Genomic DNA, 72,089 nt, shown 5'->3' with positions numbered 1-72,089 from the left:
GACTAAATAAATTGCCCGTGGACTTACATCTTTAAAAGTAAAAGAAAGGGATTTAACCCTTTTACAATAACGGCATTTTGCCCACAAATAAAAAGGGCCCCGTGGCCAATAACTTTGGGTGATCCTCGATCTCGAGCACTTCTTAACATCACCTGAAAAGAATTAGCAATGTGGGATGAACATAAAGTCCAGTAGGGATCCTAACATGATCCTAAACAATAACACCATATAGATAGCTATGATCATGAATGCTTCACATTATATCATATACATATTGTGATGGTTTATAACCGAAGTATACATACATAGATACTTTTCTCAAAATCATCCGATTTATTTAACAACACAAAAAGTCCACATTTACTTCTCAATTTCCCATCTTTAATAAATTAGCACATAATAACTGTGTTTTCCATCTTTAACAAAGTATTTCATAATAATCGTCTTGCCTTTGAAACAAATGACCAAGATCTGATTTTTCTTTTCGTTGTTTCTTACAACCTCAATGCATAAATACAATAATCACATTTCCATGCCTTAAACCCAAGGTTAAGTAAAATACTATCAACAGTCAATTTGATACACTCACGTGTACACATAACCATTTAACTCAAGAGATGGAAATAACACACACCCAACCACTAACTACTCAACTTTTAAGACAACTCAGTCTCTCAGAACCACAATCATCATAACACATGACATATCACAGTCACACTGAAACAATAATAATAAACAACTCTACTCTACCTGCCTTAAGAACGGTAAGCCAACGGTACATCTTTTCACAACAAAATGCCAATTTTTCAGACACCGGCTGGAAGGTAATGGTATCTCTGCCAAGTTCTTCAGGCGCTAGCTGGAAGGTACTGGTATCTCTTATTCTTAGCACGACCAAGTTCTCTAGGCGCTAACTAGAAGGTACTGATACCTTTTATTCTCAACATGTGCACGTTTCCCAGCTATCACTTTGTACAACAAGCATAAATAACTCAAGTGTACTACATACACAATCATTTCAACATGACAATGTCATCTTCCACTGATGACCAAAGACAAAACCTCTAAACAATATATATTAAATACACGTAATACAACTATCTCATTCATATGAGGCATTAAGTCCAATAACAACAACAATATTCAAAGGTTTTCAACTTCTACCTAAATTTCTTTTTTAATTTGCAAAAGAATTATAGTTACCTCTTCTTTCCAAAATCGATTTCCACAATTCTCAATTCACAATACACCAACTATATTTTCAAAAAAAAAAAGAACTCATTTCCTTCATTTAACCAAAAACCCAATCCATGGATAATCAGGTCATAATCCACTCAATTTCAACTCAACAAAAGTGTAACCCAGTGATTCTAATCTCATAGTTAACCCCTTTTTTAGCAATGAACAAGCTACCAATTCATTATACTCAACTATAATCAACCCAACGCAAGGCTAATACTAAAATCATGAGACCCGATTTCATTTCAAATTAATTACCAAATTATTAATCAAATTCCTTAATTCATAACATGATTATTTTACAATTTTAACCCTTTTTACCTATTAGGCATTATTACAAAAATTAGGGCATTACCCCTTTCTCCACATAAAACAACAATCAATTTCACAAATCTCAATCTCAAAGGTTAAATCTTAGATCCCTTTTCATGATTTTTGAAAAATCCATAACAAACATGGTTTTTATGTAATAAAGCCTACCACATGTCTATCTATAGACGAGGTATTGAAAAAGATCAAAGAAATCCCTACCTCAAAGACAGAAGATGAGAAAAGCCAAAAAATAAACTTCATTGTAATTCGATCTCCACCGGTCAAAACGAAGCTCTCAGTATGCTTGTCATTTTGGTATAAGGAACTAGTACCCAAATCTCAATGGATTCTTGGGGTCAAAAGAAAATGAAAAGTTTTAAGGGTTTGGGTATAGAAGGATGAGAGAAAAAATTGGAGAGAGAGAGAGAGAGAGAGAGAGAGAGAGAGAAATATTGTGAGATGAATCAAAAAGGGACCAATGATCAATACATAGCTGAAAAGCACAGAAATCGAGGCAGTTTCATGTGCCTGGCCGCATGTACAGAGAGCCCTTCCTGCATGTGCGAAATTCCCCACCGTACGTGCAATTAAAGTAGTATTGAAATCTCACCCCTTTTTCCTCCCCGCACGTGCGGCACTTCCCTCCACACATGCGGCCCCTAATCCACATGTGCGGCCTAAGCCCCCGCACGTACGGTCCCACCAAACTCGGCCCAAACTTCTCGAGGTAACCCCACTCCCCTCAATTTCGTCCTTATGCCTGAACTCGAAAAATTTAACTTGGTCTAACGCGGAATGGATTAAACAAGTTCAAACTCCCAAACATCGATACAACACAGACTATCAAGGTACCAAAAAGAAAAGGAAAGTAGGTCCGAACGACACGTTCAGTCGAGTCCAAGACCCGGGACACTACAGGTCATGATGAGCATTGAGCTTGAATCCACTGAAGTAAGGCTTCTAAAGGATCAAGTCAATGCTGGTTATAAAAGCAAGGCACCCTTATGGGTTTGGGGTATGTTCTTTCTTGTGAGTTTAAGTACTATTTGCTATCTATGAGAGATAAAGTTTTACTGACTTGATCGTCAAAGTGCCCCCAAGTGAACGAACCACCGCGGTATTCTCATCTTCTTGTTACAGGTTGTTGGGCTTAATCTATTATGTCGGTACTCTCCAGTTGAGTTCCCCTTTTGGTTGTGTGGTCAAAAATCAACAACCAGAATAATCTTTTTAAATATTCTTGATATTTATCTTTAAGAGCACATTTTACCAAAAATTCATATTTTAAGAGAAATTTTACTTACATCACAATTTTACCTCTTAATATTTAATTTTTCATTACACCATTAAAAAAAAAATTGAAATTCTCATTACACCCTTTATAATACCAAAACTAACCCTAAATTAAACCATTTTCAAAAACATTACACCTATTCCGTCTAAATTATCCTAGTGTCATGTTACTGAACAAACTACATTTAACCAATCATCTGTTGCCACATGTTTACAAATTCACTTTCCTTAAAATATTAAGTATCCGTAAAAACATGAAATGTACAAGCATCTATAGTCCATTAATAATGCACTACTAACCTTGCTGTAGTGAATAGAATCATAATCCTTCAAAACAAAAAAAAAAACAAAAATGTCAAAAAAATGAAACTGGAAATGTTTGTCAGTAAGTGGCATACATGTACTTTTTGGTAGATTACTAAACAAGTATTTTTTGTTCGATAGTGTGATTTTGGACTATTTGATTTTGTTCAATTCTAGTACTCCAAACAAAAGTCGAATAACTCTCTTCAAAAATGAAACGAAAACATAAAAATTAAAAACTCACAATTTCACTTTTTTGCTAGTCCTTCACCACCATTTCTTTGTCCATTACTTTCTTTTATGATCAAAATACTATAATTCTTACTCTTTGAAAGTAGATGTATAGTAGAGAAGAAAAAATTAAAAAGAATAAAAAAAAATAGAGATTAAAGTGTAATGAGAGTAAAGAGATAATCAAATCTATTTAATTTTAATCTTTAGTCCTTAAAGGTAATTTCACACATAAATAAATTAAAAATTAAAAAAAATCTCAAATGAAAGGTGTAAAGAGATAAATGTTGACCCCAACATGCATATCATGATTATATTTATTCAATTATGTGTTAATTATTAATTGTGATATGTGTCATGTAATCAATTTGAGTATATGTGTTCAATATGAAAATTATATGTTGTGATTTCTACTCTGAATCTGAAATTGGTGGCCTTAATAGCTTCAGAAACCAAAATTGAGTACATGAAAATACTACTTGAAATTTTTAGAACCTTATGGCAAGGCTGAAAGGTGTAAAGAGATAAATGTTGACCCCAACATGCATATCATGATTATATTTATTCAATTATGTGTTAATTATTAATTGTGATATGAGTCATGTAATCAATTTGAGTATATATGTTCAATATGAAAATTATATGTTGTGATTTCTACTCTGAATCTGAAATTGGTGGCCTTAATAGCAAAATTGAGTACATGAATATACTACTTGAAATTTTTAGAACCTTATGGCAAGATTGATTAAACATTGATTCAGATTGATTAATTAAGTTGTGTTTAATTGGTCTAATGTTCTAATTATTGTATTATGCCACTCCAACTATATATTTAAGCCTTAAGCTCATTCTTGAGCTCATTTCCTCCTCCTTTGAAGTGCAAAATCTGAGATTATACTCTTAGAGAGAGAATGAGCTCTCATCTAGAGAGAGAAAGTGTAAGATTGAAGGAGAACTTGAACATATAGCTTGAATTGATCAACATTATGCTAGAATTGATGTGTTTGAACAATTCATGAAGATATTATGTTTTAGAGTGTGAGTTCATGGAATTTATATGGCCATTTGCATGTATTTTGTTAATTAAAGTCAAGAAAATGACAAGCTTTAGATGCATGTAATAATATGTTGAGTTTTGTCATGTTGAGTTTGAATTCTAGCATCCATGTTGAAATCATGAGTTATATTGTATGTGCATGTTTCATCCATCATGTGTTAACTCTCAAATTCATGTTTTGGAAAGGATTTTGTACATACATGGAGCTTTTGAGCTCAAGTTTGTTAAACTCAAGAGTTTTGAGAAAAGAACTTCGAAAAACTTACATGCATGGGTTTTGGGTCTAATTTTGGTGGATTTAAAGTGATTTTGAGCAAATGATTTTTGAGGGATCATGTATACATGTTTTCTAAAGTAACTTTGTGTTTTTGAACAAGCCATACATGACCCAAGGCTTTGAATTGCATTTTTGGAGCTCAAACTCTGTTCTATAAAATCTAGAAATTCTGCAAACTACTTGAGCAACTAGGTGTGCGCTCGAGCAAACTTGACGAGCCCTCAATACTTTTACAGTCTTTACAGACGGCTCGAGCGACCAAGTGTGCGCTCGAGCGAAACCTCTGCATATTGTTGGACCGCTCGAGCCAAAGCGTAGATCGAACCCATCTAGTACTTCAGAGCAGTCCGCTTAAGCGACCAAAATGTGGCTCGAGCAGTCAGGTCATTTTCAGCATATTTTGACAAATTCTTTTGTGTTCATATCTTCGTTCTCATCTTCTCTGAAACATTTCTAAACATGATCTGTGACTCAATAAGGAACTAATAAGTGAGAACCAAAATGAATAATTGAATTAGAAAGAGAAGATGAATTATTTGATTCGAATAATGTAATCCAATGTGTGTATATGTGAAATGTGTAGGTTTGAACATTGTGAAAAAACATCAACCTACTTAAGGTGAGTAATATCTTAGTAAATATATTTTCTCCTATTCTATTTTCTGATTGTATCAATGTGGTAAGCTTTCTACACTTATGATTTCGAAAGTATGAATGAGCATTCTATCTGTCTGCTATAATATATAAATTTGTTGGACCTAGGGTCGTTCTGCTATATGTTGGGCCTAAGGCCGTTTATGTGATTGAGCCTGAGGCCGTTTACGTATTGGGCCTGTGGTTGTTTATAGATTGGGCCGGAGGCCGTTTTACACAGCTGTATTAGACCCGAGGTCGTTCTACTATGGACCCAATGACGTTCTGTTGTGGACGCGAGGTCGTTCTGCTATGTAATGAGATTACTTTATGACTTTACTTTGTATGTAATGGACATGAGGTCGTTCTGCTACGTAATGAGGTTATCTTATGATTTACTGTTGTATATAGAACTCATTCATATAACCTCTTTACTCTTATGTTTATTCACCGGACGTTAGCTCACCCCGTATATATATGTATGTAGGTAAGCAGCGAGACGTGAACCCCAGCTCTACTGAACTTGTGAAAGGATACCAAGTTTTAAGGAGTCAGCCAAGTATGCCTCACGCAAAAAGCTTTAGTCCTTTTTGTTTTGTTGGTCATGTTGACCGTGTTTGTGTATAAACTTTGAAGTTTGTATAATGATAATCTTGTGAAGAGTCTGAGTACTATTTTCTATTCATGATTGGATGTAAATTATTAACTAAATGTGATGTCTGGATATGTCATGTATACAAAGCTCATTAAATATGTCATGTATGCACCGTTCATTAGACAAAATTTATCCGTCTATTTCCACTTCTGGCCCAGTTAATAATTAAATATTTTTTGTTAATTCTGTCTTTGAGACTGAGTAATGTGAAATTATTGGCCAGTCACGGCCTAAGCCTCTTGGGGCAGGTTCGGGCCATTACAAATGTATCGTGCAAGTGGACTTTCCCATATTTTATTGATCAACTTTAAAGATTGTAATAGCAAGAGTCAGGGAAACTGGTCCAACTCTGCAAGCTGCATATGCCACAGAAACTCACTGTTATCAATTTTAAATCCAAATAATAAAAGGTATTTTGTTGAAGCGTGCATCACAACATATATATATATATAAATACCTTTGGTACACCCCTCAAATGTATTCCATATGCACTTTATTACATATTTTTTTTTTTTTTGGGTACATATTGCGCCCTATAAGTAGTGGGTACCAAAGGAGTTTCCTATAGATTGACAAAACAGAGCAGTCTTTATAAACATTGCCCCTGGCACGATAGTTAAATATTCGTAACATCAATTGGCCATAAAAAAAAATATAGAGTTAGTGATACAGTTGATACAAATATGTATACCATTGATCAAATATAGATTGACAAAACGCAATGAGGTGAATACAAGCATGCTCCAAGAGGTATTAGAAAAAATGTGTATAAAAGCTTCCATATTCGCCTCATCATCACTTGAAATGGTTAATTATATCAACAGGGTGAGTCGATTCTCAGTAACGAAAATTATATCAAGGCGTAAGTAACAAATCATGTTGCAAGGATATCCCAAGTGTATAGATTATAGCTCATGTACATTAGATAATTTAACAAATCGTGGTGCAAGGATAGTGTAGACATGTCAAGCTTCAAACTAGCTACTAACTACCACAATCCACGTGACTCAATTAACCTGGAATTTTGACAAACAGCCAGTGACTACATAACCAAAGCAGTTAAGCATTCAATTACAAGAGGAATATCAAAGTTCAAAGAGTAATTAGATATCAAATTTGAACATAGTAATAATTAAATAATAAACAATCTTCCCTCAATAAATGGTCTATCAGGGTATAAGAAGTCTATCCATCAAATTGCCCAAGAATTTTCAAGAGGAAACATCAACTCACGGTGAGACCGTCAAACTAATATCAATTTCACAAGAATCTTTTTGGTGCAAGTAGTTCCTGTGATTGGTGCAACTATTTTTCGATGCGCTGCAAATATTTCATATGTTCGAGACTTGCACCAAAAAGAATACCCGTGAAAATGAATTTATTTTATGACTATCCCCACTGATCTGATGTTTCCCCAATTTTTAACCCATGTAATGTTTTGGTGTACTATAGTCAGTCTCCATATCATCAAGCATTGCCTGTGTAGATGTAAGCCCCAATTTTGAAACTCATCGAAATGATCAGGATCCAGGCAAACATCAGATAGAACCAGCACCGTGACATTGACGACCCAGCCTTGCCCAAAGGCATGTTAGCCATTCGATCAGAGCTAGCAGAAGTGGAATCATTGTGAGGTGGGCCAAAGGTAAGAATCATATTGACATCCGTATGCTTCCCAAGCGACCAGTATCCCTGACTCAAGGTCATGTTTCTTAGTTGTATCATACCAGCTGTAAAATGGACCTCACTTGAAGACTGGGATGCAGAATTCAACTGAAAAGCTACATCTTTTGCAGGGAACTCTGAAGCAAACGCAGGAGGAGCAGGGATGCTGCCCAACATGCGACTTGCCTGCTTCATAAATGGATGCTGTATATCTGCACCATTGCAAGGTACACGAAAAGTCTGGTGAATGAAGGGTAGAAAAGATATTATGCAAAAATTGCCCACTTCATAAACTAACTATATGAGCAATGCAAATGCCAAGAAAAACATTTCTAAAGAAGGGCTACTATGTCAAACTAGAACAAAGTTCTTATTTTTACCCGATCCAAAATTTCCAGGGTTTTGCTTTGAAGTGGATGCAACATCATTATCTTGACCTTGCAAGAGCTGTTGGCTTCCCATGTTCTCTTCTTGGGCTCCTCCATTGACATGCTGATGTAGAATCATAAATTAATCTTAGGCATCAACTCCACAATTAACATCATAGTCAATGGGGACAATTTAGTTGAGTTGTAAGGGTAAAATTACCTTCTGGGTGAGGAATGCTTGGTCAGAAACAAGGTTCTCACTTCCCATCATCTTCACAGAGTCAGAGTCCATAAGCTGCAAGTTGCTGTCATCTGCATCAAAGTATTTAAGGTACTCTTCAACCATGTCAAAACCAGAAGGATCCGCCTCAATGGGGTTTGAAAGGTCATTAGTTTCCAGGAATGCCCCATCATCAAATAGAGTGTTACCAGTAGCATCAAAGAATGGTTCGTCAAGCAAGTAATCTTCATCCACAGCATTCACACTATAACTTGCTTCGCCAATATTTTCATGTTTCACTGATTCTGCATCCGTGTCTTTTTGCACTGGCAAATCAAATAACTTCTGGCCATCAGGCTGCTCGGGAACACAGTAACTTTCACCCATACCTACCAAAAGTTTTTGATCAACGAAGTCCACCGGCTTCTGAACATGACTGCTATTATCCTCATAATTGAAGCTCAATGGAAGGGGAACATGTTCCAATGGAATGTCTGCATCAAGAATCTGAAAAAAAGGAAAAGTTATCCACAATTTTAATAAATCACAAAGAATTTTGGCATTAAAAAAAATAATAATAATAATAATCATTTTCATTTGTTGTGTATTCAGAAACAAAGATTCAGAATTTCAGATAATGCCCAAGACTGATATGAGAAATAGTACTCAGCCTGCAATATCCAAAAATAGTGACTCCACCAGCATATAGTAATGGCACACAACTTTGGACCTAACAGTTGGCTCAATAACCTTTCAGAATATTGGACCCCCACTGGCAATCACTGTGGCTGTAAAAACGTATTTATTTCTATTGAAGTATATTAAATGCATAGAAAGGCACCAATTTTGGCTAGCATAAATGAAAACGAAGTATACAAAAAGGCCCAAAATGTACATTGCTATTCTGATAAGTGATAAACAGACCACTTCTATACATAATCCATCACAGATTACTACTATCTCTATACTGCCAACCATAATTACAAGTGTCAATAATATCTATGTAAGGAAGAGCAACCAAACCGACAATGTAACAGTCAATCATCATCAGCCATAAACAATAGAAAACCCCGGCATTGGAAACCTCATGCTGACAGAGACTATTGTCTCATAAGGAATACAGCAAACGTGACAAGCAGTGCAACTATACTACTGACCATCCAATCCCTACATAATGATTTCTCTCATCCCTAGAAAACATAGAAAAGCATTAAGATAAATTTACCCACACAAACATTCATAGGGGGAGCACGGTTTTCTTGAGTAACCTGGCTTTGATAATCAGATTAATAGCAGAATAAGCACTTCAACTTAATATAAATCATTGTTGTGCATTAGTTGGAAAGCATGGAGCTATTTGAAACTTTCATAAAGCAATAAGAGTAAAGTAATGGTTCAAAACCATCCTGCATCATTAAAAGGAAACTCAAAAAAGGGTGACTTGGCCCAACGGTAAAAGCTTGCTGCTAGTTTGAGTCACAGAAATAGCCTCTCCAAAAATGGGACAAGGATGCGTATATCTTCCCCTCCCCAAACCCGTTTTAGTGAAAGCCTCATGCATTGAATTGCCCCTTTTTTTATCATTAGAAGGAAACTCGAACCAACTCCTAGGCAACTCTTTTATGTTACAATTGAATCATTTTAACTATGCCTTGAAATTATAGGCATCTCACATTCTATGCTTGATTTAAGTATTTTCCCTTTTCCCAAAAGGAAAGTGGTTTTCCTTGCAAGGGACCATGAAATTTCGTAGAAATCCTCATAACAAATATCTACGACTTGATTTGTTAAGGAACAAAAAGACTTGTGGAGAACTACATGAAGATTATTCTACAAGTGGTGAACATGTATCAGTGTCCAATTACCAATTTTCTCCATTTCAATCTTTATGATCCATGACAACAGGCGCTATTATTCATTGACAATATGACGGACCACATTATCCCAAATCATTGTGGCTAATGGGAGTCCAAAAGCTTTCACCACAACTACTAGTAAGAAATCAGCACTATAGTCCAAAATTCAAAATGTGGTAATACTAATTCCTTGGTTTTTTTCCCTAAATCATTAGGGAATTCTTTTTTTTTTTTCTTTCGTGATTCATTTCCCTTTGAAAATTTAGATGATGGTTTACACAGGTTTTGGTGGGGGCAGACTTGGGGGAAACCTCGTTCTGGGACGGGGGCGGCAAAAAGTCTCCCAAGGGCATGGGTCCCTTGTCCCATACCCACAACACGTTGCCATCCCTAACAGTTTTCAGCTTGTTACTTAATCAACAGACTATTCCCCAAGATGTGGTTTTTTTTATGAAGACTTCGAAATTTATTAGATTTCTCTTACTAAATCATCAAGTTGTACAGATTTTTGATATTTGAGCATATGTGAAAAAAGAGAGGAGTTAGATGAGAAAACTAACTATGCATATTTCTAACTATGGGAAGACAACGAATCTAGTCCCTGCCATTGTATTGTAGTAAAAAGGAAAAGCATTAAAGGCATCGCATTCCTCATAGATCATAAGCTCAAGAATGTTTCAAATGCAAAATACTAACCCTTAGATATTAAGTACCAGTCATAGAGGTAGCAACCAATTTACTTCCAGACTTTTAGTAGGTCCTACAAAAGTTGCATTTCTTTCCACATCAAGTATAAATTGTTTATATCCAAATAACATAACCACAACTTACCCCTAAGCTTCCCACAAAGGCTTTTAATCCCTTGTGAGGCAAGTCATAAGGATCAAAACATAAGCATTTCAAAATTGAAATTTTAAATTTAAGTTTAGTAAATAAATTAATAAAATATTTTTAAATAGTAAAAAAAATATTAAAAATTAAATATAAATGTGTAAATATGATGTAGGATGAGTAATTTTAAAAATTAAATATAAATGTGTAAATATGATATAGCACGAGTAGGGATTACTTTCTTACAAGTAGTGAGCCCGAGTTAAGTATACTAGCGGCAGCAACAATAGACTTATAGGGCTAAATTTGGTACGAGTTTGTGGCTACAAAAGTATTTAAAAAATAAGAGTTTAAGGATTTGTAAAAGGGTAGGGCTTGGGGAATGAAAACACAAGTATTTAGGGGATGTTGGGTGGCTGTTCTAAGTACTGTGAACAGTGACATGAACAGTAATCTCGCTGGATAGAAGAAGAAGAAGAAGAAGAAGAGAGAGAGAGAGAGAAAGAGAGAGGTGCTTCACCCTCACAAGGGATAGGTCAATCACACAAACACAAACTCAAATATTAACTCTTCTCCTCAATCATTGAGATTACACATATATTTATAGGCTAAAGACTCTCCTAATTCTATAGGGAGTATAACTTAAATTTAAAAACTAAAAATATTTAGTAACTAATAATATTCTAGATTAACTATGACTTCCAATTCTACTTCAATCATAATAAGAAACTTTAATAACTTCTAATTCTATTTCCATATCAAAATAAGAAATTTAGACTTTTGACCACTAAGATTATTTTAGATATTATAAATTCTATATATAATGACCTATTTAATAACTTCACCCAAAATAATAAAACCTATTGGCGACCCCTACAACCCATGTCCAACCACTATTGGAATTACCATTATACCCTAAATTACTAAAGCCTACTATAATGACATGAAGACTTGACATTATTCCAAATCTTTAATTGTTGATGCCCTAAATGTGCTTCATGCAAAATTCTAAATTTGCTCCTTTTTTTTCTTTCTATGATCTTCACCAAAATACTTTTATCATCGAGGCATCGAATATTTCACTTCAGAGAAAGAAGTTTGCCCTCATCAAAAGTGAAAACGACATTCTTAATTTTAGTTGGTCAATCATTTAATTGATCTTTTTCGTGGAATATTATTACAAAAGAGGTTATTCTCTTTTTATATTTAAACCATGTATTAGACTAAGTTTAAGAATAGTCCGAAACAAACTCTCCATACGTGTACTCATATTCTTATACACAAAAGAAGTACGAAGTGCACACCTTAAATGTGATGCACAAACCTTTGGGAAGTGTCACCTAAAAGTTAAAGCCTCAATTTGTTTTTCCGTAGGCTTGCCTCAAGGTGGGCCTCAAGGATGCCATCTAAAACCATAGTTGACTGTTTAATTGTTGAAATTGAACTTATCATTTGATTTTGTTTCCCAATTCTTCTACTCTAGTGCTCTATTTTGATCACTAGAATGAGATGGAATAGAATGATCATTCCTTAAACTCTCCTATGAAATGAGCATTCCCTTGCAATGGTAAATAATAATTTTATTTGCAATGTATTTTTCATTATTTTTTTAGTCAACCAAACATAAAAATAGACATTTTGAGAGAATGATCATTCCACTCTATTCTAGCAAATCAAAACTTCCGAAGGGGTAAACAAAGTATCAAATATTATCCTATGAAGCACGGATACTTCAAAATAGCCACCATAGCGGTGTCTAACATGAAGACACGTTGAGGACAAGTATGGGACATGCCAAATGGTGTGTCCCTTTAATTTTATTATTTTTTTGAATGAGGCACGCCGAGAAAATGACAGGGACACGCCAAATGGAGTGTTCCTTTAAATTTTTCTTCCTTTTTTTTTTTTGTAGGGCACACAACGGGGACATGTGTGTTCAAATATGGATAATCTATTAATTTATTTAAATGTAGTGGTTTATATATATATTGAATTAATTTTAGTTTTTATTAATTTTGATTATTTAGTAACATAATATTAACCTACATAACAAATATATATAATAAAATAATAATAATTTGTTGTGTCTCCCGCCATGTTTGTGTCCCTATTTTTTTGAAATCACCATGTCCCGCGTTCCGTGTCCCGTGTCCGTGTCCGTGTCCGTGTCCGTGTCCATACTTCATAGCTATCCTTGTATGCATCCTAACGATTATATTTTTTAAATTAAAGTTGTTTAAGAAATACCACAATCTCAATTTTAGAAAGTTGGTTAGGTGTTTGAAAATTTGCCCTTTTCAACCAATCATTCTTAAGGATATGATTGTGGAAGTTTGCTTGCAAGCAGGAGATGTACTCGATGAGATTTGAGTCTCTGAGGAGGTCTCATGGGGTTGGCATATGGAAAGGTATTCGAAGGGGATGGGACTCTTCCTCCCTTCAAATTCAGTTTGCAGTAGGTAATGGGGAGAACATGTGAAGTTTTGAAGCCATAGATGGTGTGGGAAAGAGGCTTTGCAGGATGATTTCCCTAATATGGCTCGTATTACCCTTAACATGCAGCCTTCGGATGGTGACTATCATCAACTTGAGGATGGCAAGGTTTTTTCAGAATATTGTCTTTCGATGACAACTTAATTATTAGGAGTTGGAGTTGTCTGACCTTCCAGGGCGGTTATATGTCATCCGCTTGGAAGATAGAGGTGATGCAATCCAATGGTCTAAGAATAATTCTGGTGTATTTAGTGTGAAGTATTATCATGAGATGCTTTTGGGCTGTTAGGGGTCTCCTTTCCCTTGGATGGCAGTGTGGGGCAGTTAGAGACCATTCAAAAGTGGCTTTTTGTTTGGATGTTATTTGATATTGTATGTACAAGCATGCAGAGAAAAGGGTCGATTATTTGCTTCTTCACTATGAGGTTGCTTGGGAATTGTGGTTGTTGATCCTTTTGTTTTACATCACTTGGTGCTTTGGGGGGGCAGGTGAATGAGCTTCTCTCTTCATGGAATAGGTTTTTGCTGTATATAGCTCTAGTAAGTCGTTGTTTGTATATAGGTCTGGCACCCCCTTGGTACATTTTTTAATAATTATTTTAATTATCCAAAAAAAATGTGTGACCTAGAGTATCCAAATAATATATGATCCTTCTTCGAAAATTAAAGAAAATTATTTCAAAATACTTTTAGAAAGTATCAAATATGTATCTATAAGTATCCGAAAAGTATCGATATCCAATACAATTAAGACTCGCTTCTAGATGTATTTGTGCCTCATAGATCATTTCCTCGTTGATTTGAACTTAGAAAAACTATTAATTGCGATGCTTCAATGCTTCAGTTGAATGCATGAGAGAGAGAGAGAGAGAGAGAGAGAGAGATTACAGTTTGTTAAATATACAGGTGCAATGAGTTGATGACTAACCTGCTCAAGGTCAATTCCATCAAGATAGGCATCATCATGAACTGCCACTTCATCTGCAGCCTCCTCGCCTGGGATCATAACCAACTCATCATCCTCCCATTCCTCTTCAATAAATGGTGCCCCATACTGCTCCCCATTTTTTGGCCCTGAACCACTCTTCTGAAATATTCTGCACAGCACAAATGAATCCTTTTCGATCCGAAACAAAAGCAAAAGAAAAACCAAAATCCATTAGATCCCAAATCCTAAATTCCTAAAAATGAGTTTTGTTTATCTTATCTACCATTTCTTTGTTCAAACAATAACATGCACCAAATAAATTATGCAAACAATTCAGTTTTCTTTGCAACTAAATTGAAAGCATGACTGAAAAACAAATTCCCTTAGTCCTTACATATATCCTGGAAGAATTATAATTATAAAATTCTCACCTGCGCAATCCCAGCTTTCTCCAACTCTTCATCAACAAGCCTGTACTCATGCATCACCCAATTAGTCCTATCACCCCGCGGAGCCCGACCACTGTGATAAACTAGCGTTTTCTTCATCCCAACCGTGCGGGACTTATGGTGAACCGGTCTGTCCTTCCCTGTTGTCTTCCAGTACCCTCTTCCCGTAGCCCTATTAGTCCTAGACCCATTCCCATACTTCTTATCTAGAACACTGAAAAAATACCACTCCAAGTCCCTGCTCTTCAGCCTCGACTTTCCTAAAACCCAAAAATTAACATTATAATTCATTAAAAAAAAGATATTTTCACACACAATACATATCATATAGACAACCTCAATTACCATACTTCAATTCATGAGAAAAAGCCCCAAATCTAGAGAGAGAAAATGAGTGATTTAACGATTGGAAAATCCCTAATCTATGGAGAGAGGTGAACAGAAGCCTGATATTCCAGAAAACAATTCCGTTAACAAAACCACAACACAGAATTCTATCCATACATACATATATATATATATATATATAGAGAGAGAGAGAGAGAGAGAGAGGGAGAGGAGACCTGGGAGGTCCCAAGGCTCGGACTTATAGACGTCGATATCGGAGATGGCCTCGAAGCGGAAGGGCTTGCGACAGACCTTGCGCTTGAGGTAGTAACGCACCAGTTCTTCATCGGTTGGGTGGAACCGAAACCCAGGAGCAAGCGAAGCTGTTGACGATGCCGGATCGCTACCCATGTATGTACGATTCACAATTTGAAGACAAAAAATCAAAATTTAGGGTTTTATAGAGATTGAGAAAATGATCGAATTTCCAGAGAGAGAGAGAGAGAGAGAGTTGAAGTCTAGGGTTTTCAATGGACTTGTTGGAAGAACAAGAGAGTGGCCATTGCCTCTCAACAGCCAAAGCAGCTTCCACGACTACGTAATATGAAAGAGTACTACTGGATGTTTCGAGGAAGCCAAGGTCTGGGAATCTATGGATTACATGCGGGTGACTTATATTGATCACCAATGACTACGTGGTAGGATAGGAGTTGTGGAGACCGTTTGTGAAACTGAAATAGCTTTTGTTTGGAATTTGTGTTGGTTTTCTAATTTTTCAATATTTTAATCTGAATTGAAAAAGACTCGTTTAATATAATTTTTTTATTTTAAAATAAAATAATTATGATTTAAATATAATATTTTATGTTATTAAATTAAAATAATTATAATTTAAATATAATATTTTATGTTATTAATTTTTTAATTTATTTTATTTTTTTGTGACTTGTAGATAAGAGTTGCGTTTGTTAATGATGATTTTTATTATTAGCAAACAAAAGTCTAAGCACACAAGCATTTAGACCAAGTTTGGCTGCAAAGAAAAAAGTGCACTTATTTCATCTTTTTATCTTTTTTGGGTCACATCAATCAACATCTCCTCTCTATTTTTTTTACACATAATATAAAAAAAGTCAAAAAATATACTTATTTAGTCTTCCCAAACTAGGCCTTACCATAGGCTCGAATATGAAAATTGTATATCTAATCGTTTGGTTGGACAATCATTCTGATCATCGGTCAAAGCTTGTGGATCTTGATTGTTATGGTATAACAAAATTTATCGACATCCTTTAATTGGTTGGTCATTTAATGGAATAAACTTTGTGTTTAATTTTCTATACTTACGTAACATTACTGGTGTTACTAGATAAGGCTAACTCTAGGAAGATGGTAAAATATAATTTTTTGATTTTTAATTAAATTTTTAATTTTTTTAGACAAATGATTTAGGAAGTTGGTAAAAAGTGACTTTTAACTTTTTTTATTAATATTTGTTTATGATGTCAAATCATAATAAAATAACCAAATTACTCTCATTCAGTTTAAAATATTTACAACTTTACTTATGTAATACATTTTGATCCATGAAGGGTAAAATTGTAATTTCACCATTGGATAAAAACTAACTTTCCAAAAAAAAAAATTCAAAAAAATCAACTTTTATCTTTTATTACAAACCAAAAACACTGACTGAAAGTCAACTTTTCAAAACAAGCCTAAGGTCTCGTTTGGGAACAGGCTGATTTAGTAACTTTTTGACTATTTGGCTAAAATATGAGCTAAAAAAAACTAGTATGTTTGGGATGACTTTTTGGATATGTTTGGTTTGAGTTTGGAAGATGAGTTTTAGAGATAAAAAGTACGAAAAGTTGTTTGGTTTGGTTTTTTTCAAAAGATGTTTTGAAAAATTATTTTGAGAGAGAGTTTTGAAAAAAGTGATTGATTTGATGTGTATGAGAAAGAGATTTGTTTGGAAAACTTATAAACCAAACAAGTTTTGGGAAATTTTTTTAGAAAAATTTGTTTGGTTTGATTACTTTTGAAAACTTATTTGTAGAGAATTTTTCTCAAAAATTTTTGAGAAACACAAACTAGGCCTCTAGCTTTTTACGAAAAGATGTGTAAAAAATAGAGAAAAAAGAGAATTTTTGACTTTTTAATATGAATTGTTAATTTTTTAACTAATTTAATAACTTTTGACCTTTTAACTAATAGGAAAGGTTCCAAACAAAGCCTAAATATGCGAATTTTTTATGCTGACTATGGTTGTGCTTCATTTTGGCAAGAGCTACATATGTTATTGGCAGTAGTACTACCAACGGCAGCTGATGTGATGTGATGTGATGGTGGAACTGGAAGAGCTGGTATGCAGGTAGGAGTATTACGGGGAGAAGTTATTAGTTGGTCGCGCACCGTCATACAGGAAAAGTTGTTGGTTGATTTTAAAATATTATTTTACATTACTTATTAAGAAATAAGTAATTTATTATTTTTTAAAACGATATAAAAATGTGATAGGTCACATTGATTTAACAACAATGCTCTTGACCCGCAGTGGGGATGACCCCCGGCACCCCTATATATACGTGGAGGCAGTGAGAGGAAGATAAAAATAAAAAAATAAAAACAAAAAAAAAAATGGACCAATCATCATTCAGTAGGAGTGGTAGGGGTCACTCCCACTGAGGGTCTCACTCTTTTCCCCTCATCTAATCAATAATAATTAGATTTGAGCACTATCTCAACTAGTTCTAAAAGTAAATAATAATTTTTCGTCGCATGGTGTCTCAATAATATTGTAATTGATAAAAAGGATGAAACTTACAAATTTATATTAGGTGATTAAAAAAATATGAGACGACATGATAAATTATGATTGGTGAGAGATATAGGACCATTTTGAAAACATGGATTAAAAGTCAAAATATAATTTTTAATTTATTTTAAATCACATCACATTTCACATAAAATATTAAAAAAATTAAAAAATTAACTTTTAATCATCTTTCCAGACCACTCCATAATCATGTGATATTCCTAAATTAACTAATAATTTTTTGTATTATGGGTTATACGTATGTATATGCGATTTCCGTATGTATAGTTTTTGCGGGAGGTGCTTGTTGTGGTGACGCATGTGCATCCGTCTATGAAACATATGATGCGAAGTTAGTGTTATTTGGGACCCATTCCGGACCCGTTCAATCCATCTAACTTGATCCTTCTCGACTTTAGGTGGTTATTTAATGTTTGGTTTGATTGTAAATATATAAGGTTAAAAAGGGATTTATCAATAAATCTCATATCTTATATTTGTGATCTATATAATGGAAAATTTTATTTTTACACATTATTTTTTCTCTTTTCACACATCTAATAATTTTTTTAATTACATCTTTGTTTTAAAATTAAATTACCAAAATATTCATTTCTCAAAATTCTAACTCTAACTCTCTCAAATCATCTTTTATGAGTCTGTGATCCATCTTATATTTTTTTATTATTATTTTATTTTTCTCACTCAATCTCTCTTTCTTCTTTTCTTTTTATGCCTCATCATTTCTAACTGACAAAACATATTCTAGCTGGTAGCAATCTTTTCGTTTTCTATTTACTCCATGATGTATTTCACTCTGAAAATTATCTAAACTGTTGCAAAATTTTTACCTTTCATTGCTTTGCCAGTTTTTCATTTTTCGTTTATTTATTTTTTTTATCTTTCACCTCCATTCATTATTGGTAATCTCAATTCTTGCTGTGAGAAGCTTGAGAACTTGCATACTCATGGTCTCGTTGATGGGCAGTTGGAACTAAAAGAAGAAAAATCAAAGTAATAATTTTGATTCTTGAATGGTTATGCAGATTTCAATTTGTTTCAACTATAAGAGGTATTGCCAATTTGCATAGATGTAACCAAAAAAAATGTTTATGTCATCCGCAGATGATGAAACTCAATACCAGTTACCTTGAAAAAATAAAAGCGGTGGTCGCCTGTTAAGGTTAGGGTTTAGAGGATGAAGATGGTAAGGGTATTTTTGGTATGAGAGGATGTGTATTGAGTGAAAATTGATAATTTAAATTTATTTAGTGTGTGTATTGAGAAAAGATATGGAAAGAGAGGAAGTAGTGTGTAGAAATAGAATTTTTCCTATATAATTAAGGGCAGAGCAATGTGGGGTTCAGATGATCGCGCGTCCCCCTTCACTTTTGAAAAAATATACTCTTTCTGCCTTAAAATAATAGTCACTTTTATGGAATTCAAATTTTTTTTAATGGTACAATTATTACATTTTAAAAATATTAATTTTTAAAAATTATCCTTTGATAATATATTTTTTGAGAATATTAATTGTCATAATTGTACTTTTTATGTTATTAATAAATTTAAAAGAAAGGCAAAATAATAAATTCATATTATTTTATTCTTTGATTTTTGAAAATGGACTAATACTTTTGGAACAATAAAAAATATAATAAGGGACTAATATTTTGAGACGGAATGATTAGTTATGCCTCTAACAAAAAATATATATTTAAATTTAATTATTTTAAGTAATGTCTTCAAATTTTATATTACTAATTTATTTACGTTTTTTTTAAATATATATATATATATATATATAATTTGTCACTTTAAATATTTAATCATGCCAATTTTTTTTTGTATAAATTTTAGGATAAATTATACTGACACCCCCTGAGATTCCTTTTTAATATAAATCTCCCCCACGTGTAAAAAATTACATTCTCCTACTTGAGATTTTGTAATCTTATTACAAATTACCCCCTCAATTGCTAATGTTATACCCTAAAATTTTTTAAATGACCATTTTGCCCTGTTTCCTATCATTTCTTTTTCCTATCATGACTATATTCTACAACTTTTCATCATTAAATTCTACCTGAGTATATTCTTATTAAGTGATGATATAAAAAAATAAATTTTATATAACATTTTCAAATAACTTAATGGTTACCTTTACTTTAAAACAAAAACATCCATAAATATGATTTATATTTACAACAACATCACTACCACAACATTTTTATGATATTTTTTGTATAGATTTTTATATATGAATAGAAATTTATTTATTTTTTATTTCTAACATCATTTTTCTTTCTCATCTATTCACCCACATTTATTATAGTATTGCCAAATACCATCATTCACGTTTATTATAGTATTACTAAATTTTTGTATTTTTATATTTTTTTTTGTATTTGGTGAATTTATAAAAAAAATCACAAAACATTATACTTCTTAAATATATCTAGATTAGGTGCATCTAAAAAATAAAAATAGCTTAAAATATTAAAAAAATTCAGTAAAAATTAAAAAAATTCCGAGTAGAGGATGATGCGGCGGCGTCCACCGCGAAGACAAGTCCGGTGGTAACAGACAAGAGGTCAGCTGGCAAGGTACACGCGGTTGGACAGGAGACTAACCGTCCAAATGATCGCGCCGAGGAATCTAACCGTGGGTCAAATTATCGAAACCAAGGAAAGGGTCGTTGGAATGACCGAGCTGAATACCACCGCGATGACGTAGCTGATGCTAACAGAAGGTTGAAAGCTCAGATGGGCATCACCACGATCTTTAAGATTTCAATCTATCGCATACTTAGTGAAATTCGTGACAAGGATTACATTCGGTTTCCTGCTAAGTTAGGCGACGCACAAAAGGGTTTTATTCCGCGGTACCGCTGCACATATCACCGGGAGCGAGGACACTGGACAAAGGACTGTTTGTGTAATAACCCTCACCACCGATTACCGTTAAACATTGATTACTGATAATTGAACTGATTATAAGTACTGAACTGACTGACTGAAATTGAAAAAAACGAATTGACTGAGTACATGTTAGTTAATTGCATTTTATCTGTTGACAGTATAATTATCTGTTCATGTTCATATGTTTAAACTGCTAATTGAAGGCCTTATCGGCGGCCGAATCCGAAACCGATTAGTGTTCTATGATCCTTAGAATTAATGTGATTTTATAGTATAATTATCTGAAAATTGATTAGGTATGATTAAATTAGATTAAATATCGATTAATCGCATAGTTTGATTTAATTACCGTTCCGCCACTTAGTGGGCCACTATCTCTTGAACCTTGTATACACTCCACGTATCGATCAAACAAACATTTTCTTCTCCTCTTCTTGCCTCAACCGACCCAAGTTAGAGAGTGAGAGAGAGTTGAGTTGTTCTTAAGAGATTTACTTGATCTTGCTTGGAATTGGAGTGTTGATTGCTACTTTGAGCTCCTAGACCTTGAACACAAGACTAAGGTAGGACATTCATCTTCTTGTTGTTGTCTTAGAATCCATTCTTGCACAATTCATGCTTTAATTGTAGAGTTAAGCCATGTTTTGGTGTATACATGTTGAATTGAAGCTCATTCCATGCTTGCATGTGTTCTTGGTTGAGTTTTGAGTTGTTTTCATGGCAAAAATGTTACATGCATGTTCATGTTTTGAGAATAGTCCATGATTTCACCATGTTTTGAAAAGAATTGGCTCCTTAGAGCATCTAATCGGAGCTTTGAATTGATTTGAATTCATGGATGTTTGCATGGTCTTCATGTTCTTGAAAATGGTTTGAAATTAAGTTTGAATTAAACACCCTTGGGCCTTGATTTCTCAAATTGAGTTTTGAATCGTGTTATTCCATGTGTTTATAAGAGTTTTCCAGAAAATAAGCCCAAGAGGATCGGTTTTGAGTTGTTAACAACTTGGTTTTGAGCTTGGAGGTGCAATCTGGAATTTCCAGATTTCGCACTTCCGCTCGAGCGGGGAACTTGGCGCTCGAGCGGAGAATCCGAGCATCCAGCATCTCTCTGCACTGTTTTACAGTCCGCTCGAGCGGAGGATTGGGCGCTCGAGCGGAGTCATGTCTCAAGCTCGAGCGGGCGTCGAGCGGAGATTTCACCCATCCAGTACTTTTACAGTACGCTCGAGCGGAAAAGTTTACGCTCGAGTGTGTACCTTTGTTGCATGACCGCTCGAGCGGGGAAACCTGCGCTCGAGCGGGACTCTGTTTTTCTGAAAATGCTTTTAAATGTACATCTTTGCATCCTCATCCCATTCTAGGCATTCTTAGGCCTAGTTTAAGGCGTCTTGTTGAGGATATAGATGTAGAACACACCGAGGCATTAGGGGTTAAGTTATTATCTTTTCCAATTGTGTGGCTTAGTGTGTTCAATCTGTTAACTGTGTAGGGTTGGCGACTGGAGAGACACGCTCTAGCATACTGTAGCCCAAACTCTGTGAGTAACGATTGTGTAAAGATATGTTCACAAATGATTATCTTCTGAACAACTGAACTGTACTGTTTTCTGAACTGATATTGTTTACTGAATGAATGTATGTCCTATATTCTGAACTGTATTGTGGCATCCTTAGCACCTACTGTTTACTGTTACTGTTACAGAGATCTCTGTCGGTTCCCTTGTTGGAACCACTACTGTCTACTGACTGATGGCCATCATTACTGTTCGGTCTTCTAGACCTACTGTTTACTGTTATGCTAACGGATGTACCACATATGACTGTTTACTGTGCTGAATAACTGAATGACTGATTGAAATGAACTGTTTTCATACTGTAAGGACATTCATTCTCAACCTCTTTACGCATTATGTTATTCACTGGGCTTTAGCTCACTGCTCATATATATATGTAGGTGTTCAGGCACCAGACCGCAGCTAGGAGCGTCAGGGTTACTCCAGTTTTGTCAAGCCAGCCTTTGTGCCTCACCGCGAGGTTCCGAGCCTAACTGTTAAGGCTTAGGGGTGTTCTAGATTTACCCCTTCTGTACTGGTTTACTGTACTGGTTTACTGTTCTGTATAGACTGAATGTTTCCGTACTGTTATGTAGGGATTGAGTCCCTAGTCTGAATGATTGTAAATATTGTGCATACCGTTCTGTACCGTTTAGGTATGAATGTATGAAAAATCTTTTTGGCATACAGACTGTCACAGCTCATTGGGCATTGTTTATTTACTGTATTGGCTTCCGCCAGGCCCTGTACTCTGTTTTACTGTACTACTGTTCTGCAGGCCTTCGGTAATCTCAGATTACTGGCCGGTTACGGTGCTAAACCCATAGGGCCGGGTTTGGGTCGTGACAGTTTGCCTCTGAAGCAACACTTGGAGGAGTTAGTCGCAGCCGAACACCTAGATCTTTACATTTATGGGGGTGTTAAGGCCGCGCATCTCGCCCCGACTGATCCACATGGACCGGATGACTTGGAGGTGCACCCCCAAGGAGTGGTTAATGTGATCCACGGCATAGTGGAGCCGGCGCGTGTATGCGAGCTCCAAGGAATGATCAAAAAGGCAGAACACATGAGGGAAGTTTTGTCAGTTCAGCCCGCGAACAAAAAGGGGAAGATCGAGGAAAAAAACGTGATTAGTTTCTCCACAAGGGACCTAGAGCGCATTCAAACGCCACACAACGACGCCCTAGTGGTCACCCTTCGCGTCAAAGACTTCGATGTCAAATGCATCTTGATTGACCAGGGAAGCTTGGTTGAAATTATGTACTACGACGCGTTCAAATAACTCAAACTCCGAGATACAGACTTAGCTCCGGCAACTTCGCCACTGGTAGGTTTCAACTCGCAACTGGAGTGGCCTTTGGGAAAAATAATTTTACCGGTCAAAGCCGGATCCGTGGTCAAGCAGGTGGAGTTCTGGGCATTAAAAGTGCCGTTTACAAACAATCTGATCATCGGTAGGGGCTGGCTTCACGCTATGCAGGCTGTAGCGTTGACCTACCACCAGGTTATAAGATTCCCCTCGGCTATGGGGGAAATTGAGGAAATTTGGGGTGATCAAGTCATGTCGAAGCAATGCTTTGTGGCAGTGAACGGGAGCCGAGCTGCCAAAGGCTTCATGCAAATGATTGAAGGCCCGGAAGACCAGAGTGTCCTTGATGACGTGGGCACCAGGGTCGAGGACAAAGCTGTTGAAGAATTAGTAGAAGCACGGATCGACACGGAAAGTCCAAACAAGTTCTTTTTGCTCGGATCAAGACTGACCGCTCAATAAAGGACCGGGATGGTAGAGTTCTTGATGGCAAATATCGAAGTCTTTGCATGGTCGCCCTACAACATGCCTGGCATCGATCCAAGTTTTATTTGCCACCAACTCAATGTTTTCCCTGATGCACGTCCAGTCATTCAGAGAACAAGGAGATCGGCTCTTCATCACGCCGAGGTAGTCGCAAAAGAGGTGAGGAACTTGCTTGAAGCACGGGCTATTCAAGAAGTGCACTGCCCTCAGTGGATTTCAAACACGGTTGTAGTACCCAAGAAGGATGGGAAGTGGCGAGTTTGGGTCGACTATAAGACCGTCAACTGAGCTTGCCGTAAAGACAGCTTTCCTCTGCCCAGAATAGACCAGCTGGTGGATTTAACGGCAGGACATGAAAGGCTCAGTTTCTTGGATGCCTACCGCGGTTATCATCAGATTGCCATGCATGGCCTTGACCGCAAGATAACCTCTTTCACTACCCCAAAGGGACTATTCTGCTATCGAGTCATGCCTTTTGGTTTGAAGAACGCCGGGGCGACTTTCCAAAATATGGTGACCAAGATGTTTGCTCCTCTGCTTGGCCGGACAATGGAGGCCTAGATCGATGACATGGTGGTCAAGAGCAAGCAACAGGCTGACCACTTATCCGACCTAGCCGAGATGTTCGCTATTCTTAAACAGCATAAGCTACACCTGAATGCGTCAAAGTGTGCTTTCGGCGTGGGATCCGGGAAATTCCTAGGCTTCCTAGTCACAAACCAAGGCATCGAGGCAGACCCCACACAAATCAAAGCCATACAAGAATTAAAGCATCCCAACTCGGCGAAGGACGTGCAGCATCTAGTCGGAATGGCCACCGCGCTTAATCGATTCATAAGCCGGTCATCAGATCGTTGTCGCTCTTTCTTTCGAACCCTGAAACCCAAGTTTTCGTGGGACGAGAAATGTGACAGGGCTTTGGCCGAGCTAAAGGCGTATCTGTCTTCTGCTCCATTATTGGTGACACCAAAGCCCGGCGAAGAACTCTACTTTTATCTGGCAGTTTCTCAACACGCCGTTAGCGCGGTACCTGTCCGGTCAAAAGGTATAAAGCATTTCCCTATCTTTTATGTGAGCAAAACCTTACTACCGGCAGAGTCGAGGCACTTGCCACTGGAAAAACTCGCTTTGGCGTTGATGATGGCCTCTAGGAAATTGGCGCACTACTTTCATGCTCACACAATTATTGTGTTGACCGAATTTCCCCTAAAAGCCTTGTTCGAGTGGGCGGATTTCTCCAGTCGAATTCTAAAGTGGGCAGTCGAGTTGGGACAATTCGACGTTAAGTTTCAACCCCGAACAGCCATAAAAGCTCAAGCATTGGCAAATTTTGTTGCTGAGTTCTCGCTTGGGATTCACCAAGTATATCCGGTGGATCTCACTACGGTAGCCGAGGAAGCAAACGAAGATTCAACTGTAATTGCATAGCAGGGCGATGTTGGCGATGCGGAACTTGCGCGCCCCGCCATAGAACCTCCATCCGGCATGATACATTAGCCCGGTGGTGCGATGACGAACTTAGGCATAACAGACCAACCTGTTGGGTCCGGTACCGCGTCACTGAGAGAGGAGGAACTGGAACCGATCAGCATTGAACCTGAAACTGAACGGCTGAGCAACCATGATCCCAGCAACTTTCAAGCCTCCCAAGATCCCTCAGAGTGTTGAAAACTCTTTGTCGGCGAAATGTGGAAATTTTTTGTAGATAGAGCCTCAAACCGTCACGGTACCGGACTAGGCATAGTTTTGATCTCGCCAGATGGTCTGACCATCGAACACTCTCTTACCCTCGGATTCCCCGCATCAAACAATGAGGTTGAATACGAGGCGCTACTGGCCGGACTTAAGAGCGCGCTCCAGGTGCGCGCATCCGAGCTGATGGTTTACAGTGATTCCCAACTTGTTGTCAACCAAGTGTCTAGGGTTTACGAAACTAAAGATGACAGAATGGCAAAGTACCAAGCTCTGGTAAGAGACCACATCAAGCGATTCCAAGCGATACAGGTCCAACAAATTGAACAGAAAAAAAAGGGCTGCGCGGATGAGTTAGCCGGTTTGGCTTCCATGGTCGACCGAACATCTCCCAATCCTCTCCTGATTGAGTTCCTTCCAAGGCCTAGCATAGAGGAACCGGAGTAGACAGAAGTACTCTACACCGAGCTTGGCCCTTCTTGAATGGACCCTATTATCCTCTTCCTAAAAGAGCAGACCCTTTTGGCCGATAAAAAGGAAGCGTATAAAGTCCGGGTGAAGTCAAAGCGGTTTTAGCTCTCTCCATTTGGCGCTTTATACAAAAAGTCTATCACCGGTCCTTATCTCAAGTGTGTACACCCAAACAACGTGGAAGCTTTCCTGTACGAAATTCACGAAGGCATATGCGGCAGTCACATCGGGGGCAGATCTTTGGCCTACCGAGCTATCTCGCAAGGGTATTGGTAGCCGTACATGCAAGCAGACGCTCAGAAATATGTTCGCAAATGTGAGAAGTGTCAAAAGTTCGCCCACCAAATTCACTAGCCGGCCAGAGAACTTCTTCCCCTCACAAGCCCTTGGCCTTTCGCTATGTGGGGGCTGGACATAGTGGGACCACTCCCAACAGCACCAGGCAACCGAAAGTTCTTCATCGCGGCTACGGATTACTTCACCAAATGGGTTGAAGCTGAGCCCTTAGCAACTATCAACGAGAAAGACGTCAAACGGTTTATCTGGCAGACTGTGGTAACGCAGTTTGGCGTCCCCAAGATTCAAATTTCTGACAATGGCACCCAATTTGACGGGCGCTTATTCAGAGGATTTTGTAAAGAATTGAAGATTGAATTCTACAACTCCACCCCGGCTTACCCGCAATCCAACGGCCAAGCCGAAGCATCAAACAAGACCATTCTTGATGGGTTGAAGAAAAGACTTGAGAAAGCTAAAGGAATATAGGCCGAGGAACTCCCAAGTGTTCTTTGGGCATACCGAACGACCTCGAGGCGATCTACCAGGGGAACTCGTTTTGCCTTGGCATATGGCATGGAAACGGTCATCCCATTGAAAGTTGGCATGCCCACCCTCCACAGTGAAAGTTTTGAGCCCGAGCTGAACTCTGAAGCCATCGCCCTGGAATTGGACCTAGTGGAAGAGCGCCGAGACAAGGCTCTAATCCATGTGGCCGCATACCAACAAGAGCTCTCCAGAAAATACAACAAAACGGTGCACCCCAGACCGTTCAAAGTTGGGGATTGGGTTTTAAGAAAGGTGATAGGCAACACACTGGTGCCGGGGGAAGGCAAGCTAGGGGCAAATTGGGAAGGGCCTTACAAGATAACCGGTCTGGTGGGCAAAGGGGCATATCACTTGGAAGATTTGGAAGGAAAAGGCATACCCCGGCCATGGAACGCAGCCAACCTCAAACTGTACTATTTTTAGCATTTTACGTTCTTATGTAATTTTTTGTGAAAGGACTTGCTCCTCCTATACTTCTGAATGTAACACGCTTTTTGTCAAATATAATAGAAGTGACTTATCTTTGCTGAAGCATTTTGTTGCTTTTGATGCTTACTTTGAGATTTAAACCGAGATGTTTTATTCTGGTTAAACGAGTTGATGATTTGCTCAACTCTATGGTCTCAACCGAGATGTTTTACTCCGGTTGAATGAGTTGATAATTTACTCAACTCTGAGATTTCAACCGAGAAGTTTTATTCCGATTGAATGAGTTGATGATTTACTCAACTCTGTGATTACAACCGAGATGTTTTATTCCAGTTAAATAAGTTGATGATTTGCTCAACTCTATGGTCACAACCGAGATGTTTTACTCCGGTTGAATGAGTTAATGATTTACTCAACTCTGAGATTTCAACCGAGAAGTTTTACTCCGGTTGAATGAGTTGATGATATACTCAACTCTGTGATTTAAACCGAGATGTTTTACTCCGGTTAAATGAGTTGATGATTTACTCAACTTTGAGATTTTAACCGAGAAATTTTATTTCGGTTGAATGAGTTGATGATTTGCTCAAGAGTTAGTCCAAAGGTTTAACCGAGGTGCTTTACCCCGGCTAAAGTAGTTGGCATTTTGCTTAATTGTTCCTGCCGAGATGATGAAACTAAAGCAGTGCAACAGTTAACGAAATCAAAAATTTTCATTGATGTAAAACCGAATTACATAAGGAGGGGCAGGCAACTCGGTTACATTGTTAAAGAAAAAAAAAAGAAAAGAAAACTAAACTAAGGGGGACAGGTCGGCGAAGTCATCCCCGGTTGTAGTTGCCTCCAGGTCGACCGTGATTGTGGTTTCTTTGACGTCGGTCTCAACTTGGCCAGCCTGTTTTGGGCGGTTATCTCCCTCGGCAGTTTCCTCGGCCTCCTACGCACATTTTTCTTCCTCGGCCTCAGCCTACAATGTGCTGAAGATGTCATTGGCATATGGCACCATGTATGTTGGCAGAAAGGCAACAGGAGGAGAGGCAAACACGTCGGTCCCAGATTCTTGGCCGAGCTATTCGCAAGCAGCTTTCCACCTGGACTTGAAGAAAATGTCCTTGGTGGCCTCCTCTTGCTTGGTGTAGTTTTCCTCGGCCTCATTGAAACCTTCGTTGTTTGCCTTGTCTAGTTCGTCCTTCCTCGACTGCTTCAACGCTTCCAGCTTGACCCAGAGAGCATCCCTTTCTTTCTCGGTGGCTCCCAATTGGCCGAGTAATTTGGAGTTGTCGGTGTTTGTGATCTCTAAAGAGGCCTTTGACCGTCCCAACTCGGTCTGCAAATGCTGAACCTGGCTGGCAGAGTCGGTCGCCTTTTGCCAGAGTCTGTGAATCCGCTCCATTACAAGGTGTTGTTTTTGGATGGTCTGCAAGAAGAGAGTTTGATTAGAGAGAGGGAATCGAGCAAACACTTGGAAAACTTGAATAAAGCATGCAAAACTCTTACCTGGGTCATAGACTTGACCGAGGACTTCACCAGCCGGGTGTCGAGCACGTGGTCACTGCGGACCACGTCACTCAGCAGTAAGAGGGCTTTTGTCAGGTCGAAGGCTAGAAGGTGTTCCTTGTCGTCTTTGATCGAAGCGGTTGCCGGGATCTCCTTACCCCGGTGCTTCAACTAGGGCTTCCAGGGCGGTGTTAGCTCGGTTGTGACTGCGGGTTGCTCGGTGTTCAGCTCCGCGACGAGCTCGGCTGAGGGATCGACGGTTCGAGGCATTTTCCCAGCTCGGCAGGTGTCCTTGCTGGCCTGTGACGGGGGGGTTGATGCTAAGGCAATGACGGCCTCAGATGTTTGCTTGCCTCGTGAAATGCGAGGTGGGATGCTCGGTAGCTCGGTGGATGTGGCGGTGATGAGATTTTTGATGCGACTTCGTTTTGCCATCTCCTCTTCTTCGGTCAACCGGATTAAGGGCACGTCCGGTAGTGTTGGGTCAGGTAGTGGAGATGGCGTGCGAAGAAAGTTGGTTACTCTATTTCGACGGGGAGCGGAGTATCTGTAGGTCGGTACGTAGCCGAGAAGTTCGTGACAATCTCGGTTTAGGTACCGGAGCACGGTTCTGATGGCTGCTTCGTCGGAATTATAGTAGTTGGCTTGCAAAGCTTCGACGGCTACAAAGGGGAAAAGAAGAAAAGATATTAAGTACAGAATAACGGAGAAAAGTAATTTGACCGAGCAGTTAGCACGGCTTACGTGTTGAACTGAAGTTCTTGCTGATATACCAGCCCGGTACGTCGGCTGTTTCATAATTATCAGACACCCAGAAAAAGTCGTCGTCATGCATGTCTTTGTCCGGGGTGCCAGCCATTATCTTCTCTTTGCCCGGTCTGATCTTTAAATAATAGGCAAGGCCGTCGCTTGTATGCCCGAGGGTATACTGGCGGCGTATCTTGGCTAATCCTAGGTTGGTTCCTAGCTGGTTGTTCAGCTCGGCTATCCCGTTAATTATCCTATAAGTGTTGGTTGAAACTTGGGTTGGTGCTAGCCCGGTGCGCCGCAGGAACTCGCACATTAAAGGATTGACCGGGAAGCGTAGGCCGCCTTCGATAATGGAAAGCACGGTGAAAGGGCACTCGTCTAGTCTCCCCCAAGGGGTTGTATCCTCGGCACCGAGCTCTAGATGTACGTCGGCGGGGACACTGTATTTTTCCCGGAACGCGGCTAGTGCGACCAGCGTGTCAACCAGGAAGCGGTAGCGCCCCATGTGTAGCCGACTGGTTTTAGCACGACTGTGTTGGTTCGGCAAATTTCTCGGTTGAAGGCTCGGCCGTAAAGAGTCTCAGTATTGGTGCGTGGTCCCCTTGGATTCTGCAGGAAAAGGAGGTTACGCGTAAATAGGAGTGCGGTCGCGTAAAATGAGCTTGACTTTAGCCCGCTTAAATGGAGTGCCAGACCACCTCGGTCATGGAGGTAAATCAAGAAACTCGGCCGCTCAAGCGGACCTGATGTTAGCCCGGTCGAGCGGTCAAGTCCACTGCCTACCTCGGTTCCTATAGGAGTTTTTGCAAACTCGCAATTTGTTCGGTTTAGGTGTTTTCTGGGATCAAAAGAAGACCTGGAGCCCGGTCCGCTCCAGATCTTCGTGTGTTCATCACTGGAGTTGAAGAACAGCAGAGAGAGCAGGGGCAGAAGAGGTTTTTGGTGGGTTATATCCTAAAACTAATGGTTTTTGTGCCCTAGAATGTGAAATACGAAATCAAAAAACAATAAAAAGACTCATAGAACTTACCAGAATGAGGCAAAGGTTGAATCTTCGAAGAGCAAGAAGGGTGCTTGATAATGGGGAGAGCCCTGCAGCTTTGGGTCGTCTGGAACGAGAGAGAAACAGTAAGAAGAAAATGTCAAGGGACAGGTGGTGTATTTAAAGGAGAAGAACTGCCAAAATTTGAATATGAAGGGACGACTGTGTTGACTGCTCGAGGCCAATCAATGATCGACGCGTGTCCATAATGGCGGCAACATCAGTACTGAAGGGACAAGATGGCAAGTTGAGGCGTCGACCAAGCAAGTCTAGAAACCGAGCGTGGGGATTAGCGCGGTTGACGCCTTGCGAACTAAGGACCAAGAGAGGATCTACCCCGGTCAGATTGTGTAATCCCAGTCACGCTTGCACGGACGAAATTAAGGGGCAATTGAGAGGGAGATTTATAATCTGGCTTTGGTCCGTGGTAGAAACCGAATAAAAGATGGCCGAGCACGTTTGGGCTGAGCTAACTTAGGCTTATTTAGAGGTGGTTTTGCTCGGTCGAGGTCCAGGACCGAGTTGGGGCCGAGCTACTTAGGCTTGCGTGCGTCCAGAATCGGTCTTGATCGGTCGAGGGTCAAACCCCGTGTATGGGCCGAGCTTACTCGGCCTAGTTGGTCACCTGCCAACCCGGGTTCCACGGTTCGCATGTTTAGCTTGACGGAAAAGCTTTCTGTTTGCCGGCTCGACCTGTCTGGAACTCTGCTCTACCAGAATACTACTGAGCTCGGTTGTTATGGAGCTCGGTGAGTGGACACTGGGACTCATTGTGCAGCCCGGTCGTGTGAAGCTGAGGTGATGCCGCTGGGCTGCCGAGTTCCCGGTAATGTTGTCTGGCGGTTTGGTTAGGTGGTGTTTGTTGGATTTGTGCTGACAGATGAGAGAACAACTCCACGTGTTAAGAGACCAATGGGTGCAGAGTTGAGCGCAGAAAGTATATAAGCATGACTGCGCCCCCCATGCTAGGGATGGAACATCATTTGGTGAGATAAACTTACATTCATTGAGTTTCTCTCTCTCTCTCTCTCTCTCTGAGTGTGTGCTAACTTGACCGTCAGAGGGGTTTCCGGCAACACACCGCCGGGTAGCTCACCGCCGTTGTGCTTTCAGGTTGATCAGATAGACACGGAGCTTGGACGAAAGGAGTACGGACAGTGACGAATATTTGCTCCCCGTACAGGTGCCCACCCTTTGCTCCAATAGGTACTTTAAGCTTTGGTGATCTGTTCTGATAAGGAATTTCCTACCCAAAAGGCAATGCCTCTATTTGAGTAAAGCCAAGACTACTGCCATTAATTCCTTTACATAGGTAGATAAAAGTTGATCTCGCGCAGATAAGCCTTTACTCCAAAAAGCTATCGGATGCCCCTCTTGCATTAGCACAGCCCCTAAGCCTTTTCCCGATGCATTGATTCCACCACAAATTCTTTAGTATAATTAGGCAAAGCCAGAACTGGTATTGTGGTCATTACTGCCTTAAGCTGTTCAAATGCCACTGCAGCTTCTGAGTTCTATTGGAAGGAATCCTTTTTGAGTAATTGATTGAGTAGAGAACAAATTTTTCCATAGCCCTGAACAAACCGTCTATAGTATCCTGTAAAGCCAAGAAATCCTCTTAGTTCCTTTAAAGTAGCAGGTGTCGGCCAACTAGTCATAGCTGTAATCTTGGTTGGTTCAGCAGAAACCCCTTCTCCTGAAACCAAATGCCCCAAGTATTCTACCTCCTCTTTACCAAATACACACTTGGACCTTTTGGCAAATAGTTGGTGAACTCGTAGCAACTGCAAAGTAGCTTGCAAATGAAGCAAATGATTGGTCCATGTACTACTATATACTAAAATGTCATCAAAAAATACTAAGATGAATTTCCTTAAGTGAGGCTTGAAAACTTCATTCATCAAGCTTTGAAAAGTAGATGGGGCATTTGTTAACCCAAATGGCATTACCATGAACTCATAATGTCCATCATGGGTTCTAAATGCAGTTTTGTAAATGTCTGTAGGAGTTACCCTTATCTGGTGATAACCAGATCTCAAATCCAGCTTAGAGAAGTACTTAGCACCACACAATTCATCAAGGAGTTCATCTATAGCAGGAATAGGAAATTTATCCTTCACAGTAGCTTTATTTAAGGCTCGATAATCAATGCACATTCTCCAACTCCCATCCTTATTCTTATCTAATAGCACAGGTGAAGAATAAGGACTAACACTAGTTCTAATAATTCCTGAAATTAACATCTCGCTGACCTGTTTTTCAATTTCAGTCTTTTGGAAATAGGGATGCATGTAAGGCCTGATATTGGTAGGTTCTGTCCCAGTTTTCAATGGTATGCAATGGTCATGAGCTCTGGTTGGAGGAAGGGTCTTAGGTTCTTGAAAAATATCTTCATAATCAGCCAATAATGCTTCCAAGTCTGGTGGCAATGTAATCTCTAGTTCATTACATTCAGCTTGAAGAGAGTACACCTGAGCTACAACTCCATGTGCTTGTTTCTGAATTATCTTTTTCATCTTATTAGCCCCAATGACTGTCAATTCTTCTTTCTTTCCTCCCTTTAGCACATGTCTTCTGTCATTCAACTGAAGCTCCATGCTCAGATTCTTGAAATCCCATTTCACTAGACCCAATGTTGCTAACCACTGAATCCCCAAAACCATGTCACAGCCCTTGAGTTGCAAAATCCTCATGCCAGCTTGAAATTTGATACCTTGCATTTCCCACTGAAATCCTTTACATATTGCTGTGCTCATTAGTTTGGTTCCATCAGCAACTGAAACTGGTAATGGGTTTGTCTCTGAGGCCATTATCCCAACTCTCTTGATTACTTCTGGACTTAGGAAATTATGAGTACTTCCCGAGTTTATTAGGATCATTACTGGCTTTTTCTTGACATTGCCTTTTACCCTCATAGTTCTATAGGAAATAGAGCCAGACAAGGTATTGATAGAAATTTGTAATTCCTTTTTTGGAATCTGGTCTTCATCCACATCTTCACCCTCGTCTTCCACCTGTTCTTGATCTTCTTGTTCAACCTCCAAAGCATATAACTGCTTCTTTTTACAAATATGGCTCCTTGTATACTTCTCATTGCATTTGAAACATAATCCTTTGGCCTTTTTTTCTTCCCAGTCCTTTGGTAGTGCTTTCTTCACAAGATTCATAAATGGATTTTGTTTGGCCTGATGGGAAAAAATAGATTCTCTTACTCTATTCCATTGTCTTGCTCTTCTTGTTATGGCTTCAATGCTATTCTCCTGCATTTTAGCCAATCCAATGGCCTGAACTATGGTAGTAGGCCTGAACATTAACACCCCTGCCTTAATGCCTTCTCTTAACCCACTGATGAAACAACTAATGAAAAAAGCTTCTGGTAACTCACTGGTTTTATTTGCTAGAATCTCAAATTGTTCCTGATATTCCTTCACAGTGGTTGTTTGCCTTAATTTGGTCAGATCACCTATTGCATCTTCATAAGAATTGGGCCCAAATCTAGAAATAATTCCTTGTTTGAACATATCCCAATTAATCTGGCGATGGCGTTTCTCAAACCATTGGTACCATTGAAGGGCCTTATCCTCTAAATGCAGAGTAGCTAATTTCACATTGTTTGCACTTTCAACTGAGTTATAATCGAAGAATCTCTCACATTTATACAACCATCTAGTGGCATCTTTCCCAAAAAATCTTGGAAAATCAATTCTTGCATATCTAGTATTGAAAAAAAAAGATAATTGAGATGAATCCGAACGAACCTGAGCTTCTATGGTTTCTGGATGATTTCCAAAAACTCCATTTGCCATTTGATCATACTTGACATTCATGGCAAAAATCAATTCCTTGATTTCATTCACATCTTTCAATGAATTTCTGATCTCTCTGATATCATGTGCTTGCTTATCGCTGCTGTCTTTAAGAGTTCATATTGCTTCATCGATTTTTTTTATTCTTGTGCCCTAGTTCCATCTGTCATTTCTGTGGAATCTCTTTTACAGGCCAAGAATAGCCTTGCTCTGATACCAATTGATATGACTATGAAAGAAGAAAGCAGCAATTGAAGAAAAAGAAGAGAGAATGGAAAACTGAATTTGGAGTTCATTCACCCTTCTCTCATACAACTTGATTACAGTCCAAAAGATCCCCCCTTTTCCCCCTCTCAACCATAGCTATATATCCAATACTAACTAACTAACAAACCTTCTAACCACTAACTAACCCTTAACAATCAAACAACTAACTAAATCCAAACTGAATACAAAACTTCTAAATCATAACATAATTTGCCCAAATCTAAGCCATGAGCACTCCTAGTTTCATTAAGGGCTGGTCCTTTAGTCCAAACCAAGATTGAAGGATCACGGATTCTATTTCAATTATTCGAACTGCTCATTTTGTAAATCTCTTTGACTATATCATTAAAAAAAGAAATGAGTCAACCCAATAAGCTTAGTATGTATGAGTTAAGGCTACAAACAAGAAGAGCCAAGCTTTGCTAAGCTTGAGCTTGACTCGTCAATATTAATGAAACTCAAGTTTGGCACAACTCGGCTTGATAAGATTTTTTTATTATTATTTATATTATTTAAATAAAGATAAAATGAGTCGAACTTTGCTGAGTTTGAGCTCATTTGCTAAATGAGCCGAGTTGAGCCCTTAGCAAGCCGAGCTCTTAATAAACCGAGCCAGTTCACGAACAGTTCAGTTCATTTGTAACCCCACAGGACTTACTGCATGATGTCCAGCAAATTATTGGAGTTTCACAAGCATTAAGCAATAAGTACTATATACCCTGTTTAAGCAACAAAGTCTTACAGAACAATTCACTGAACGGTCAATTACTGTATTACAACCATTCATGTTATGCAATTGGATTCATGAATGGCTATTTCATATTGAATAGTACTACATTTGGTTGTCTTTGATCAAACCCATATATCAGAATTGCAAATATTCTAGAACTGTCTGCAGAAGTTCATAAAAACATGCCCTGTTCTGCATGTTCAGATAGCCATTTTCTGAAAATGTTAATCCATTTGAATGCATCGACAGTTTTAGCTTTAGGTTCGGATTTTAATAAATTGATCTCCAAACAGATTTAAAAATTTTGAAGAGAGAAACAAAAAACAAAAAACAAAGGCATTACCAAACAGGCCCACAGTTTTACCCTAAAATGTTATAAAAGTTTTCTAACCAACAATAGACACAACAAAGAGAGGAAGTTACATGATGAAGTTTGCTCAAAGACAAAAATGTCATAACCCCTGGTTTAAGAGCCAAACAAGCATAAACATAAATATGTTTTAATTGAAGGATGGAGGATTGACATTATCATCACGTGAGAAGTAAAATGTTCTAATTGATAAAATTAAAAATCCAAGAGTTCAAATTGTTGCTGGAGTAAAACCCTAGAGTTTTAGTGCCATCAATCCAAGATAGATTCTGTAAACGAACAGCATTTAGATCATTACACATCCATAGCACAATCTCAAATCATCCCCAGTTGTAAATATTCCAATCATACCCATACAGACTTCCTAGAATAATGGAATTAGACATCTACAACATTTAGGAAACCTATGTCAACTTCTCAAGAACAATAATCAAGATCAAAAAGCACAGCATTTTATTCAAACAAACTTAACAATCCGTTCAGGATTCAGATTACAAGAAAGAACTACAATTTTAGATTACATGAGTTCCATAAATAGCTAGGACATTTCAAGCAGCCCTTTTTTAAGCCTTTGATTTCCTTCTTCAGAAGATCAATAAGGGTATGAAGAAAGTCGATCATGGCTAAGGCTAACAACTACCCCCCAAAAAAAGAAAAAAAAAAAGTACATAATAGCCGGGAGTAACTACACATCGGGAACAACCCTTCTCAAGTCCTCATTTTCCTTGTTCAGAAGATCAATACGCGTTTGAAGAATGTTAATCATGGCTTGGGCCCTCATCACTTCAATCTTCAACGTCTCCCTCTCCATGGAAACGTTAAGGATCTCAGTTTCCAAATTGCTGATGAATTTCAGATAGCCGGGAGGCACAGATTTCTCAAGATTAGCAGCATCAAATGTAAGTGTGTTATTTGGATGATTTTCCTTGGGTTCAATAGATTCAAACAACGGGAATTCTAAGAGTGCTGAGGAACAATTTGTTGTAGTGGTTGTTGCTGTTGTTGTAGATACAAAAAGATCCTGTGTGGTTGTAGTTGAATCTTCTGAACCATTTGCCTGGCTAGAATTCGGATCATTACGCTTTGACATTTTATTCTGGACCAAAGAGACGGGTTCTGAATTATCCATACAGGGAAAAGGACAATCGTCGGACCTTTCCCTCTTGCAAACAAGCGAAATGTTTTGAGAAGCATTTGGAAGCTCAGCTAGATGCAGAGGGGCCTTGATGGAATGAGTATCCTGTAACAATGAGCCAATAATCAGAAGCTATCTAAAGGTTTGATATCACCATCAATCTTGGCCTAGAATAGCATGGCTGTTAACGAAATAATATAGGCTACAAAAAGAAGAGATAAAGGCGGGGGTAGATTTCAGTTTTTATCACATTATTTCTGGGCTTTTATACATTATGTAATGTACAATGAATCATATTTTTTATAACAAGGGCCCAACCAACATCATGAGAAAGACCAGTAACTAGAAACACGAGGATATGTTGCAGCTGGAATCACTCTTGAAGGATAAATAATTATAAAAATACAAACAAACAAACAAAAACAAAACTACACCCAGTTTAGTCCTCATTTGATGGGAGTATTGAATGCAGACCAAACCTTTGGCATAATTTGCACAAAGTGGCTACTTTTAGGTTCAAACCCACAACGTCAAGGTAAGTAGGCAGGATTTTATCTAGGTTCAAACCCACAACCTTAAGGTTAGTAGGCCGAGTTTCAACCACTGAACCAGTGACCCCCTGATAAATAGTTTAATTAACGAATCAAAAATTAATTTTTTAGTAAATTACATTGATCTCCCATGTGGTTTAGGTTTAATTAAATGAAATCCTGTGTCAGAGTTTTGTCTTCTGATGGGTTAACAGAATAAGTAAATTTACTATATTACCCTTTATCTCTCTCCTCTCCTCTCCTTCATCACCTCTCACCCCTTTGTTATACATGGCCACTAAACCCCACTATCGCCACCACCTCACCTAGCCACCAAAATGCCTCCCACTACCACCACCACCATCGCCTTGCCCATAGCCCCCATGACCATCAGCCACCAAATCCCCTCCCACTATTGTCACTACCTCACCCTATGGCCACCATAGCCCCCACACCACCGGCCACCAAAATCCCCCGCACCACCTGACCCCATGGCCACCAAATCCTCCTACTATTGTCACCACTCACAGTTCTCTGCATCAACACGGCATCACCGTCTACACCTTATTTGTTGCATCACCAATTGAAGATCCCACAATTTCATCCCCATCATCACCACCACCTCCGGTATCACTAAACACAAACCCAAAATTGAACATTTGATGGTCTTCGCCAATAATTTCTGACGTCTACCCATTTCACCAAGCACCATGCACAATAAACCCTTCAATAGGGGTCCTTGTTTGTATCTGATGTTGCAGTGTTGGGTTTAGGAAGTTAAGATTAGGTCAATTTGGATGGCAATAGTGCAACTAGAGCTTATGTGGGTTTGTTTGCATTCCAAACAGCCTCATGATGCATTGTCACATGTGAGAATAGTAAGATGATCGACCCCGCAAGGATTTAGTTATCCTCTTCCATGGGCACAAAACTGATATACAAAACAAGATAGAGGTTCGTAGAATATAGTACACCACAATTCATTCTCTTGTCCTTGTTTGGATTCATTCAATTCAAGCCCACCTCATTTGGTCCTTGATATTTGGTCAACTGCATGACATAAAGTTTTACTTTTGAAAAAATATAACTTTAACAATCCAAAATGCAGTAACATCAGAGTTGCTCAGAAGGTGGCGGATCCAATGAGAACCCATGTTCATGCCCTTGATGAGTGTACAGATTGATGGGTGGCCCATGATGTACGGTACAAATTGAAAAGCTTTTCACATATTAGAGATAGAGAAGTGGATTGCACAGATTTGGGGTGGTCCATAGTGTACAGATTGATGATTTGGCTGATGACAAGGTTATTCAAAAATGATGTAGAAGTAGAAGTGTGGAAAACCTTACAAAGATTAAACAATCACATTGAGGTTGTTCTAACAGAGGCTGTCATGCCTTGTAGGCACTGGTGCACTATGCAATAAGTTATGAACCACAAAAGTAAGAATATTGATGTGATTAGTGAGTATTATTAACTTTGAGAAATGTCTCTCCTGTTTTCCTATGTTCTACCAAGGTAATGTGTGTCTCTTATTTCACTCAATCAAAACAGTTTTGTCATATTCATTTCAGCAATGAAATTTTACTGAAAATTTCAATGCACAGAGAAATTTCATTTTAACTTCGCTAAATGGCAATGTATATCAATGGGGGAATGGTGGTGGTGGTGGTGGTGGTGGTGGTGGCGGCGGCGGCAATAATGGTTGGTGGTGATGGCAATGGCGTCATTGTATTGTAAGTTAGTTGAGCTATTTTTCTATATCAACACTTAAATTTCACCACTACACAGAAATTTTTATTTTTATCCTATCAACATAATTGAATTTTCCAAAATTAATTTATACGCATGTTAGACATATATTTAGGAACATGTAGAACTAATTTCGTGCTTTTTGGTGCAAGTTTATTTTATCTTAACTTCGTTTGATTTTTAAATTTAAAATTGCAAAGAATTTGATGTAAAAGATTGGTGAATGTTGTAATCGTTGTGAGTGGAACTCATAGGAAAATTCTTAGAAGTTTTTTTGTTGATTAAAAAGAGAATTTTGGACACACAATAAAATGTCACTAACACAGCGAAATTTCACTATGTATTTTCTTTTAGAATTTCATATTCAACATGGTCTTGTTTAATAGATGTCCATGAGAGAATTCAAAAAATACCAATTATATTTTTAAAAAATGGACATTTAGACAAAAAGTTATGGTATTTTAAAGTTTGAAATAATTTCAAAAATTTGTTTCATGCACATGGTATATTTGTTAGACATTATTTTCGATAATATTAGAGGATTTTAGCTACGAAACTTTGTGTGTCCTTATACAATAAATCTTATAACCAGGCTTTGGCCAAATCTCTCTTACACTTGAGAGTCAGAATTACAACATACAATTCCAAAAGAGCTTGAAAATAGCTAAAAATTCTCTACAATTTGTTTTTTATTGAATAGAAAGCAAAATATTACTACTTATAGACATATGAGAACCCCCAACTGTACTAGAACTATGATTTATAATCAGATACTTGAACAATTAACTTATAAGACCCACAAAGAAGGCCAAAATATTGTGTCTTGCATTATCTTTGCTATTTTTTGGACCATTTGGTTGGAAAGAAATGATAGGACTTTTAATGAAAAGGAATCTGAGGTTGAAGCTATGTGGGATAGGGTGAGGCTTCTCGCATCGGTTTGGGTTTGTGTGTCTCCCCCTTTCAAAGATATACCCGCTTTTTTTATTACCTAGGAATTGGGCTCCTGTTTGTCACACCTAGTGGTGGATTTGTACTATGTTTTAGTTGTTGTTTCTTTGGTTTTTAGTTTTGATTTCTTGACTTTGTATGAGGACTTCTTGTCCTTCACTTGTTTTCACCATTTATTTCAATAAAATTGTCTTGTTGTTGTTCAAATAAAAAAAAAAAAAAAAAAAAAAACCAAACCAAGATTTAGAGTGTGCCTGATATGTGTCCCCCATCATGTCCGACACCGCCACGGCACCTGTTTTGGAGTGTCAGTACTTCATAGGTGCTACTCTTACAATTTCACAAATATATTCATTTTTAATTATATTTTTTCTAATCTTACCACACATCCAAGCATCCTCGTCTCAACTACACTAATTTCATAAAATGTGTAATTTTTAGTTGCTCAAGAGTCAAGATTTTGTCTCATAAAACATTGTTAATCTTATAGTTGTTCTACAAAATTCGCCTCTGTTAGTATATGTCAATCACATAATGGGGGTGTTTGGGAAGAGAGTTCGACTAAAATAGCCCACTAAATACAAAATAGGCTAAAATAGTCAATAAGACAAAATGTCACATCCAACCCATAATCATTTTATTTGTAAAAAATGATGTATTATTGATTGATATATTGATATATGTTATATATTACAAATGGTGAGTGGCTCCTTATATAGAAGATGTAGTGGAGTAGGTGGAGTAGGTGGTAGTGGTAGGTGTATAGTAGGTGGTAGTAGGTGGTGGTAGGTGTAGTAGGTGGAGTAGGTGATGGTAGATTTTAACAGCCCCCCGCAAACTCAAGGGGGATAGGAACTAACCAACTTGAGTTTGGAGAGAGTAACAAAACAAGAAAATAATCTAAAAAATAAAAAATGGATAGGAGACACTGTATGGTCGTGTCAGACCGTTGTAGAAGACTGTATGGTTATGGCAGACCGATGTACAAGACACGGGCTCGTGTTGGACCGATGTAGAAGACAGTTTATGGGGTCATGTTGGACCGTTGTAGCAGACAATGCTGTGACAGTTGTTGTGACAGTTTACGGAGTCTTGCTAGACCCTTGTAGAAACTAACCGGAATCAATGTCGGGACAGTTTACAGAGTCTTGTCGGACCCATGAAGGAGCTAACCGGAATCAATGTCGGGACAGTTTACTGAGTCTTGTCGGACCCATGAAGGAGCTAACCGGAATCAATGTCGGGACAGTTTACAAAGTCTTGTCGGACCCATGAAGGAGCTAACCGGAATCAATGTCGGGACAGTTTACAGAGTCTTGTCGGACCCTTAAAAAGTCGCACCCTCAAAAGGTGTGCCCAATCTTTCAAAAGGCGTGCCATCAAAAGACGTGCCCAATCCATAAAAAGGTGTGCCATCAAAAGGCGAGCCCAAGTCATAAAAAGATGTGCCGGACATGATGGCGAGGCGCGTCACCACATTGGCTTGCGCGCCCGTTTTGTCGTCTGGCGTCAAGTGGCGCACGATACGCGTGTCTGCCTTGGCTATTTAACCAAGACGGAGGCTGAGGCTGAGGCAGAGACAAAAATCTGCTAAAAAACTTCTGAAAAACTGTGTTCTGAGAGAGATACTCTGTAACACTCTGTTGCCCAATCCTTCTCTGAAAGTACCAGTCGGAAATCGCTGCTTCGCTGAAACACTCAGCAACCCAAAAACATGGCCTCTTCTTCCCGTTCAGTTACCCAGAACATGGCCTCTTCTTCCCGTGGTCTGCTCACTCTCTTTCCCGACCTCAACGAGTCAACAAGAGACATAACTGGTGCGGTGGCCAGTGAACCTCAACCAAGCGCCTTTGGTTTTGCTCCGTTGAACTTTCCGATGCGGTCGGTGGAGCAAAAAATGGCGGTGCAAACTGATATTGAGGCTAATCAGTATACTTTGAAGTCATGTGTGGAGACCATGACGGCGGTCACAAACCTGTCGCACCGGCTGCAGAGTAGGACAAATGAGGTGCAGCAGTTAAACGCCCAACTGGCTCTGCTCCAGCGCATGTATAAGGATGCGCGAGCAGAGATAAGTGTGCTAAAGGCGGAAAATAAGGAGCTGAAGCGGAAGGCCACCGTGATGTTCCGATTTGGAGGTCCGCCATATGCTGCAGTGGAGGAGCAGGGAGTAGTGATCGTGCCTAGTGGAGTGGGAAACACGGAGGCAACACCGTCAAGGGCCGCTCAGGACGGAGGCAAGAAGAAGAGACCGGCGGCAGAGTAGATAAGAAAAAATCCCGCCTGTGGATGTGTTGTTTGTTTTTGTTGTTGTTGTTGTTTTTTTTTTTTTTTTTTGGTGTAAAATGGTGATCGGGGTGAGCCCCGACATGAATAAAAAGAGTTTGGTGTGCAGTCCGTCTTCTTCTTCTTTTTTTTTTTTCTTTTTTTTTTTTTTTAAAAAACAAAGCTTCACCTGAAATGTGGCTTTACCAACAATGTGTAGTGGCGGGCCCCATCTCCAAACAAGCCACTATACAACCTCATTGCTAGTAATAAAAAATATCAAACTTGGCTGGCCCCACCATAAGTCAAGATCACCAAACCAAACCATGTGCTTGTTTTGAAACCCAAAACCGTGGGCCAAAATTCACCCACGTGTAACTCCACAAAAACTTCTGATGGCCCACCAAACAAACTTGCTGTGCCAGGTGAGAACCCACTTTGCCGAATATATATAACTATATATATTAACAAATATCACGACAGAGTGAAGTACATCAGCCCCTTATGCTTTGCTTTACATCACATCCCACACTTACAGCTGCCAAAAAGACGGTGGGGAAGCTGGACTCCATTACCAACGTCCACCACACACGCGCAAGAACAGAGAGTTGCTCTTTTGAATCTGGCTGTTCCAGCGCCTATCGGCAGTGAAACCGATCCCATCTCTGCAAGCTCCCGAGAGAGAGAGAGAGAGAGAGAGAAGGATGATGAAGATTCGAGTACCTATCTGGGAAGCGAAAGGCTCAGAGAAGTCGTTGGATCGTTCTTCAACGACGTGGTTTCAACCTGTGGAGGCAAGACTTCACCTGTTCTCGCTACAGGTCGGTATACATGAGACGAAGACATGACAGGAAGGCTCGACGGACCAAACCAGTCGCCACAGTGGATGAGCAGTTCGTCGAGAGAGATCGGAAGGGTGGTGTCGTGGCCGTGGACAACCATGGAGGCGGAGAAGACAAAGGAGGCAGTTGTGATACTGGTATTGACGAAATGGGTTTCAAAAAAGGGAGTGAAATTGGGGCAAGTCCCTCTCTTGAGATGCTCCGAAGCAGGGCGAGATGCGTGAAATCGGTGTCATTCTGCTTGATGGTTGCTTTGCCAGGAACAAGCAAATCAAGTCAAGAACGAGATCTTTGGCTTCAATGGATCAAAGTAATACAGGGAGGTTTGCAGCAGGTGTCTGAGTGACCAAGAGGCAACAATTGCGCTAGTGCATGCAGAACCTGCTGGATTGAAGTCAAATGAATGGCCAGGTGTTTGAAACGTTGGGTATTTGAGAGAATCAAAGGCAGGCAAAGAACATTGTTGAAAACAGGTGTGTTGAAAAACTCCAGCGGGCAGCGAAGGCATGGTTGCCGGACGGCTGCCCGCCGGAAAGAAAGGAATATAGGCCTAAATCTTATAGCTTTGATACCATGTAAAAAATGATGTATTATTGATTGATATATTGATATATGTTATATATTACAAATGGTGAGTGGCTCCTTATATAGGAGATGTAGTGGAGTAGGTGGAGTAGGTGGTAGTGGTAGGTGTGTAGTAGGTGGTGGTAGGTGGTGGTAGGTGTAGTAGGTGGAGTAGGTGATGGTAGATTTTAACATTATTTTTTCTCACACAATCATCAAATCAACTAAAAAAAAAGCCAATCAACTTTCCAAACGCAACTTTTTTAGCCAAGCTAAAATAGCCAAAAAGCCAAATAACCAACTAAATTAGCTAACTTCCCAAACAAGGCCAATATGCTAGCAACACTCATCCACTTGAGTCAACCAACTTTGATTTTATTGATCACATCTCCAACCTCAATATCCTTGTTAATAATTGAATGTAGGTAACAAAAAAAGTCACTCTTTATTATCTCTTGGTTTTCAATCTTCATTTATCCACTATTTCTACTTCTATTATTACTAAAGCTATATTTCATATATTCAATTTTAGTTCTACCCATTCTAAACCCTCTTGACTCAAGTACTTCTATCTAAATTTCCTTTTTATTGTTAACTCCCCCCTTAGTTTCATCCACTAAATATCATCTACAAACAACATACAACACGGGACATCATCCTAAATGTACTTCATTAACTCATTGAAAACTCTTTTCTAATAAAGAAAAATAACATAGGAAAAACTTGTCAGAAGCTTTCTAACCTAAATAAGCATACAAACTTAGCTATGTAACGCATGAGGATTGGTTAACCAACTCATTTAACTTTCAATGTAAATTATTAAGGTTTTTCCAAGCACATTACCTTATTTCAGAACTCCTCCAATTCATCAGTCCCTCTAATTCCAAAACAACATCCTCTTTAATTTCCTTTCTTTATGGAAAGATATCTATAATAACAAGAAGGTTGCTTTTAGCTATACTCTGGCCCATTAGTTTACACCTTTACCTCAATTGATCCTTGTTTTGTTTAACATACTCTAGTAGTCGCAGTTTCCTGACTATAGCTAACCATTGCTATAGTGTCATCAACTAAAGGTTCAAAAAATAAATTTCCGTTTAACCCTAAAGTGCCAAAAGATTTTTCCTCTCCCCCATACTAAAGCTCCAAAAAGAGATCTCTTATAAGGAACGAATACCTAAGACCAACTTATTAGTAAAAAAGTTTCTTGCCAAAGAAGAATAAAAATGAAGCACTTTATGAAAACATGAATAGAGTTTTCACTCACTCTTTTGCAATCCATTCTACATTTCCATATACATACAAACACAATTTTTTTTTTTTTGATTGCCACTTGGATGTCCGGATCAAAGCCCAACTAATCCCTAGGGATGTACAGGCTCTCAGCAAGAAGTTTCCTACAAATGTACCACAGTTAATTCAAGGGTTTTCCCCTAGTCCGATGGTTTTAAAGAATTGTTAGCACCTAAGAAGTTTTGATTCCTGAACCTTAGAGGGAGCACACCCCCAAAATCTAAAACCTTGCCACTAGGCCAATCCCTTGAGGTTATATACACAAACACATATATTCCTTAGGAGAGAAGAAAAGTTCGAATTTTTTGCTCCTATCTCATTTTTTCTGATAAGTACTATTTTTCTTCTATAACCCATCAATTCAATACCATAAATCAATTTGGAAGGTTTATCAACCAACTTGCTCAATCATTCTCATAAATTGAAGATGAAATTCTAAATCATCCCCCCCCCCCCCCCCCCACCACCACCACCACCACCACCACCACCATCGCAGCTCTTATCCTCTTGCGATCCAACAGGAGAAGTTAGAAAACATGCTTTATACGTAGGGAAAGTTGCAAATTGTTTTGAACATAAATATTGAGTAATTATGTACTCCCTAGTCGCTTAAGTTCATTTTGGATGATATTTAGTGCTTTGATTTAACTTGCATGTAAAATAATACCAAATATGATTTTTATGCAGTGGAGGTAGAGTCAGGTGAAGCACAAACCTGCTCAAGCTTATTCCCTTCCATATCTGCATCATCACCATTTACCATCTCGTCCCCAGCCTCTTCTCCCGGGACGACCATTGACACATCATTGTCCCATTCCTCCTCAATGAATGGAGCATATCGGTCCCCATTTGGAGGTCCTAAACCACTTTTTTGAAAAATTCTGCACAGCACAAATGCATCCTTCTCCGCACAAAAATAGGAACAAGTCACGAGAAATGTCAAATGAGATTCAAATCCCCTAACAAAACAAGTTAAACATATGCACTTATTCATGGTCAAAAAACACAATCCACACCTGTGCCACTCCAGCTCTCTCCAAATCTTCATCAACAAGCCTGTACTCATGCATGACCCAATTGGTCCGCTTGCCGTCAGGAGCTCGCCCGCTATGAAACACGAGTGTTTTTTTCATCCCAATCGTCTGACCCTTATGACGTACAGACCGATCCTTTCCAGTTGCCTTCCAGTACCCTCTACCAGTTGCACGATTCAACCGAGAACCATTACCATACTTTCTATCTACAGGGCTAAAGAAGTACCACTCTAGGTCTCGGCTCTTTAGCCTTGAAAGACCTAAAGCCCATAAATTATAAAGCAATTTATCAATGGAAACACACACACACACACATAATTGCATCCAAAAGAGCTAAAAATTCATCAATAAACAAAGAAAATCAGTAGAAACACTTTACATATATGCAGATATAAGGCGCAATGGAAATATAAGAATCACAAATTTAGACTATAAGACCCCCATGCATAGATAAACAAAAAAATTGGTCAACAATTTAAGAAGAAAAAAAAAAAACTTGGAAGATGTACACATGCTGAACACACACAGTGATATCTTTCTTTCTCCCCAAGTTTCTATATATCTATTCTCTGTTTTCTTTTTTTCTTTCATGAATATCATATTCATTCTTGGACTTGAAACCCTCAAGCTGCAATTGAAACAAACAGATACAGGAATGACAAAACTGGAGGTGGAAGACCTCAAAATTGAAACCCAAAAGACATAAAATGCACAAACAAACAAGCAATCAATCCACAAAAAAATAGAAAAACAAAAAGAGAAATGCAAAGAAACAATCGAAGAGACCTGCAAGTTCCCAGGGCTCAGATTTGTAGACATCGATTTCGGAGACAGCTTCGAATCGGAAGGGCTTGGAACAAGCCTTGCGCTTGAGGTAGTACTGAACCAACTCCTCGTCCGTCGGATGGAACCGAAATCCCGGCGCCAGCGAAGTCGGCGGAGCTGCCAAATCGTGACTCATCAGAATCGATCAATTCAGATGAGATAGATATTCCAATGATCAGACTCAAAACAGGATCAAATTAGGGCTTGTTTTGGGTTGATGAGAAACGATGATGATGATGGTGATGTGGATGAGTTTTTGGGTTGGAGGTGAAGCAATCGATTGCCTGTGGGTTAAGAAACCTCGAAGCTTGCTTGTCAAGGAAATCAATTGTTTGTTGTGATTGTGAGACAGTTCGAAGCTCCTCGTTGTTGTTGTATCTATCTATCTATCTATCTATACATACATATATATACATATATATATTAATGTATGAGTGAGTTTAATAAATGTTTTCAAAGTTTTGAGATTGGGTTGAACATGTGGTCTGTGTCTTTACCTCCATTGAAGATATTCTTTTGTTGCTTTTACAAGAAACCTCTCTTGCCCTCGAAAAGGTTTTGTATAGGAATAGGGCACTATCTGCAGTAATTTTCATCCATTATAAATTATAAATGATGAGTAATGATTGAGACCCCACCTCATAAGATTTTCACAATATTTTTATCAGTTAATGTTTGGTGGCTCAAATTTTGTAGTTTGAATGACTCAAATATATTAAAACGATGTCGTTTTATATTTAAAACGATGTCGTTTTGGATGTTTCGAATCATTCGAATCATGTTTTTTCAAGCCACCTATCATTGTTGATTTTTATAAATTTAAATAATTTATGATGTAAATTTTACACCTATATAAATAGATCTTACATATATCTATATATGAAGGAGCAAGATCACTTTAAGAATGTGAGGTCATTCTCAGGAGAGATTCCAAACATTATCCTTATAATAATACTCTAGAAAGTATCATATGATATATATTTTATCTGTATATAAAAATTGCTCATTGACCGCACCCATTTGTCTAGTTCAAAAAAAAAAAAAAAAAACACCCACTTGTCTCAAATTAACCACCATGGTGATTAAGGTTACGTTTGGTATAAATTTTTTGAGCTAAAATATTTATAAAAAGTTAAAATAAATTAGAATATTAATAAAATAAAATGTCATATTTAAATCATAATCATTTTATTTTTTCTTTCACAAAAGTAAAAAAAAAATATCTCAAATGAAACTTTTTAACATGTACTAATAGTTAAAAAGTTAAAAAATCAACTCACATTCCAAATGAAGGCTAAAGACTTGTTTAGAAATTAAATTTTTTTAAAGTAATATTTTTGACTTTTTGTAATAAAAAATAATAATTTTAATGGTTTTTAAAAATTTTATAGCTAAAATCAATCAATCTATTTGGTTTCAGTGTTTAGAATTCATTTTTCAGAAAATTTTATTTTTTCGTTTTTCATTTTTTTTTTTTTTCACTAAATTTTTTTAATATTTTAAGCAATTTTTTTAATTGTTAGACATACCTAACATAAATATACTTAAAAAGTATAATATTTGTGAAAAAAATCTTTAAAAAATTCACTAAATACCAAAAATATGAGAAAAAAATTCAGTACATTTTTTATATTTTGGTTTATTTATTAATTTTTTAAAATATTTTTTTACAAATATTTTACAATTTAGATACTAAGGTGCATCTAGAAAAAAAAAAATTGCTGAAAATTTTCAAAATATTCACTAAAAATAAAAAAATAATGAAAAATAAAAATTCAATTTTTAAAAAACTGAATTCAAAAAATTGAAACCAAACATACTATTAGGTTTTTTATATGAAAATTGAAACCAAAAGGCTTTAGGTGTTATTCGTTGGATAAAAAAAATTAATCAGAAAGCTATAATGTTATTTTAAAAAAAAACAATTCATACAAAAAAAAAAGAGGAAAGATTTATTCACTCTACTTTTTGTACTATTTTTCATATAAAAAAAAATAAGAAAGTCAAAAGATCTTTCTCAAACACAGTTTATATTTTAATCAAAAAATTAAAAAATTGCTAAAAAATCCACTTCTCAAACTAGCTCTAAATTTGACATTTATTTTATTATTTTTTTTAGAGTTTAAAAAATTGATAAGTTTGATAAATATTTGCAAATTATTTATTTGTTATGAAAAAAGTTTTGCCATTCTTTTGAAGTTTTATTTTTTTGGGAGAAATTATCATATTAGTTTTATAGTATTGTTGAGTCTTTGATAACATAGCTAAAAAGATAAGGGAGAATTTCTCAAAGTACAAAGTAAAATTGTATTCAGTTTGTTTGGTTTCGTTTTTCTGAAAACAGTTTTCAGAAAGGGTATGGCTTCTGTCCAGTTCGGGATTGGACTGGACCGTATTGTTGGGCCCGTAGGGGCCCACCACGGGTCCCGTTTTGATAATCTGAACCGTTCAATGTGTAGAACTCGTCGAGTACTATACGCTTGTAAAAAATCATGTTGATCGGATATCGATAGCTATGTGATCAAAATAATTTTTTTGTCAACTGTTAATTTGTTGACCGTCCAATTTTTTAATACGAAATTGATTTGATCACATAACTATAGATATCCGATCAACGTGATTTTTCCTAAGCATATAATACTCGACGAGTTCTACACATTGAACGGTTCAGATTATCAAAACGGGACCTGTGGTGGGCCCTCACGAGCCTAACAGCACTGTCCAATCCGATCTCAGACTGGACATAAGCCATACCCTTTCAGAAAATTTTACTTTCTTATTTTCCGTGTTTTTTTGTTTTTAATGAATTTTTTTAATATTTTAAAGAATTTTTTTAATTTTTAGATATACCTAACATAAATATACCTAAAAAGTAAAAAATTTGTAAAAAAAATCTTTTAAAAATTCACTAAATACCAAAAATACAAAAAAAAAGAGAATTCGGTAAATTTTTTATATTTTTATGTATTTATTAATTTTTTAAAATATTTTTTCACAAATTTTTTACTTTTTAGATACATCTAAGTAAGGTGTATCTAAAAAACTAAAAAAAATGTTTAAAATTTTAAAAATATTCACTAAAAACAAAAAGTACGAAAAATAAAAAATTCAATTTTCAAAAAACTTGATTTAGAAAACTCAAACCAAACACACTGATTGACATTTCCAAAAACAATTGATATTTTTAACATAACCATACAAATGTTTTACTTTTAACTTTTTTGGCAAAAATTATTTATTTCAAGATTGTCAAATGAGGCTTAATTTTTTTTACAAACTTTTCTTATTAATAACAATTGGTGTGTCATGTAATGTAGTAATAAAGAAATTTTAAAATCCAAAACAATATTTTACTTTAATAATTGTGTGGCAAGTGTCACATGACAAAATTATCCGACTCGATTATATTTGCTCTAATTTGATTTTAATAAAAAAAAAGTTTGGAGAGCATTAGTAAGGCAAGGTAAAGTATATGGGTATGTAGGTAAAAACTGTCAATATTAGGGTAAAGTATGAAATCGTATCATTAAAATAGTAGAGGTGTACAAAACTCGAAAAAACCCAAGCCGTTACCATCCCTCATGCGACCAATTTTTTTTTTTTTAATAATGTAATAAGTGTGAATAAATGAGAAACATTTATAAAATTTAGCATTATACTGGACTATTATTATTTTTGGTATGAATTGTAAGGTCTTAGTGGCCTATAAATAGTTCATCTAATCTACTCTTTTCTACACCAACTATTATTTATACTTGAGAAATTACTAGCAAAGAAGGGTGTTTTTCTTGGTGGAGTTTTGAGTTTATCATCTTATGCAGAGTTGGCTTAAACCATACGACAAGTGGTCGGCCTGTTGTATCTTGGAAGGAACAAATCATAGTTTTGTGACTGTTGCATCAGTATTTGGATTCTTCCTACCGCAGTGGGCTTAATCTCCTTTAAGAAACCGAGATATCCGTGTCTCAGCCTGATCTATTTGTATCTCATTTTCTTTACATTATTTATCAATAAAATATAATTCTTCTAATATTTTCACCAACACAATTTTATAAAATTCAATTTTAGATCTAAAAAAAAAAATTGTATTAAAATTTCACTATTGAAATATATATCATAAAATTATATTTCTCAATGCTATGAAATTTAATATAATTTTACCTTCAGTATTCCTAATTTCCCACCCTCTTTGTTAAGCTCCACGTACAGTGTTGCCTTTGCCAATGAAAAAACACAAGAACACAGTGCTATTAGATTTGTAGTAGTTGTCGTCCAAAATTTTCATGATGGATCTTTGCAACTCTCCATTCAACATCATTGCTTGCCGACCATCGTTGAATAGCCCCTTAAAAACTTCCTTGTCACAATCCAATCAGAAGAAAAACAACAATCAAATTAGGACGCACCATGAATGGGGAAACCCTTCTTACTTGAAGATAAGGTTGTTGCAAATGATCTACATGGTGTTTTCAATAAAAAGTTTTGGTTGAATATAGAAAAAGGGCAAAATCGTAATAAAAACAGAAGCAAACGATATTTGTGTTCTTATTGCATAAGAAATCCATTTTGAATAACTTCATGCATAAAAAGTATTAAGATGTATTTTTATCACTAGAAAACTATGTCGAGGGATTTTGGCCAAATTTGCCTACTTTATTCCTTGAATTTGAATTAGTTAACAACGCGAATTAGATTAATCAATGAGAACGACCCATTGGTCAGAATCTCTACAATTTAGTGGGAAGTTCACCTACACGTGCGTCTTATCTTGTATTTATTGGGATTTTCTAGTTTCTTTTAATTTCTTTAGGGTAAATTATAAACATATCCCTTATGATTTACTTAAATTATAAATTACCTTTATAGTTCTAAAAATTACATTATGCCCCTTAAGGTTTCCAATTTCATAATAAATAGGTCAGTTTATTAATAAATCATCAAGTTAATTAATAGTTTTTAATTACGTTAAAATTTTATTTCAATTAATAATTCAGATAATTTTATTATTGCATTGGTGAACAGCTAGAAATTTAACTTTTTCAATTAATTTTGTTGAATAAAAAACTCTGACGGGGAGGTATTTATAATTTTCCAAACTATAAGGGACAATTTTTATTTTAAGCAAACCTCAGGGGTGTATTTGTAATTTATCCATTTTTAAATTTTTTTTTTTTTATAACAATAAACAAACTAAACTTGGGTTGTTTTGGAAATTAATTATTTTAATTTTTTTTGACTTTTTACGAAAAGATTGATAGAAAAGTAGACTGAATAATTGACTTTATTATTATTATTATTATTATTATTATTATTTTATGTGCGTGTGTGTGACTATTTTAGTTAATTCCCAAACTTGCCCTAAGTCTTAGAGTTTAATTTTTCATGAAGTCTATAAAGGAGGATTGTGTGCTAAATAGTTTGGCAGCACATATGAAATTCTCATAAACCTGAACCTAATCTCTTATCAACTTGAATTTTTATTTTTATATATCAATGAAATGTTATATTTGATCTTTATTGTGATCATAATTCTTTTGCATGTAATTGTAATTAAAAAATATGAATTAGATTGTACTTAGAACCAAACAAAATTTTAAAAATTAAAAAGAATATAAATTAAGTTTGGAGTGCCCTCTCTTACTTTTCAAGTTACTTCAAAGACACGAAACATGGTTTCGTGGGAGGCTTGGCTTATCAATTATGAGAATGACTTTTTATTTCTTTGGAACACTTTTAAGATTAAACAATTACCGCAAAAAGCTCTCTCGTCATGTCCACTAATATAAATTAGATATATATTTAACACTACTACTTATAGAGAAGTTTGATAGATCTTGTGAGATATATATGATAAGAACCACCATGTTTGATTAGGCATTAATTAAATAGAGGATGACATGTATGAGGGAAGGGGTCCCTTTGCTTTTGCTTATCATCTTTGACTTTTGCTACTTTGTGGAAAGTTGAAGCCAAATTATTAAGGGGCAAATGGCCAAATTAGTGATATCGTATTCCACAATGAAGTCTTTTCTGTTAAAGAATTTTCAATTGGTTGTTAAATTTAGGACAAATTATCAACACCTTCCTTAGATTTATGGGCAAATTATATCAGTAGTCTTTATATTTTGACTATTGTATTATTTTGGTCCCTATATTTTTAATTGACTTGGTTTTGCCTCTTAATTTTAGATTTTGTGTCACTTTAATCCAATTGATAATTAATGTCATTCGGGTTTTTAATAAAAAATTATTATTGAGTTGGTTGAGATTAACTCGTTGAGTTGATCATATTTATAAATTTGCCCCCCAAAACACATTTATTTGTGCATTTTTCATAGAAAAATGCTAACAAATTTAATCATTTAGACCAAATTGAAACAAAGTCAAAAGTTCAAGGGCAAAATTGAGTAAATTCAAATTACAAGTATCAAAATATTACAAGGGTTAAAGTATAGGGACTATTAGTGTAATTTGTCTTAGACTTATCTAAAATAGAGATTATCTCTCGTGTTTTTGAAAACTACATCCCGTTCCTTGATGCTTTAAACGGCATTACAATTTCCCCCATCCATTACTCCATCATCAGGTCAACTAATGGGTTTGTTTGCACCATCACGAAAAATTGAAAAATGATAATTGTAACCTTAGGCTTGGTTTGTGGTATACTAAATAATACAAAAAGTCAAAAAGTCACTACCCTATTTAAGTCACATCATCTTATTTAAATCACATCACCTCTCTAACACATCACATCAAACTCAACCCAAACCCAACCCATATAAGCTAATAAGTCAAAAAGTGCACTTTTTTAGAACATCCCAAACCAACCCTTAGTAACCTACCTAGATTGTTTGAGGAATTGCCCAAGAATTTTTTTTGTTGTAATATATTTTTTTGGACTATTTTCATAATTTATTTAGTTCTTTTGGTTGTGGGCGTTAAAGAAAGTTGCGGTTTTCAAAGGGTTTTTATTTGTGGTTGTAGGGAAGATCAGGTAGCGCATGCTAGAGGGGAGTTGGGTGAGAAACATACCAATACATTTAAGAAAGGAAAAGATAAAGGCAGTATGGTATTTTTAATTAACTATTGATGGGTGGTGATTTTCATTATTATGTTAACAGAGTTAACAAACAATTTATGATATTGGGGATTATGTAATTTTCATAATCATAGGAAAAATCTGTATTTTAGATAAATCTCAATAGATATAGCTGTAATTTGCCTTTAAGTGTATGGATTAATTATACTGAGACTTCTTTTATTATTTGTAAATATCATTTTATCCCTTGTAATTATGAATTTATATATTTTAACCTCTTCAACTATATAATGTGTCACTTTACCCCTATCTTGTCTTCCTTCTAAAGGGAGGCATTTGTACAATTTTTATAAGAAAAAATTGTTGAAAAGTCCAATCTAAGGAGGATAAAAGGAATTAGATTTAGTGAATATTTTTTTGTTGATGAAAGATCCACCATTTGTAAAATAGTTTGATGAAAAGTCATTTTGTGTGTTTTGAATGACATTTTGTTTCTAATTTTATCTCTTAATTTATTTTTTGACTTTTTTTATCTGTTTGACTTTTTTTTTTATTATTAATTGAAATTTATATCTATCTGTTCAAATTATTTTCTATTTGTTTAAACATATATATATATATATATATATTCAAATGATTTCCCATTTTGTTCAAATTTATATCCATCTGTTCAAATTTTTTTCCTATCTGTTCAATTTTTTCCCCTTATCTGTTCAAATTTTTTTTCCTATCTGTACAATTTTTTATCTATTAAAATAATAATTCAATTTTCTATCTGTTGAAATTTACTGAACTTTTTTCCTTATTTGTTTAAATTTTACTCTCAAATCCAGTTTGTCTCTCATCTCATCTCATTTCATTTGTCTGTTCAAGTGCCATGAAGATTTCACATTTTTTGTTATCAATTCTTAGAAATTTCAGCCAAAGAATATTTTCTTTACCTGTTGAAGATTTCCAATCTCTCTCTCCCAGCTTTCAATATAACAAACATACATATAAACACAACATATATGGATTCATAAACATCTCAAACTAAACACTATACTTTCTTTATCTGTTTGACATAAAACCAGAGAACAAAAGAGGGAGATAAAAATAAAAATAAAAAAAGAAAGAAAAAAAGAGGAGAAATTTAGCTTTCTCCTTTTTGATCTTGCTATTTCCAACCTCTCTCTCTCTCTCTCTCTCTCCCTCTCAGCTCTCAAAATAACATACATGCATACACATAACGTACATGGATCAAACAACACATTTGTTTGATATTGCATAGATCAATATCATCATCTCCTTCCGATGCAATAACACTCCAATACCGTAACTTATTTTTCCGGTGCCGCCAACGATGGTGATTGTGTCTTTGAGAGGGTTGTCGACGAGTGGAGAACAATGAAACGGCGAAGGTTGTGGAAGGTTTATTATGACAGCAAGAGAGATATATCTAAGACAATGGATTATACATCGGATTGAAGGTTTAATGTTAGTTGCATATTAGATGTGTATATCTTCTATACTTATCTATTCCTATACTACTTAGGTTTCTTGTATACTTAGGTTTCTTGCTCTATATATACAAGCTTCTCTTATTGTATTGTATATATTCATTAATATAATTCATATACTTTTCTCACTCTCTTACTTTATTATGGTATCAATGCTAGAGTTTCTTTAGCCTCTTCATCACTTCTTTATCTTTTCTTTATCAGCATCACCACTATTGAAACACTGTTGATTGCTTGATACTGTCCCTACGTTTTTTTTTTTTTTAATATTACTTTTTACATTTTGACAACACCAAATCCTTTGTCTCCTCAAAACGAATCCAACAAGTGGCAAAATTAGCCAAATTGAACATCGCACGCACCCTCCTACGCCGCCTAATGAAAGGCGTGTTGGTTTCCGTTATCGCCACTCTTACCACGTGTCATCACGTGTCATCTTGGCTTCTTTCTCAGCTGATTAGCCATTAGCTTCCGTCCGATTTCCATCAACTGTGTACTGTCATCTTGTCACGACCCAAACCCGGCCCTATGGGTTTAGCACCGTAACCGGCCAGTAATCCGAGATTACCGAAGGCCTGCAGGACAGTAATACAGTAAAACAGAGTACAGGGCCTGGCGGAATCCAAAACAGTAAATAAACAATGCCCAATGAGCTGCGACAGTCTATATGAAAAGATTTTTCATACATTTATACGTAAACAGTACAGAACGGTATGCACAATATTTACAATCATTCAGACTAGGGACTCAACCCTAGATAACAGTACGGTAAACATTCAGTCTATACAAAACAGTGAAACAGTACAAAAGGGGGAATTGTAAAACACCCCTAAGCCCTAACACGTTAGGCTCGGAACCTCGCAGTGAGGCACAAAGGCTGGCTTGACAAAACTGGAGTAACCCTGACGCCTCTAGCTTCAATCCGGTGCCTGTACACCTACATATATATATGAGCAGTGAGCTAAAGCCCAGTGAATAACATAAAGCGTAAAGGGGTTTAGAATGAATGTCCTTACAGTAATGAAAGCAGTTCATTTCAATCAGTATTTCAGTTGCTCAGTACAGTAAACAGTCATATGTGGTACATCTATTAGCATAACAGTAACAGTAGGTCTTAAAAGACCGAACAGTAATGATGGCCATCAGTCAGTAAACAGTAGTGGTTCCAACGAGGGAACCGACAGAGAATTCTGTCACAGTAACAGTAAGCAGTAGGTGCCAAGGATGCCACAATACAGTTCAGAATATAGGACATACATTCATTCAGTTAACAGTAATCAGTTCAGAAAACAGTACAGTTCAGTTGTTCAGAAAATAATCATTTGTGAACATATCTTTACACATTCGTTACTCACAGAGTTCGGGCTACAGTATGCTAGAGCGTGCCTCTCCAGTCGCCAACCCTACACAATTAACAGATTGAACACACTAAGCTACACAGCTGGGAAAGATAATAACTTAACCCCTAATGCCTCGGTGTGTTCTACATCTATATCCTCAACAAGATGTCTACAACTAGGCCTAAGAATGCCTAAAATGAGATGAGGATGCAAAGATGCACATTTAAAAGCATTTTCAGAAAAACAGAGTTCCGCTCGAGCGTAGGTTTCCCCGCTCGAGCGGTAATGCAACAAAGGTACATGCTCGAGTGTAAACTTTCCCGCTCGAGCGTACTGTAAAAGTACTGGATGGGTGAAATCTCCGCTCGACGCCCGCTCGAGCGTGAGACATGACTCCGCTCGAGCGCCCAATCCTCCGCTCGAGCGGACTGCAAAACAGTGCAGAGAGATGCTGGATGCTCGGATTCCACGCTTAAGCGCCACTTTCCCCGCTCGAGCGTAAGTGCAAAATCTGGGAATTCCAGATTGCACCTCCAAGCTCCAACTCACACTCAAATGCATCAAAACCAATCCTCTTGGGCCCATTTTCTGGAAAACATTTATAAACACATAGTATAACATGGTTCAAAGCTCAATTTTGAGAAATCAAAGCCCAATGGTGTTTAATTCAAGCTCAATTTCAAATCATTTTCAAGAACAATCTTCAAACATGACATGCATGATCTTTAAATAACTTTCAAGCTTCAAAACATGCTCTAGTGAGCCAATTGATTCACAAACAAGATGAAAACATGGACCATTACAAAATTATGGACATGCATGTGACAATTTGCCATGAATTCAACTCAAAATCCAACAATTCAAACATGCATGCATGAATTATGTTCTATTTCAACATGTATGAACTAAAACAAGACTTAGCTCCTTAATTTGACATGAATCATGCAAGAACAAGCTCAATTCATAAGCAAGAGGGTAATTACTCTACCTTAGGTCTTGAATTAGAAGACTAGGAGCTCAATTTAGCAATCTACACTTCAATTCTCTTCAAATTCTAAGCAATATTGAGATGAACTCAACTCCTCAAGTCTCTCTCTCTCTATAGTCGGCTAAGGGTCTCACAAATAGGCTAAAGAAATGTTTGATTCAATGTATAAGGCTCAAGTGTGTGTGTGAGATAGTGGTCCACTAGGGGTGGTTCGGTAAATAAGGCCAACTCTGCAATGATCAATATTTAATCTAATTTAATCATACCTAATCAGTTTTCAGATAATTATACCATAAAATCATATTAAATATGACGATCATAATACACTAACCCATTTCCGGTTCGGCCGCCGATAAGGCCTTCAATTAATAGTTTAAACATAAAACACGAACAGATCAAACAAACAGTCAACAGATAAAATGCAATTCAAACAGATGTATTCACTCAATTCAGTTTCAATTTCGGTCAGTCAGTTCAGTACTTTAATCAGTTCAATTCTCAGTCAGTTATCAGTCATTATCAGTTCCGTTTAACAGTAATCGGTGATTATCGGTAATCAATCAGTCATTAATCAGTAAACAGTATGAGGGTTGTTACACATCTCGACTTTCGCCTCAGCTGATTAGCTATTGGCTTCTGCTCGGCTTTCTCAACTGCGTGCGTGCTGCCTCAGTTGCGTGATGTCAACCCTACTTAGACACTGACTTCAGCCCTACTCTCACTGCCTAAGCTACTGATGCCATCACAACCATAGTGCTAATGTCAGCCCTACCTGCCCCTAAGGTTTTCCAGCCTTCTGAATTGTTGGTGAGCTCCGTTTTGGAAAATTTTGCATATCTTCCCCTTTTTTCTTCCAACATTGGGTACTTGAACTCTGCTATTTTCCGCTCCCTTCTTACTTTGTTCTTAATGTTACACACAAGTAAATTTTTCACTTTTGCACTTGCTACGCATTCAACTACATTTGGTAAAACTTAAACTTCAGAATCAAAAATACTAATAGTGCAGTGACCACGTGCCATTACTGTCCTGCATTTCGTTACTGTGTCCACGACAACATTGTTACCACTATGACTACGCTGCGCTACTGCCCTCAACGGCGACACATCACACACCACAATACCACCAAATCCAATGTCCCCCACACCAACACAACCATTGTCACCCCTTTCCTGTACGTCACGGAAAGCTTGTGTCACAACATGTACCTCATGGTTTGTAAGTTGATCCTCAAGCAATGTTACTCTACTTCGCAATGCCTTATTCTCTTTCTTCAACTTATCCAACTCATCATCTTTCACTTTTATTACACACTTCAACCCCTCTACTATGTTCACTGCTTGTAACTCCAACTTCCTCTTCAACCCAGCAAGATCTTTTTCAAGCAACAATACCATATCCTCTTTGTTTTTGTTCTGCAGCTGAAAGTATGCGATTGCACTTAGTGCTTTTTTCAATTTACCATTAGTCAGCCCATCATAGCCCTGTGCATCCACAGAGCCATTCAAACCATCCATGTCAATACCCTCTCACCCCCAGTGGGTTGTTGCGCATTACCTGAACTGCCCTCCACATGCTTGTTGCCACCTCGAGATTCAACATTGCCACTATGCACCACTTTGTTAATAGCTGTAACTTTTACCCTCCTCTTATCCACGTAATGGTCATCACCACCGTCACAGTCTACACTTTTATCAATGACGTATGCAACAATTTCTTCCACTACCACAACTTTTGTTCCCATAACTTCACGTTCATAGTCAACAGACCTCAGACGGTCGACTTTCACCTGTGCACATCAACAAATGAACAACATTAATAGTCACATTATTAGTCATAACAATATAAATTATTCAACACATTCAATCAGAATAGTAAAAAAAAGACTTGAAAATCAATGGGACCATCCAAATTCACCTCTTGAACTTTTTTCAGCAACACCCCGATGTCCAATTTGAGGAATCTGGGGAACATGTTGTCCATTTGAGGGTCAATTATGTTTGAATGTTCACAAAACCAATACTACATTACCAACAAAACAAAGCACGATAAATCAGCCAATAGCACAAACAAATATAATCAAAACGCACATATAAAACCACTAACTACATGTCACAGTACACATACCATTAACACAACCACACACCGAGTCACCTTCCTCAGAGTGCGATGAAACTCCTTGATTGAACCCATCAATGTTGTTAGTATTGCTCCAGTCCAATCGTACATTCTAACGGTGTTCAAGTTGTTTATGTACCGACCAAAAGCCCAACTTATTGTCTCCCCATAGTTAGAGAAAAATAGCTTGCCACACATATACAATGCCAACAAATTTGGTGTGTCTTCCTCATCCTGTTTGGTTTGGCCAGTCATATTATCTAGGAATACTATTTTCACTAGCTTCGATGTTATGCGCGACGTGTCACAACACCTACGTTGAATGAAGTCTGACACTGGCCGTTGACTGGGTGACAAATCTATATGTCTCATACCACATTGCAATCCGAATATTAACCTTATGTCGCTGCTTCTAAGTTTCACACTCGCACCTCCAATGTTGAATGCATTATCTCGCTTATTGTATGCCTTTACAATTTTGGAGATTAGTTCATCACATTTTCTAAACTTGTTGTGGTTCAAATTATTGATGTGTATTGCCTCGATCATAATCTAGAACGATGTCTTTCTCAACTGTTTCAGATATGCCTCTCTCAAATTTGCCGAGCTCATAAGTTTAATTATCCCAGCAACATTTGAACGAAAGTTCAGCCTCGTATGTGTCACATGCTGCGGAGCTATTCCAACCTTCGTCACATTTCGGCCCACCACATTGTTGACAACTTTAGACTGCTTGAATAGAATACGCCCCCTTATTTTCACTCCCAAGCTGTTTGACTTTGAACCACTTGCATCCTTGACTCGTTTCCGTTCACATGAATGGGTCCACGGACTACTTGCGTTTATGCACTCTGCAACACCAACACTATCACATATTAACGACAACAAAAAACATGTACATATCAAAAACATACAAGTAATCCCTTACCCAACATGTGACACACACCTCACAACGTGAACAACCCTCTATAATCCTATAAACATACCATACACATACACGACGGGAACACACCGTACAACGTGCACACATCGCACACAGCGAACACACCTCCAGGTGCATTAAAGCCACAATAGCAAGCTCTTTGAAAACACATCCAACATATCCCACATCCATTGTATGAATTCAAACCAAATTGCAAATACATAACACAAGCCATTGTCCTTGTGCACACCGGACACACACCCACTTCCAACACACCACACCAAATACATTCCCCAACCCACGCACCAATTTCCACCACACCATTCACTTAAACCAATTTCGTACTGTAACAAATCCGTGCTTGATCCCCTCACCTACATTCTACAAATAAATACCATATCACACTGTAAAAAAAAAAAAAAGAATACCAAATTCCATTACCCATGCCTCAAACCCAATAAAAATGGGTTCACAAAAAAATAACCATCCTCAACACACTTGCAACCTAACCACAACACAGCACATAAACACCCTAAATCCCCCCTCCCCCAAATAAAAAACCCCACAAACCCAACCCCACAACGCAACATTGTCTTCTATTAGTGTGGTCCCAACATAGATTTCGTCCCACATGCAGTTTATTTGTCACAAAAATAGCAGACACATAACAAACCACAATAACATTACATGTTGTCACATTGACAACCCCCACACCCAAACGACATCCATCCCACCATACACACACATATATCACAAAACCAACACAAAAAATTCATAACCCTCAACCTCCTCAAAACACCCCACTACCCCATATCCAACACCAGACAACCCCACAACATACACAATACCCACACATTCAAACCCAATAACTACATCACAAAACACACAATAAAACAATAACACATAACACCTCAACCTTAAAATTTTCAAACAACACGACTGAAACATGGGTAACAAAAAAAGAAAAAAGAAAAAAACAAAAATAACCATGAACCACATTGTCACACACGCAACACAACACCAATTTATGGAATATACCATTTTCAGCCATTGCTCTAAGCCCACAAACAAGGAAGACGGAAGAGGAACAGTAGGGTTTTGCCATCGTCCACGATTTTCCCTGTCATAACTATGATTGGCCAAAGTATCACACCAACAATCAAGATGATCTACTCAATCTCTATTATTGGTCCTCCCTGAATCATGCAACGGTATATACGGTCAATCAAAATTTTCAAATGTTAGAGACATGCAAAATTATGGTTTCTTACGTTACTCAATCTTCCATTACAATGGGTGTGGGGATGTGGATGTACAAATCCAGGTTTCATTTAACGAGTATGGGCATACAAGTAATGTGTCACGTGGCAACCAAGAACCACACAAGTATAGTACAAAACCCCTTAGTGCACTTTTTTGTTTTGTGGCACTCCATTACGTGGCACGTGACCCACCACATGTGACACACTCTAACTCACCTCATGTGTGACACGCGCCTAAACCACCTTCAACATAAAAAAGAGCTGTACGGCTTCCATTACACTCAATATTGATGGCAATTGCATCCTTTCACAATGGACAGGACTAAACGGATCATTAGAAAACATATAGAACCAATTGGATTATAAGATCAACATTTGGGATTTATTGGTAAATCTCCCCCAAAAAATAAAGGTTACGTTTGGTAGAGTTTTCTAAATATGATTTGAGAGTAGGAGCTGTATTTTGAGTTTATGAGTTTTGAAATTATGATTTGAGTGTGGAAAATTTGTTTGGTGAAAGAGTTTTGAATTGAGTGGGAAATTTTTGATGTGACATATGATATTTGATACAAAAAATTACAACTCATAACTAAACATATAACTCAAAATTCTATTAAAGCACATAATTTTTTTTAAAAATTCGGACAATATTTTTTTTCGAATATATAAAAATTAACATATGTCAATTGCAAAAAAAAAAAAAAAGAAAAAAAGAAAAAAAAGTTATTTGCACTGTTTCGGTCAACCAGCCGAATGACCGATGGGACGTCCGGTGGGACGACCGACTAGTCCAAATTTTTTCGCCTTCGACCGAGTTTTCAAAAGTGAGTGTGGAATTATGATTTGAAACTCCTAAACAAAAGCGCAAATGATATGGTGGAATTATATTTTGAGAATACAGAGCCTTATGCATTTGTTTTGTGGTCTTTAAACTTACGACCCATCTGCAACCTGCAAAATAGGAAAGTCTTAACCTGCATTCGACCCTAACGATTCTGTGTAACTGACCAAATCAGTATGAGCGGTTCAAGTTGGGCGGTTTTCGCGAATCGAATAACTCTATGTCCAGTCCTAATATCCACATAAACTGGTTTAAAGAACCTCTTGAAGCTCTTCAAATGTAAACTTGCTTGATTTTTCTTTTTTGCTAAAATAGCTATTGCCCTAGCTAGCCCATTGGAGGGAATAAAATAGGATGAAGTTAGCTATTAAAGCTAATAGACTTCTTTTAAAGAATCCACTAGAGATGCTCTTAGGGGTGAGCATAGTTTGGTTTTGTTCGACTCTGAAGTAAACTAAGATCAAACCATCACTTACAATTTCATAAAATTTAGAACTAAATCAGGCTATGAAAATCTTAGAACCAAATCAAATTGAACAATGAAATCACGGCTCGGTTCGGTTTGGAATTACAATTTTTTTTCAATTTTGTCATCATTTACAACATAATCACAATTTATTTAAAGATCAAGCAATATATCATCATTTTAAAAATAAAAATTGTTTAGAACTAATTCTAGTGTTAAAAAAGAATATTTTTGTAAGCGAAAGACTAACTTATGAATATAATAGGATACTAGTAAGATACTTTAGTGACCCATAAATTACAAATTATATATGTATAAATAAAAATGCTATAGCCCCAAATGTTTCATCAAAATTTCTATCAAACCACTCAAATAGGTGTGGGTCCCACTACACCCGATGTTTAATAGAATTTTGGTAAAATATTTGAAATTTTTAATATTACTTAAGTATAAATTTAAAAGGCCCGGTTTGATTTTAAATCGAAACCATAACTATAAAATTATGGATTGACCTGTAAAGTACGATTTACTTGTTTTAAGAATTACGACTGAATCATATATTGAAAAAATCAAACCAAAATAGTGCGATTTGGTTTCAATCGAAATGATTTAGAATATTTTTGATTTTTTTATCAGTCCTAATGGGTTTCACTGAACATTTTACTTTTTGAAAAATATAAAAAAAATAAAAATAAAAACGAAACAAGAAAAATGAAATCAAACAGTCTCTTAATTCTTATAGAATAGCTATAAATTGCACCCATTAGAGCAATCCAAAAAATCAAGATTTTAGAAATCAAAATTTAGGGATAAAATTATTTTTGAAGGATCAAATATTTTTATTGCAAAAAATATCGTTATTATATTTTTAGCAATAAAAATTGGACATTAGTGATGAATTATTATCCTTTTGGGACCAAATATTTTGTCTCAAAAAATAAATCATTTTGAGACCAAAATATTTTGTACCTAAAAGTTTATTTGTTAGTGACATTTTCAAAATTTTGTCTTTAAAAGCCTTGTTTTTGACTTTTTAGAACGACATTCTCACGATGATAGAAATTGGTCCCTAAATATCTTTTATAACAAAATTTTCACTTTTAGAGACCAAAATATTTAGTCTCTAAAGCTCTTATATATCATAGTGATATTTCCCAATCACCTATGTTTAAGTCCAATTTAACCCGTTTGAAAATTTGTGATTTTAATTGATTTTCTTTTTAAAATTTTTATAAAATGACATGTAAAAAAGTAAAAAAATAATCTGACAATTTATAATAACTTTTTAACTAAAAACCTAACTCTCCAAACAAGGCAACTTGGAATTGTGCTTCAAACCCAAACACGAGTCTTGTTGGGCTTATAAAGTTGTATGGTTAAAAGAAATTTAGAACCATGGCCCTGTGGCCGAATAATACCCATTTCTAGATCAATAATGTTACCTATAAAAAAAATTCCATCAAGGAGCCACTCTTGAAGAAGTGCGTAATAGCTCACTAATTAAGCGCCTTTGTGCTGTAAATGAATAGGGGAGAAGAAATGGTTCAATCCTTTTTTTTTTTTTTTTTTTTCCAAATTGAGAGATCTCAACTTGATATATTGTTCGGATTCATTAGGCCTGTCATGGGTCTCATTTGATAATTTGAACTGCTCATTTTATAGAGTTATCTATATATATATATATATATCATCTATAAAAAAATTAAGTCTATCGGATAATTATTACTTTTTTTTTTTGATTGGCGAAAATCAGTTGTTACTTGCTAGATTAGCACATATGAGAGTTAGCCGTCTCACCCTTGCAAGCACCAAGTGATTGCCTTCTAATTCAACTCCGGTTGAACCCATGACCTCGCCTTGAAACTAAGCTCTTAGGAGAGTCATGATTGGCCAAGATAGTATTTCCCATTAAGAATTAGGGACGGAGAAGGATTATTTAATCATATTTGTCTTAAAAAAAAGTATATATATAAAAGATTCTTGAAAATAAATCATCCATTCTCCAATAAATTCTGTTTTAATTTTCGATGATCAAGTTATCACTATAAAAATATATTAAAAAAATACGTTTCAATTACTTACAATTTGTATCATATTTCAATACAAACTAACACCAATAAAAGAAAATAAGTCTTAACACTGAAAACAATAAATTAAAACGTTCCAGTCACTTTGATATATTTCTCAGCATGATACCACTCCCAATTGATCATTTCATAATTACAAAATATATATTTAAAAAGTCTAAAAAAAAATTATTATGAAATGAGAGACATATATGTAAAAAAAAAAAAAAAAAAAATATCACTCAAAAGTTATGAGTAAATAAGTCCTATCTATAGTAATTATCCCAAATTTGAAGCTATATGGATAAAATATAGTTGACTTTCATTTTTCGCTTTTTGCTTATCAGCATTAAGAGGGTGTGTGTGGTAACTTAGAATAAAGCTTTGGACCCGCAGTGGGGGTACTGGGGGTCACCTCCCATTGGTTCAAAAAAAATAGTTTTTTTTTTTTTTTTTTTGAGTTTTCAGCCAACCCCAGGCCGACACGTGGCACTGGGGGGTCACTGGGGGTCACCCCCACTGGGGGTCTGTAGCATTGCTGGGTAACTTATTAGCACACTTTTTTTTTTTTTAAGTTTTTTTTTGGATCCCATCACTTTTCTATTTTTCTATACATCTTTTTATAAAAGGTAAAAAAATATACTTATTTAGATCATTCCAAATAACTCCTAAATTGGTGTTGGATATCACACATTTCTATCTCCTCAAAAAGAAAGATTTATTTTTTTTTTTTTATTTTTTATTTTTATTTAATTTTTTTTTAACTCATCTTCTTATTCCAAACATACCATCAGGTCTAATTTTTAGAATTGTGTTAACTTAGGATAAAAAATGAATAATGTGGTGAAATATGGTTATGTACTCGAATTCTTTTGCAGTTTCACATCTTCTATCTTTGGTTCTACTTGTTTGTTCATATTGACATAAAACATTCTCAATATATGAAGAAAGCACGACATAAAACATTCTCAATATATGAAGAAAGCACATCATCACAAACTTAGTTATTTCTAAGCATTTCGTGTGACACTTAGTCACTCATAAGTCTTGATAGATGCAAAGTCAACCTAACTCACAAGTTTGAAATCAAAGAAATTTAGCACACAAAGAGACTTTGAAAGACGGGAGCGGTTGTGTGCACATAACTTAATAGCCATTGGATCTTCTAAAAATAATCTAAGCTATTGAGCAATTTATTGAGTAAAACTTACTACCTTTTGAACAGGTAACCCACCACAGGTCTCTCTAGATTTCCCATCTTCTAGAACTACACAATGTTCTTCTCCCTCACTCTCTGCAAAACCCTCCCTTTCTCCTCCATCCCACTTCCATCCCCTACCACGACAATCTTCTCCCTCTCCTCCTACGACAATCTGTGAAAGCTATAGTTTTGTGAATAGTGTTATATATTTTGTGAGCGAAATTACGATTTTTGTGTTATTGGAGAAAAGTTGTGAAAATTTAAAAGTTTCAATTTTTGTGAGTAGTGTTATACATTTTGTGAGGGAAATTACAATTTTTGTGTCCTAAAAAAAAAAGTTGTGAAAATTTGAAAGTTATTGTTTTTGTGAGTACTGTTATACATTTTGTGAGAGAAGTTACGATTTTTATGACTTTGCACAAAATTTATATTGTTTTTTAAAGTTGTACTTTTTGTAAGTGGTGTTATATATTTTGTGAGCAAAGTTATAAATATATAAGTAACCTATTAGGTGACTTGTAGAACCGGTCACCTTTAGGAGATGTGGCACAATGTGGACTACATAATTGGTCACCTTTAGGAGATGTGGCACAATGTAGACTACATAATTGGTGCACATCATGTGTCTTTTTTGTGAGGACACATTGTATACTTCTCATTGAAAGAATGCTTTTATATTTAGAATTTGTATAACCCTTGTATGTTTTGGAGCAAATGAGCTCCTTATTAAATTTATAGGCAACATTGGCCTTTTATAAACTTCCTACAATTCACAATAAAGGAGTTGTGCAGAAATTTCATGGAAGCTTTCTACAACCACAACCTCACAAGAATGTTCTACAATACTCTTTAGAATTATCTACATAACTATCTATACAATTCTAAAATTATGTACGAGTCTCTTTTACTTTCTCAATTTTTCTAAAGGGTTCTAAAATCTTCTATTATATTTCATTTCTCCAATTTTTATTTTAATAGGGTCTTTGCTGTAGGAAATTCAACAAAAATGTGACAACATGCTATAATATATCAATCGGAAACCCAAAAAAAAAGGGGGTTGGACATTTATTTTTGTTCGATTCATGGGAAAAATTAATGTAGAGCTGATGGTAAATGGGTAATAAGAGAGAGAGTGTGACAGTCTTTGGCATGAAGACTTGAGGTGCCACTTGACTTGGGAGGACTAAAACAAAAAAATCGAATCTTGTTGGATTGCAATCAAGAATGAGCATATATACTTGGGAATTCAGAATTAAATATAGTACCAAAAACTCAGAAACATGCTTTGGAAAATAACAGGATTCATAAAGGTATAGAAGCGTTTGGAAGACATCCACCCTGGTTTTTGTTTCCAATTTTTTTTTTAAAAAACAAAGGTGCCGTTTGGTAACACTTACGTTTTCAGTTTTCTGTTTATATTTATAAAAATTTAAAAAACTCAAATAAAACCTTGTTTGGTAAATTTTTGATTTATATATCAGTGGTCTCAGTTTATAAATTTAGCCAAAAAATGTAAACTCAATAAATGTGTTTCCGTTTTGAATTTTGAATTTTTTTTTGACCACCCAACACTAGCCACCACCCGCCACCATTTTTCACAACCGTCTTCCGCCACCACCACCCACCCATCACCCGTCACTACCACCCACCTGCCACCCACTCGCCACCACCACCCACCCCTTGCCACCACCACCACCACCACCACCCACCTGCCATCCACCCGCCACCAGCCATCAACCGCTACTACCATCCACCGCCAGCTACCACCACTCGCCACCTACCCGCCACCACCACTCACCACCCACTTGCCACCACTATCCACTACCCGCCACCACCAGCCACCAGCTACCACCACCTACCACCCGCTACCAAAACCACCACCACCGCCACTACCATCACCCACCACCCACCTACCACCACCACCCACTCGCTACCATCCACCACCCGCCACTGTCACCCACCAACCCACCCACCAGCCGCCACCACCCACCACCATCCACCACCACTCGCCATTCGCCACCCACTTGCCACCACTACCCACCACTCGCCATCCGCCACCCACTTGCCACCACCACCACCACCACCACCACCACCACCACTCACTCGCTACCATCCACCACCTGCCACCGTCACCCACCCACCTACTATCACCACTCGCCACCTACCCGCCACCTACCACCACCCGTCATCCGCCACCTACCTGCGACCATCACCCACCACCCGCCACCACCACCACCCGCTATCCGCCACCCACCTGCCACCACCACCCGCCACCCGCCACCACCACCACCCACTCGTTACCACCTACCACCCGCTACCGTCACCCACCCACCCACCCACCACCACCACCACCTACCTGCCACCACCACCCACCCGCTACCACCCGCCATCCGCCACCCACCACCTGCCACCACCACCACCACCCATTCGCTATCACCCATCACCTGCCACCGTCACCCACCCACCCGCCACCACCCACCACCACACGCTACCCACCACCCATCGTCACCACTTTCCACCACCGTCTTGCCGTCGCCACTTGCCATTTCTCACTCTTTTTTATATTTTTAATTTTTTTAAAACATTTTGTCAATTACCAAACGCATTTGTAGCTTATGTTTTTCTAAAAATAAACAAAAAATAAACAAAAACAGTTTATAAAATTTTTGTAAATATAAACTGAAAACGTAAACATTACCAAAAAGACCCAAAATGATTAGACACTCATCATTTTCATGTGATTTTCTTTTTTTTTGGGAAAAAAAATAATTTTTAAAAATTTTTTAATTTTTTTTTTGATGTTTATTTTTATCAAACTAATTTATAATTTTTCAAAAAAAAAAAAAAAAAAAATTAAGGAAGAAAAAAGGGAGAGAAAATAAAACCAATTAGAGTCATGATTGTTCAGCAATTTCTTTCTATTTACTACTTTTATGTCATAAAAATTAATTCAAACCTGCAAAACATGTTTGTATCAGTGTTTTGGCTGGCAGATTTACATTACTGAAACATATAGGAAAATTATTGTAATGAAGAACAAAAAACGTGTGCATGGTTTGAACCTGGTACCTGTTTTTTACCAAAGTGCATCTTTTTAATTATTTCTGTACGAGGAGGAAATATTCGTCGCTGTCCGTACTCCTTTCGTCCAAGCTTCGAGTCTATCCGATCAACCTGAGAACACAACGGCGGTGAGCTACCCGGCGGTGTGTTACCAGAAAACCCCTCTGACGGTTAAATTAGCACACACTCAGGGAGGGAGAGGAAGAGAGAGATATAGCACAATGAGTATTTCTTACCAAATGATGTTCCATGCCTTGCATGGGAGGCGCAATCATGTTTATATACTTTCTGCTCTCAAATCTGCTCCCATTAGTCTCTTGATACGTGGAGTTGCTTTCCCATCTGCCAGCACAAATCCAGCGGACACCGCCTAACCAAACCGCCAGACTACATTAGTGGGAGCTCGGCAGCCTGGTGGCATAACCTCGGCTTCTCACGACCGTGCTGTGTAACGAGCCTGAGTGCTTCACTTGCCGAGCCCCACAACAACCGGGCTCAATAACATTCCAGAAGAGCCAAGTTCAAGACAGGCCGAGCCAGCATTCAGAAGACTCTTCACACCGAGCTAAACATGCTCCCCTAAAGCTCGGGCTAGCAGATGATCATCTCAACCAAATTAGCTCGGTCCAAACATGGGACCTGGACCTCGGATCTGGGCCTCGACCGAGCAAGACCAACTCTGGGAAAGCCCAAGTTAGCTCAGCCTAAACAAGGGCCCGAGCCTCAACCGGGCAAAACCCACTCTGGATAGGCCCAAATTAGCTCGGCCCAACATGCTTGGTCCTAATCTATCCAGCTTCTACCATGGCCTAAAGCCAGATTATAAATCTCTCTCTCAATTGCCCCTTAATTCCGTCCGCGCAAGCGTGACCGGGATTACATGACCCGACGGGAGTAGATCCTGCCTCAATTCTTAGTCCGCAAGACGTAAACCGCGTTAATCCCCACACTCGGTTTCTAAGCTTGCTCGGTTGGCGCCTCAACTCGCCACCTTGTCTCTTCAGTACTGATGCCGCCGCCATTATGAACACTCGTCGACAATTTATTGGTCTCGAGCAGCCAATCCAGACGTCCCTTTACATTCAAAATTTTGGCGGTTCTTTTCGCCTATAAACACGCCACTTCCCCTTCATATTTTCTTCTTACTGTATCTCTTTCGTTCCAGATGATCAAGCACCATTGTTGCCCTCTACTACCAAGCACCATTCTTGCTCTCGAAGATTCGACTCTTGCCTCCTTCTGGTAAGTTCTACGAGTGTTTTTACCGCTTTTTGATTTCGTATTTCACATTCTAGGGCACAAAAACCATTGGTTTTAGGATATAACCCCCCAAAAACCTCTTCTGCCCTTGCTCTCTCTGCTGTTATTCAACTCTAGTGATGAACACACGAAGATCTGGAGCGGACCGAGCTCCAGGTCTTCTTTTGATCCCAAAAAACACCTAAATCGAGCAAATTGCGAGTTTGCAAAAACTCCTGTAGGAACCGAGGTAGGCAGAGCACTCGATCGCTCGACCGGGCTAACATCTGGTCCGCTTGAGCGGCCGAGCTTTTGGATTTACCTTCGTGACCGAGGTGGTTTAGCACTCCATCTTACCTTCGTGACCGAGGTGGTTTAGCACTCCATCTGACCGGGCTAAAGTCAAGCTCGTTTTGCGCGACCGCGCTCCCGCTTACACTTGCCATCTTTTTCCTGCAGAGTCCAAGGGGATCATGCACCAACACTGAGGCTCTCAAAAATCGAGCAGCTATCAACGAGAGTTTTTGACAAACCAACACAGTCGTGCTAAAAATAGCCGGCTACACATGGGGCGCTACCGCTTCCTGGTTGATACGCCAGTCGCATTAGCCGCGTTCCGGGAAGAATATGACGTCTCTGCTGACGTACACCTCGAGCTTGATGAGGAGGACACAACCCCTTAGGGCAATCTTGACCAGTGTCCTTTCACCGTTCTTTCCATTATCGAAGGTGGCCTTCGCTTCCTGGT

At 37.4% G+C, this 72,089-nt stretch overlaps 2 protein-coding genes across 2 annotated transcripts; both read right to left on the bottom strand.

Annotated features, from left to right (window-relative positions):
* Positions 1 to 7,022: 7,022 nt before the first annotated feature.
* On the bottom strand, positions 7,023 to 15,864 carry LOC114322742 (NAC domain-containing protein 53). The gene is made up of 6 exons (XM_028270149.2): positions 15,374 to 15,864; positions 14,793 to 15,070; positions 14,362 to 14,550; positions 8,254 to 8,760; positions 8,046 to 8,157; positions 7,023 to 7,877 (listed from the first exon to the last, which is right to left on the bottom strand). The coding sequence occupies exons 1-6, from the start codon at positions 15,546 to 15,548 to the stop codon at positions 7,468 to 7,470; spliced, it is 1,671 nt and encodes a 556-aa protein (XP_028125950.2). The 5' UTR covers positions 15,549 to 15,864; the 3' UTR covers positions 7,023 to 7,467.
* A 20,673-nt stretch (positions 15,865 to 36,537) lies between these two features.
* On the bottom strand, positions 36,538 to 47,884 carry LOC114322743 (NAC domain containing protein 50). Its single transcript, XM_028270150.2, has 4 exons — positions 47,259 to 47,884; positions 46,455 to 46,732; positions 46,154 to 46,339; positions 36,538 to 37,345 (listed from the first exon to the last, which is right to left on the bottom strand). Exons 1-4 carry the CDS (start codon positions 47,431 to 47,433, stop codon positions 36,791 to 36,793), a joined length of 1,194 nt encoding a protein of 397 aa, XP_028125951.2. The 5' UTR covers positions 47,434 to 47,884; the 3' UTR covers positions 36,538 to 36,790.
* Positions 47,885 to 72,089: the final 24,205 nt, after the last annotated feature.

The sequence above is a fragment of the Camellia sinensis genome, chromosome 8 (genome assembly GCF_055761805.1).
Source record: "Camellia sinensis isolate YWXY chromosome 8, ASM5576180v1, whole genome shotgun sequence".
NCBI lineage: Eukaryota > Viridiplantae > Streptophyta > Magnoliopsida > Ericales > Theaceae > Camellia > Camellia sinensis.
The sequence above is the reverse complement of the archived record's forward strand: the minus strand, read 5'-3'. Positions and strand labels throughout refer to the sequence as shown.

Coding starts and splice junctions, on each gene's coding strand:
- LOC114322742 (XM_028270149.2), bottom strand. CDS start 15,548: ATGGGTAGCGATCCGGCATCGTCAACAGCTTCGCTTGCTCCTGGGTTT. Junction 15,071..15,373: donor CGAGCCTTGGGACCTCCCAG/GTCTCCTCTCCC, acceptor TTTGGGTTTTAG/GAAAGTCGAGGCTGAAGAGC. Junction 14,551..14,792: donor AGAAAGCTGGGATTGCGCAG/GTGAGAATTTTA, acceptor CGGATCGAAAAG/GATTCATTTGTGCTGTGCAG.
- LOC114322743 (XM_028270150.2), bottom strand. CDS start 47,433: ATGAGTCACGATTTGGCAGCTCCGCCGACTTCGCTGGCGCCGGGATTT. Junction 46,340..46,454: donor AGAGAGCTGGAGTGGCACAG/GTGTGGATTGTG, acceptor TGTGCGGAGAAG/GATGCATTTGTGCTGTGCAG. Junction 37,346..46,153: donor AAGGGAATAAGCTTGAGCAG/GTTTGTGCTTCA, acceptor TCATTGTTACAG/GATACTCATTCCATCAAGGC.